The sequence below is a fragment of the Balaenoptera physalus genome (assembly GCF_965194825.1).
Source record: "Balaenoptera physalus genome assembly, chromosome: 7".
Taxonomy (NCBI): Eukaryota; Metazoa; Chordata; class Mammalia; order Artiodactyla; family Balaenopteridae; genus Balaenoptera; species Balaenoptera physalus.
Genome location: NC_138886.1, coordinates 105,521,177 through 105,593,035, shown reverse-complemented (window position 1 = coordinate 105,593,035; position 71,859 = coordinate 105,521,177). Strand labels below are relative to the sequence as shown.

The 71,859-nt window shown below is 44.9% G+C and overlaps 2 protein-coding genes across 9 annotated transcripts; both read right to left on the bottom strand.

Moving 5' to 3' along the window:
* Positions 1-18,997: 18,997 nt before the first annotated feature.
* On the bottom strand, positions 18,998-50,037 carry LOC309665149 (F-box/WD repeat-containing protein 12-like). Its single transcript, XM_082471391.1, is given in 9 exon segments — positions 18,998-19,280; positions 20,740-20,781; positions 35,040-35,215; positions 35,218-35,227; positions 37,757-37,875; positions 38,325-38,400; positions 38,404-38,488; positions 46,352-46,389; positions 48,962-50,037. Coding segments are annotated over 9 exon segments (912 nt in total). The 5' UTR covers positions 49,247-50,037; the 3' UTR covers positions 18,998-19,199.
* Positions 50,038-50,097: 60 nt separating this feature from the next.
* CDK20 (cyclin dependent kinase 20) lies at positions 50,098-59,800 on the bottom strand. 8 transcript variants are annotated; one of them, XM_082471350.1, is made up of 8 exons: positions 59,301-59,784; positions 58,836-58,949; positions 56,525-56,713; positions 56,158-56,279; positions 55,905-55,967; positions 55,046-55,169; positions 54,445-54,600; positions 50,098-50,956 (listed from the first exon to the last, which is right to left on the bottom strand). In XM_082471350.1, exons 1-8 carry the CDS (start codon positions 59,373-59,375, stop codon positions 50,939-50,941), a joined length of 861 nt encoding a protein of 286 aa, XP_082327476.1. In that variant the 5' UTR covers positions 59,376-59,784; the 3' UTR covers positions 50,098-50,938. The 8 variants fall into 8 exon arrangements, with proteins under 8 accessions (XP_082327476.1, XP_082327470.1, XP_082327473.1 ...); XM_082471344.1 differs by lacking the exon at positions 50,098-50,956 and adding an exon at positions 51,966-52,959 and having other exon boundaries at positions 59,301-59,781; XM_082471347.1 differs by lacking the exon at positions 50,098-50,956 and adding an exon at positions 52,200-52,959 and having other exon boundaries at positions 58,840-58,949; positions 59,434-59,800.
* Positions 59,801-71,859: the final 12,059 nt, after the last annotated feature.

The following is a 71,859-nucleotide window of genomic DNA, read 5'->3' as shown; positions in this document are numbered from 1 at the left end:
TGTGTGTGTGTGTGTGTGTGTGTGTGTGTGTGTGTGTGTGCTGACCATCCCCGCCTTGTGGAGGAGAGTGGGGGCGGGTCTCTGCTTTTCACTTTCCCTCCTGGTCTTCTTGTGTCACAGGCCACTCCTGGCCAAGGATGCTCACAGCCTCTTCTTTCTGTCCGAGGTGCAGGCAGTCATTCACCCTCGATTCCTGGCAGAATTGTTTTCCCCAGACCCACAGCTGGATCTCTTGGCCCTTGCTGAGGAGCTGAAGCAGGAGGAAGGACTCACCCCTGAAGAAGTGAGCCAGGGGAGGGAGAGGGACACTTAGGGAGCCAGGGGACTCCAGGGGAGGGGGGACCCCAGGGGATCCAGGGGACAGGGGAAACCAGGTGGCCCAGGGGAGCCAGAGGAGGGAGGGATCGCAGGTAGAACAGGGGAGACAAGGGACACCCAGGAAGACCAGGGCACGGAGGGACCCCAGTGAGCAGGGGAGAGGTAGGGCCCCAGAACAGGAGGCCCACATGGCTCTGTCCGTCCCTTCCCTGCCTCGGAGGCCTGGCATGGGGAAGGGCCCTCTCAGGGGTGGGTGCAGCGCAGGGTGATAGGAAGGAGAGGATGGGGAGCCGGGAGCGGAGGGAAGGACACACAGCTGGGAATAAGGTGCAGGAGGATGGCAGGAATGCCACCGTGTCTGGATTTGGAGTCTAGTCCTGGGGTCCCCCGTCCCCTCCTCCCCCCCAGGGCCATTGTCCCACTGCCCAGTGCTCCTCCTCTCACACGTGCGAGTGGAGCCGTCACTGTCCTCCTCCCTCCTACCAGCTGGTGCAGAAACAACTCCTGGACGTGAAAGAGGAGGAAGGTGGGCCGGCAGCCCCGAGCCACAGTGCACCCGGAATGGGCTCAAGTCCATCTGAGTCCCACGCCGGCCAAGGTGCCCAGAGGCACGACCAAGACCGCCATCTAGGCGTCAGTGATGAAGCCTGCCCACCAGAGATTGATGTTGAGGCTCTTCATAGGCCCATCCGAACAGACACTGGCCCGTTCGTGCTCAGAGTCTTTGTTCCCTCTCGAGGACGTCAGGCTGGCAAGGGAGGCTGGACCCCAGGCTTTCCTCCTCAAGCTCCACCACCAGCTGCCCAGCTGGGCCCTATCATTCGCCCAGTGAACTCTGGGCCATGGCCACATGGCACTTCCAGGGAGGGCCGCCTGGCCACCAACCAGTCCAACGCCTCGCAGGATGGCTCCTCTAAGCCCCAGAGAGAGTACAGTAACTTCCTCCGTTGGCAGCGCTTCAAGCCGCTGGCCCGGAGACACTTTCGCCTGAGTCCTGATGCAGAAGCTTTTTCCTGCTTTCTCATGTGAGTGAACGCTCAGGGGGTCCTGAGCTTATGGGAGCTTTTAGATAAAGAGGAACTGGGGATGGACTCGCACGTTAGGTTTCTAGGGCTACTGGAAGGAAGGTGTGAGGGCGATGTCCATGCTATGAGAGGGCACATTGTCGGTCACATGGGTGGGCCTGCCAGTCCGTGACATCAGGACTGAAATGTGCCCCATCTCAACTGGCCCCACCACCCTGTGAGTCTGGCCAGCTTGCTCTTCCATGATCCTCATGGTAATATGGACTGAAGACTTGCAGTCAGAGAGGGTCGTGGTGTAAGGTGAGGAGCCAAGGAGTGGATGCCGCACTCTCCTGTGGTGCCGTGTCCTTCATACAGGACTTGAGTGTACTTGGCCAGGGGAGGTCACTTCAGAGGAGGGGGAGGAGCACGGGGCCCAGGAGAGCGCTTTATGCATGCCTCCACTTCGTTGTGGAGAATTCCACTAGGAACAGGGTGATGGTAGAGCTCTCCTAAGGGCGTGGGCTCTCTCCCACTAGAGTTGTGAGCCTGGCAGGCATTTCCATCCTAAACCTGCGGTCCCTGGTAAAAAGGGGACAATTACACTTCACTCAGAGGACTGTGCCGAAGAGTCCTTGGGCTAATCTATGAAGTGTGAGCAGATTGCTTGGCACATGCCACGCCTCATTGATGATGGTGATTTTTATGATGAAAATGCAGCCTTGAGGAGGAAAAGAGCTCCCCAAGGCACAATGTCCCAGCTCTAGCCTGGGAGTGGATGGTCGTCCTTGAGTGAGTGTGAGGCGGTGACAGCAGTGGCCGGGAAGGCTTGTCTTTGCCCTCCCAGACGCCCGCCTCTCACCCTCCTGTTGCTCAGTCATTCTGGGTTGAGTGATGTGTGGTCCACATGGGCGGGTGGGGTCAGGCAGGTGGGGACTGGGCTGGGCCCGGAGACTGACCCCGAGTGCTTACAGCCCAGTGCTTCGATCCGTGGCCCGCCTGAATCCCACCGTGCTGCTGGAGGAGGGACTGCGGAGGGCCGTGCAGGAATGGCGGCGCTTGAGCAACCTTGACCGGATGATCTACTACGACAGGGCGGAAAAGTGAGTCAGCGTCCTGGGCCCAGGGGCTGCGTGGAGGGTGAGGCGAGTGGGTGAGGGCAGGGTCTGGCCGTGGCGGTGCTCATCAGAGAGGACAGAGGAGAAGGGCTGTCACCCAGCACAGGGGCCCCGCAGCCCAGGGGCCCTACTGTCCCCCAGAAACCCCTCCCTCACCTTGAGAGTTTGAGACTTCTGTCCTTCCTCCACCAGGAGCTCTGCCCTCCCCTGATTTTGACCTACCCTTGCCTTGACATGAAGGTCTCAGGACGGGGCAGGGTGAAGCTGTGAGTCCAGTAGGGGTCCCACTCCGGCCATATGGGCTGGGCCGGGGAAAGAGCTCCACCCGCCAGCCTGCTGCTTCCTTAGTGGTGGGTGGCTGGCGGCCACTCAACATGGATTTGGGACCACCTCTCCTCATGAAAAGTGCCCTGAGTGGGTACCCTGGCATCCCTGAAGAGGCTGGGGAAGCCAGCTGTCATCGGCCCAAGGGTCTCCGGCCCTTCCAGTGTTTGCTCCATGGTAATCCCCTTGGTTTAAGAAACAAAAGCAAACAAACGAGCGCCTCTCAGAGGAAGGGAAGGCCTCTCGTCTAAGCTCAGCATCCACATCGTCCAGCCTCTCCTGGGCCCTGTCTCCAGGTCTATGTTGCAGGACTCTCAGTCCTAGCCCAGTGTCCTGGATTCGGGCAAGGACCCCTGTGGGGAACACATGCCTGTTCCAGCCTCTGGCTGTCAGCCCTTCATGTGGTTCTGGATGGGGACGGGGGCATGAGGAGGGTGTCCCCTGGGTCAGCCATGTGTCCCGTTGACCTGGTTCAATTCAGCGACCTGGGTCTATGCTGTTGAATACCCTCCAGTGCCGGTGAGGCAGGAAGGGTCCCAGATCTTGTTATCACTTCCAGGAGCAGCTCTCTGCTGTGGACAGCACCTCACAGGGCCTTGACGGCCCCAAGGCACATCCTCTCCCAGTGCCTCATTCTTGGCTGCCTTTGTTGGGCTCCAGAACCCAGGCCTTTTTCTCAGGGTGGCCTGTGCCTCCGTCACCCCCCAGGTTCATGGAATTTGCGGCCGAGGAGGAGATGCACATTCAGCATTTGCAGTGCATGCAGTGCGCGCAGGACCTGCCTCCTCCAGCCCCACCGAAGCTGTATCCTCGGGGGCCCCCAGCCCCGAAAGAGCACCTTCAGCCAGGCACCCAGGTTCCCACTGGAGCTGAAGGCACAGGTAACAGGGGCCTAGGGTTGGCCACCGTCCCCATGTGGATCCTTTTCTTTCAAGACAGGGGCATTGGTCTTTCAACCAAAACAGCCACCGAGGCGGGGTGTGGGGAGGTGGGGTCTCAGCGGCCCTTTGTCACTACGGGGTATTGACTTGGTCAGTTTTGTAACTCCTCTCACACCTCCCTGTCCAAGGACCCCACACTAAGTCTGCCTAAGAAGTGGGCTTGATGGGGAGACCCCTAGAAAATTGGAGGTTCCCCACTTCCTTACTTGTGACTCTCTTAGATGACCCCCTAACCTCCCCTCTCCAACTGTGCATGAGGCTTCAGATGGTCCTGACCCCTCCCACACCCCCATCAACGTCCCCCAAACAATGCCCTCACCAACGTGCGCTCGGTGGTCAGGAGGTGGACCGGGAGTCCCTCACCTTCCTTCCCTTCCTCCTGCTCTGCCTCAGCCTGTGCTCCCAGGATGTCCGGCCCCAGGGCCCAGCACTCGCACCCGAAGCCACACAGATCCCAGCGGACCCCGGAGCCCAAGGCGCCCAAGGAGATTCCCCCTGAGACTGTGAGGGAGTATGTGGACAGGATGGAGGCGCTGGTGGGGCCCGTCCACTCAGCCAGAGGCAAGTCACATGCAGAATGTGGAAAGGACGGAAATGAGCTGAAGCAGGAAGAGGACGACACCTACTTGGACCCGTGTCTCTTGAGCTACATTGACGAGCTGCGTTCCCGGGAAGACTCTGTCACCAAGGTAGGCTGGGCCTGGAGCCTGGGGTCTACAAGATGCCAAGGCATGGAACTCTCAGCACCCAAGATCTGGGTTCTGCTCAGGCCGATGGGACTTAAGCTCAGCTCCTTGTTCCTGAGCCCGGTGTTAGGGGAGGTTTACGCAGATGTATGTGTGTATATGTTTGTGTCTGTGTGTATGCCTTTGTGTGTCTGTGTCTGTGCATCTGTATATGTGCTCTTTTGTGTGTGACTGTGTATGTGCATGTGTGTGTGTGTGTGTGTGTGTGTGTGTGTGTGTGTGTGTGTGTGTGTGTGTGTGCTGACCATCCCCGCCTTGTGGAGGAGAGTGGGGGCGGGTCTCTGCTTTTCACTTTCCCTCCTGGTCTTCTTGTGTCACAGGCCACTCCTGGCCAAGGATGCTCACAGCCTCTTCTTTCTGTCCGAGGTGCAGGCAGTCATTCACCCTCGATTCCTGGCAGAATTGTTTTCCCCAGACCCACAGCTGGATCTCTTGGCCCTTGCTGAGGAGCTGAAGCAGGAGGAAGGACTCACCCCTGAAGAAGTGAGCCAGGGGAGGGAGAGGGACACTTAGGGAGCCAGGGGACTCCAGGGGAGGGGGGACCCCAGGGGATCCAGGGGACAGGGGAAACCAGGTGGCCCAGGGGAGCCAGAGGAGGGAGGGATCGCAGGTAGAACAGGGGAGACAAGGGACACCCAGGAAGACCAGGGCACGGAGGGACCCCAGTGAGCAGGGGAGAGGTAGGGCCCCAGAACAGGAGGCCCACATGGCTCTGTCCGTCCCTTCCCTGCCTCGGAGGCCTGGCATGGGGAAGGGCCCTCTCAGGGGTGGGTGCAGCGCAGGGTGATAGGAAGGAGAGGATGGGGAGCCGGGAGCGGAGGGAAGGACACACAGCTGGGAATAAGGTGCAGGAGGATGGCAGGAATGCCACCGTGTCTGGATTTGGAGTCTAGTCCTGGGGTCCCCCGTCCCCTCCTCCCCCCCAGGGCCATTGTCCCACTGCCCAGTGCTCCTCCTCTCACACGTGCGCGTGGAGCCGTCACTGTCCTCCTCCCTCCTACCAGCTGGTGCAGAAACAACTCCTGGACGTGAAAGAGGAGGAAGGTGGGCCGGCAGCCCCGAGCCACAGTGCACCCGGAATGGGCTCAAGTCCATCTGAGTCCCACGCTGGCCAAGGTGCCCAGAGGCACGACCAAGACCGCCATCTAGGCGTCAGTGATGAAGCCTGCCCACCAGAGATTGATGTTGAGGCTCTTCATAGGCCCATCCGAACAGACACTGGCCCGTTCAGGCCCAAAGTCTTTGTTCCTTCTCGAGGACGTCAGGAGGTCTCTCCCTTCCGGGCCGGACGGCCCTCCCCTCCCCAGGGTCAAAGGCGCACTGGCCCTCTACTGGGACCCAGGGATGCGTCTGTTCTCAGAGAGGCGTCTCCTGTTCGGGAGGCCCGAGGGCCCAGGGACGCGTCCAGTGAGGCCGAGGAGGCGCTCCCCAGCCTGGCCTCCCCCTTGGCCTCTCCGCAGAGCCTGCCGTCTTGCGGGCTGTCCCAGACACCTGCCCCTGCCTCAGGCCTGGCCTCCCCTGGAGGTTGGGGGGCCCAGAGTGCTCCCCAGGCCCCCTCCCCTCAGAGAAGAGGCCCCAGCCCAGCTCCACCAGCCCCTCCCAAGTCGAGGAAGCGGGCTCTGTGTGGGCGCCCAGCCGCTGCTAAGAAGCTGCCCATCCCCGGGGCTGGCCACGGGGTCTGTGCGAGGCCAGCCTTGGCTCTGGGGCTGGCTCGCCCCTCACAGCCGAGAAAGAGAAAGCGTGACCCGTTTGTCACAGGGAAGAGGAGGAAGAAGAAGAGGAAGCTCTGCAGCCAGTAGGGAACAGCCGGGCCGGCCCTCCAGGGCGAGCCCCCCAGGGCGGCCCCCAGGGCAGCCTAGGGGCTCCTCCTCACCCCAGTGCTGATCCTGGAGGATGTGGGGGGTTAGGGAGGTGGGGGAGGTGGGTGTGGGCAGGACCTTTGGAGTGATGTATGAAAATTGTGAATAAAGATAGTTTTGGTGGGAAATGCTCTCAGGCCACTGTCATCTTCTTCGTGTGGAGCTGCTCCACAGAGAGCGATCCTGAGAGGAAGGAAGGGTGAGGGAGGTCACAGGAGCTATGGATCTACAGGTGGCCAAACCTTTCCTCCACATAGACAAGGACTCCTCAGGCTGCCCCTGGGAACGCACAGCTCTCACTTTCCCCAGGGACCTCCTCATCATCCGCTTCTCTAAAGCCTGCTTGGCTAGGGGCCTTCTGGGGCATCTGTAGCATCTTCTGCATCCCTGAACCGTCTGGGGAGGGAGAGCTGCTTTTGTGCCTCTCAGCCCTCTGGACACTAACCAGTTTCTAGGACGGAGCCTGGAGACGGCCCTTGTCTTTATGGAGCTTCTCTCTGCTTCCCTGAAGTGGCCAGGCGATGGCGCTGGGGTGACCCTCCGCTCATCCAGGGTTTCCTGTGGGGGTGGCCTGACCAGAGAGGAAAAGTCTTGGCCATGGGGACAGGACTGTCTGCCTCGTCATAGCGGGAGCGTTCTCTAGTCCCACTGGGATTGTTGCAATGTGGAGAGTGGTTGAGGCAGCTACCTCTTAATCCCAGTGAGGATGCAACGAGGGGAATGGGCGTGGGGAAATTCATGGGGCACCTGTTACAGGTGTGTCTAAGGGAAACGACAGTTGGGCCCCTTTGTGGAACTTGTGGGATTTCCGTGCAGCAGCATCTCGTTCAACTGAGGGAGGAGGACCCATCTGGCTGTGGCTGTGGGGACTGGCCTTAGGGGCCTAGGGGTGTGCAAAGACACCCCAGAACTACTGTCCCTTCCCTTTCCACCCATGGCTGGACATGTGTGTGTATCGGTATCAACACTGATTTGTATTCCCATAGAAAACAGTTCCTCCTGACAAACTATGACCGTGTTTCACAAGAACAGCTTGCTCACAGGGGCAGCAGGGGTGGGGGAGAGGTGTCTGCGGCCCCAGATCTGGGTGGGAGCTGGGATCAATGCTGAGGAGTGTGGAGGCCTCAGTCACCGTCCTGCGGTTGCCGGCAGAGACTTTGAATCATCAGAGCAGGGGAAATGACCCGCTCATAAGGGTGAGACGAGCAAACAATGAGGGGCAGGGAGCAGACCCCTGCTGTTTCCCTGAATTGCCCCCCCCTCGCAGCCTGCTTAGCCCCCGTCATGGCCTGTGCTGGCCCACCTCTGAAGCCCCTTCCTCCTAATGCACTCAGATGCTCTGATCCTTTGTGGACCCGCCCTGGGCCTCACCCCCCCTTCCCTGCTGGCCAAAGCCTCTTCTCCCGGTTCTGCGTTCTGATTCCTTCCCCAGGACCCAGGCGGGGGTTGGGACAGCAGAGACTCCCTAATTCTCCCTCCTCCTCCCTGAGATCTTGACAATCACCTTTGTATGTTTCTATGATTTTTAACTACTGTAGATACTTCATGTGAGTGGCTATGATATGTCCTTTGATGAGTGGCTTATTTCACTTAGCATAATGTCTTAGAGGTTTATCCATGTTGTAGCATGAGACATGGTTTCCTTTTATTTCAAGGAAGGAAATATTTCCTTGTGTTTATAGACCCCATTATCCCTTCATCTGTTGATGGACATTTGGGTTTCTTCACGTCTTGGGTATTTTGGATAATGCTACGACGAATGTGGGTGTGCAAATATCTCTTTGAGATCCTGCTTTGAATTCTTTTGGATACATACCCAGAAGAGGGACTGCTGGATCACATGGTAGTTATATTTTTAATTTTTTGAGGAAACTTCATATTATTTTCCGTAAGGGTTGTCCCATTTTACACCTCTCACCAACAATGAGAAAGATAGCCACCATCAAGAACTTGGTATATATCCATCTTATAAAAATGTTTATGCTTTTAGCAGAGCTGTCGATAATCAAAATTATGTATAATAACAATATTTTTGGTTATATATGGTGTCATGTAAATCATATTGCCTTTGGCTTCTTCTTTCAACATTCTTACTTTAAGAAAAATGGATATATTAGATGTTCTTTAATTTTTTAATTATTTATAATTTTGCATTGTATGCATACATTAAAAATAATTTATCAGTTCCCTTGTTGGTGAACTTTTATAAATTATAATGTGACAGGGTAATCAGTTCCAGAGGAAAAGTTTTTCCTTTCAGAACTTTGAGTATTTATTCCATCGAATATGGCTTTTGTTACTGTTTTTTTCAAATTATGCCATCAATACACCCTTTCATGGTGGGTGATCAGTTTCCTTGCTAATTGTTTTTTGGAAGACTGTCTGTTGTCTTTTGTGTTCTCCAGTTTCTTGACGTGTGATTAGTTTCAGGTTAAAAAAATGTATCCTCCATGTGATCTATTTTGCTTCATTCACTGATAATCCACATTCTTCATCTCATCTAGAACATAATATTATCTTTTTCATATGTTACTTCTACTCATTCTCTCCTGTCTCTACTTCTAGAACCCTGGATATATGTATATTAGACCATCTTATATATTCTCTGTGTCTTCATCAGCTTGGACGGCTATAACAAAATGCCATAGACCTGGTGGCTTGAGAAACAGACGGTAATTTCTTAACAGTTCTGAAGGTTGGAAGTCCAAGATCAAGGTGCCATATTCAGTTCCTGGTGAGAGCTCTCTTCCTACTTTTCAGATGGTTGTCTTCTTACTGCGTCCTCACGTGGCAGAGAGAAAGAGGGATCTCTCTTGTGTCTTTTCTTTTAAGGGCACTAAACCCATTATGAAAGCTCCATTCCCATGCCCTAATTACCTCCCAAAGGCCCTATCCCCAAATACATTGAAGGGTAGGGCTTCAACATAAGAATTGGTGGGGGCGATATACGTCCATAGCATTCTGCCCCTGGTACCCAAAATTCGTGTCCTTATTGTATGCAAAATACATTCATTCTATCCCAACAGCCTAAAAAGCCTTAACTCATTCCAACATCAACTGTAAAATTTAAAGTCCAAAGTCTGATCTAAACACCATCTAAATCACATATGGGTGAGACTGGAGGTACTATTCATCCTGAGGCAAAATTCCTCTGTAGCTGTAAATCTGTGACCCAAACAAGTTAAGTGTTTCCAAATACCATGTTGGGACTGGCATAGAATAGACATCCCTACTCCAAAAGGAAGAAATAGGAAAGAAGGAAGGGGTGACAGTTTCCAAGCTAGTCCAAAGCCTAGCAAGGCCAATCCCATTAGAACTTAAGGTACGAGAATAACCCTCTTTAGTTTGATGCTTTGCCCTCCAGGCCCGCTGGGGTGGCAACATCATCCCCACAGCTCGGTGGGGCAGCCCCACTCCTTCGGCTTGGTGGGGTGCCACCCACACTGCAGCTCTCTGTAGGGCCTCCACCTACACCATGACTCTCTGTGAGGGCGACAATCTCACACTTTGAAACTGAGGCCCCCTGGGCCTGTGGTGGGATTGACAGACCCGATGACCTCGGAATCATCTTTGGGGTCCTTCTTCCCTTTTCGTCAAGAGGAGTACACATTCACAGCCAAATTGCTCTAGTCTCCCATTCTGTAGAATCCAAGAATTCTGACAGCCTTCCTCATTCTGCCTGGCTTTCTCTGTCCCCTTTAGTTCAAACTGGCAGTGTCCCTTCTCTACTCCTGGCCTCTGCTGAGATGACTAATTAAATTAATATCACACCTATGATCTCTTCTTCAAAGGGTTGCTCAGCTGCACCCTTAGAGTTTCTTCAGAACAAGCTTTCTCACTTTCAAATATGGATAGGCTGAGAAGTTTCCAAATCTCTAAGTTCTGATTTCTTTTTGCTTAACAATTTGGTCTTCAATTTATCTTTCTCCTGATGTGTTTTACTAGGAGCGGTGATGAGGAACCAAGCTACTTCTTCCAAAGTTTGTTCAGAGATCTCCTCAGATGAATATTCAATTTCATCACTTACAAGGTCTACCTTCCCCAAAACGCTAGAACACAGTTCAGTCAAGTTCTTTGCCACTTTATAATAAGAATTGCCTCTCCTCCAATTTCTAATAATGTGTTCCTCATTTCTGTTTGAGACCTCACCAGAATAGCATCTAACGTCCATATTTCTACCTGTTCATGATTATTTCTGTATTCTCTACAAAGATGGAGACTTTCTCTCCAGTGTGCCTCTTTGCTTTCTGAGCCATCACCAGAATCACTTTTAATAGGTATAGGCTGAAAGGACTTTATGGCGATTTCAGCTCTTTTTTAGCATGCACTTCAAATCTCTTTCAGCCTTTACCTACTATCCAATTCCAAGGCCACTTCCACATATTTAGGTATTTGCTACTTCTTGGTACTAAAATATGTCTTAGCTCAAAGGGCTATAACAAACTACCACAGACTGGGTGGCTTAAACAAAAGACGTATATTTCTCACAGTTCTGGAGGCTGCAAAGTCCAAAATCAAGCCACCAGCAGACTCTAGGTCCATACATTCCTCATTCATAATTTCTGACCGTTTCTTTTCTGTGCTACATTTTAGCTAATTTTTCACATCTATCATCCATGTCATCCACTTCCTCTTTATCAGTATCTGATCTAACTTTTTCCCACTCCCTTTGATATACAGATGTGTGATGTTTGTATGTTGAATTTCATCATCCACTATAAAATACTCAATTTCAATGGTCAAGATTTACTAACATCAATCATTTTTACTGTTGAAGACAGAACATTCTTAACTGGAACTGGCACTGTTAATACAAGTGTATGATAGTGAATACAAGCCCAACTAGTACAGTTTGGTGCTACTCCTTGATTTGGGTTAAGGTGCCAGCACTTCTGCCACCTTTGCTTTTGCACCATCAGTACCTATGTCAACACAATTGTTCCAGAGTAAATCATGAGATTAAAAAAGTTTCACCAACAGTTTGAATATTACAGCATCATGTTGTTTGTGATCAAGCGTGAAGATCGTCAATATTATCTAGTGCTAGTACTAGACAAATTCAAGGAAAACGGCAAACCCAGTCACTTTTTGTTTCCTTTTCCATGTGAAAAGCTGTAAGCAACATGTTTTTGCCCTTTAAAGGGCTCATATGTCTCTGTTTAAAATATTCCATTCCTCTCTCTCTTTTTTCAAATTCATTAATTGATTTATTTGTTTTTAGCTGCGTTGGGTCTTCGTTGCTGTGCGCAGGCTTTCTCTAGTCGCGGTGAGCAGGCTTCTCATTGCGGTGGCTTCTCTTGTTGCGGAGCACGGGCTCTAGGCGCGCGGGCGTCAGTAGTCGTGGCATACGGGCTCAGTAGTCGTAGTTCGTGGGCTCTAGAGAGCAGGCTCAGTAATTGTGGAGCACGGGCTTAGTTGCTCGGCGGCATGTGGGATCTTCCCAGACCAGGGATCAAACCCATGTCCCCTGCATTGGCAGGCGGATTCCCAACCACTGCGCCACCAGGGAAGTCCCAATTCCTCTCTTTAAACATAAAGTGATTGGACTTAAAGCAGTGCTTAAAGTTTACTGGTACTCTAATCCTTGTTCAAAATTGCTCTGTGGCATAAGCCACAGTGCAGTGAATTGTTGACACCTCCGAATCCCAGGGAGGCCCCTGAGTGCTCTCTCAGGAGGAAATTGAGGTCAGGTGTATCTGATGGCCTGTGTGCTCTCTGTGCTCCTGGTGATATGTGGGGGCTTTCAGGTGAGTGCAGTGGGTAGACTCATGGACTCTTAGTCTTGGCTGGGGGAGACAGCACTGTCGGGTTTATGTTTCCACATTTGCCTCCTTTTGTGTTGCCTTTCTCCCAGTTGCATTTAGCCTGATGAGAGGGAAGGAGGAGATGTTGGTAGCTGGGCAGGTGGTTCTCCAGAAGCAAATGTCAGGGACGGTTGTGTGGGCAAGATCCCTAGGCCCCGTCCTGGCAATCTTGCTGTGCACTGAGCAGTCCAGATGAATCGGGTCCTTGACCAGAAGTCCATGAAACTTTTGGCAATCTGGGCAAAATTTGGGATCTGAGGATGGGCTCAGAAATTTCAGCAAGGATTTGGCAGTATCTTACCCTCGGGCTGTTTAAGAGCCCCTGGTTTTGAATGGCATGAAGCACCAGAGAGCCTTTGATCACATTCTATACAGCTGTCCTGTGTGTGGCCCTCCAGCAGCAAACCTTCTCTGCTGTGACCTCAGGGCAGGCCCCATCCCCCCCGCCCCGAGGCTCCTGCCCTGTGAAACACGAGGGTGTAACGCAGGCTGCTTGTCAGTGCTTGGCTCCTGGCTTGCCTGACGCAAAGGATGGAGCATCTGTTCACCTTGTGCTGGTGCCCTTCCCAGAATCAATGGGCTCACAGCCCAGACATTTATGCTGAGTCTGGGGGCAGCTGTGCCCTGAGAAGCCATGTCTTGTCACTTGGCCCAGGGAGCACCTCCTCAACGGACCACACTTATCATATGGGCCTCCTGCTCTTGTGCCCTCTTGTTTTGTTCTGAGGCAGGTGGTTGTGATGGCCAGTACTGTGGGGTCTTGTGATCTCAGAGCAGACACTGGAGGCTGACTGACCCCACAGAGGTGGACAAGGATGTGGGCTCAGGCAATGGGTCCTTTCTTGGGTTTCTGCCTCTCCTCCCTGACTCCTGACCCTTGCTCTCAAAAGCTCACCTGTCTGTTGTAGTTGCCTCACCAGGGGGCAGTGACGGGCTTTGCCCCGCTGAACTATACCCTCGGGGTAGGTGGCCACAGCCTGGCTTGTCACACACTGGGGAAATCCTACACTGGGGAAGTCAGGATTGTGCCTTGCTGGGCTTGGAACCCGGGTAGAAAGGTAGATGGTGTGGGTCTGAGGGACTGATGCCCCAGCCCCAGGGCAGGTGACTTCTCCTGGGAGAGGTTGCCCATGGCCCCCTTTGGCCCCTCGACCCTGCAGAGGTGCTGATACACGCCCCCTGCAGGCCACAGCCTCTGTGCATAGGATCTGCCCCAGTATCACATGAGAAGCCGGGGCCAGGAGCCTCGCTCTCTCTGAGAGCAGCTGGTCATCCCACACTGAGGGGCGTCTTCTCGGACACAGGGCACATAGCTGACCTGCAACTGACATATGGACTCTTCCCTGGGCTTTACCCCTGAATTTACCTCCATTCTTGTCTCCTGTCTCACGGCCACTGCCTTTTCCCCCAGACACTGGAGATCTCCAGGCTTGGGTGGAGTATGGCATGTTGTCAAGCTCAGTGGTGTCCACCTCACCAGCCCACTGGAATCAAGCCCCAGGGAGCCTTTGAGAGAGCAAGACCAAGGACTTTAAGAAGACTACGGTTAATGTTAAGGAGCAGAGATTGTAAGATGAGGAATTTCACTAGTGTTTTTCAATCCGTAAGAAGAAGGAAATAGAAATTGCAGAATTGAAACTTGCACAGACATCAAGAAATAATAGTTTACAGGCCTCAAGAAATAATAGTTTAACAAATGCCCCATTCACAGAATCAAGGAACTGAGCACCATCCACAGGGTGTGCAAAGGAGGTGCCTAATCCCAGGAGCAGCATGGCCACGGCTCGGCTGAGAGCGAGGCATGTGCTGGGCAAGCTTTTGTATGTAATGTTCACCAAAGGGAACCTTGGCCAGTGATACCAGGGAAAGGCTATCATGGTGAAGGTCCACTCATCTCCACCACCCTCAACTTGAATCAAAGTATTGGCTGAAGAAACAGACTTGACAGAGACTTTGGCCACCTGGCCTGGGTTCTCCCTACAAAATGTCATGTTCCTCCAAGAACAGGGCAAGGAGTCACAATTGTCCGAATCACAGACGGCATATCTGAACGGTACAGCTATTACAAATTTGCACCTTTGTTTGAAGGGAATTGTTAAGTGGTGGGTAGGGAGTGATGTGTTCCAGGGAGGATTTGGGCCCTCTGGCTTGCAGGTGACTCTCTTATCAGACAGGGCAATTCTGCCAATAACTCATCACTGCCTTCATTCCTCAGGTGGTAGGGATACAAAGGGATTAAAAGGGGTGCGGGCAGAGGACAGCCCTCACTGACAGCACAGAGCCATCACCTACTGTCTCCTCAACTCCTCTGCCCATATAGCCACCGAGGGTGCCAGCTGCTTGCGTTCACAGCAGCTGTTGATAGCACACCATCATCCAAGGAGTTCTTGAGCACCAACTTTGCACTACTCAGCAGCATAATGGAGAAATCAAGGATGGTCCATGGAAATAGCTAAGGGTCTTGTTTTAGGGCAAACGAGCTTATTCTGCAATATGTGCTTCTTAGTTAATTGGGGTTCGAATGTCCTTTCTTGTATGAAATGATGTTGATAATGTTTGAAAAATAACAGGTTGGCCACCCCATGAGAAACTATGCTTTTATCTGAGTGGGGTTGGGGAGCAAGAGGGAGTAATGAAAATTTTGGTTGTTGAAGTAGTGACAGGGCAGGGCTAACTTGTTCAAGACTGCCTCCCTGCAGGAGGAAGGCCGGCCTTCCTCAAGACTTCATGGACACTACCCATAGCCAGGACTTACGGCTGTCTTAGCTGGTGAATCAGCCATGGGCCTACTGAGCAATACAGCTGCAACCGCAGCTTGGATCAGCCCTGACCAGCAGGAGAGAGGCTGGGCCTCCCTCAGCCTGACTGCTCGTTCCATGGAGAGGGACTGGACCTGGGTCCTGTGTGTCCCAGTGCTGGTCCTAGTTCCTGCCCACACGGGACCTGGGCTTCCCTGATTCTGCAATATAAACACCAGAGCCCAAAGTTTGGGTCCCTCTCCTGGACCCTGGATCCCTACTGGATCCCTGTGTGCTGGCCCAGAACAAAGTGTGCAGTGGGGACCCATAAACTCCCCACTATTCCTGTGACTGAACTGCCCCTGATAAACATGGCTCCAGCAGCCAGGGTTACATATTTTTAGGGAAATCTCTTATGGTTACAAGTGCAAAAGGCTGAGAACTACTATGTAAAACTAATATTTGAAAACTTCACTCCAGTGATATTTGAAGAACCTCTATAAAATAACTAAACAAACACAATTGCATTTTATTCCACTGTGTCCACAGTCTAAGCTTTAAATTGTATAAAAATGAGAACGAGAAGTAGAATGCCTCCAAACATTTGGAAATTAAGATGCACACTTCTAAATAATCCATGGTTAAAGAGGAATTTCAAGGAAAAATTTTAAGATAAATAGAACTGAGTGAAAATGAAAATACAACACATAAAATGTGGAAGGATCCAGGTAAAACATTATTAAGAGGGAAACGAATGGCACTAAGTGCTTATAATAGAAAAGAGGGAAGGTCTCAGATCAATAATCTAAGCTTTCACACATGGAAAAGGGAAAAAAATTGCACAATAAAATCAACACATGAAGAAGGAAGCAAATAACAATACACTCTGATCAAATGGAGTCTATTCTCGGAACACAAGCTTGGTTTACTATTCAAAAATCATCAGCGTAATTTGCCATATTAATAGATTGAAGAAGAAACTCTACATGGCCACATCAATTAATGAAGAAAAAGCATTTGATGAACTTCAACACACATTCATGTCAGAAACTCTCAGGAATAGAAGGGCTCTACTTCAACCCAGTAAAGAATATCTACAAAAAACCGACAGTGAACATCATACTTAATGGTGAGAGAATGAATGTTTTCCTCCTAAATTCAAAAGAAGGCCAGAATGTCCTCTTTCATCTCTCCTTTTCAACTTAGTACTGTAGGTACTAGCCAGTGCAGCATGGCAAGAAAAAGAAAGAAAGACACACAGATTAGAAAGGAAGAAATATTACTGTCCATACTCATGGATAGCATGACTGTCTGCATAGAAAATCCCAAGAAATCTCTAAGAAGCAATTAATAAGTGGCAATTACTTTAACAAAGTCTCAGGATACAAGATCAACACAAAAACATTAGTCATATTTCCAAATATTAACAATGAACAACTGGAAACCAAAACTAAAAACACAATGCCGGGGCTTCCCTGGTGGCGCAGTGGTTGAGAATCTGCCTGCCAATGCAGGGGACACGGGTTCGAGCCCTGGTCTGGGAAGATCCCACATGCCGCGGAGCGACTAGGCCCGTGAGCCACAACTACTGAGCCTGCGCGTCTGGAGCCTGTGCTCTGCAACAAGAGAGGCCGCGACAGTGAGAGGCTCGCACACTGCGATGAAGAGTGGCCCCCACTCGCCACAACTAGAGGAAGCCTTCGCACAGAAACGAAGACCCAACACAGACAAAAATAAAAAAAGAAAAATTAAAAAAAAACAAAAAAAACAACAAAAAAACCCACAATGTCATACACAATGCTTCCAAAACATGAAATATTTGATTATAAATATTTTAATAGATGATCTGTATGATACAACCAAACAAGACCTAAATCAATGGAGAGGCATATCGCATTCATGAATTGGAAGACTCAACATAATAAAAGGTCAACTTCCAACAGAATTTTTTTGTCAACATGGACAAGCTTATTCTAAAATGTATGAACAAAAGGTAAAGGCAAAGGAACCAGAATAAGTAAAATAATAATTTTGAGAAAGCAGAATATAGTTAGAGGATATTAAGACCTACTGTAAAGCTATAAGTAAGACAGTGTGGTATTGGTGGAAGGATAGATACATAGTTCAATGAATAGGATAGAGAATACAGAAATAGACACATGCCAATACAACAAACTGTTTTTTTTTTTTACATAAGTTAAAAAGCGATTTAAAAAGCAAAATCTCTAGTCTTTATAATAACCCTAAAAGGAACACAAATCTGTTAAATGACTAAGCAAGACCATACAGTTAGTGGCAGCACCAGAATCAGAACACAGGTCTACCTACTCTTGCTATGACTGAGCCTCTTCCTCTACATCTCCTAAATGTCACTCTGAGTTGAAGAGGGGAAAGAAATGGGAGGCCACCGTGATGCCACATCCCTGTGCTTTAACAAGTACGTTTCCTTTATATACTGGACCATCTATTTCAGATTTCATTTGAAGCAAGTTTTGGCTTGCTTCAGTATGTATTTCATTTTCTATTTATTACCCTCTTTCATTCATGGCAGACAGGCTCTAGAGGTCCTGAGAATGTCTGAAACAAAGAATGCTATAAAACACCTTAGTAACTCTCGAAAATGCTAAGTGGACCCTGAATCAAAACTTCAAGTTTCAGAGAACTTACAGCCACTAACGATCTGTAAAACAAACAAATAAACAAACAACCCCACACCCTAGCAACTCTCAACCTTGGATCATGTTGGAAGAGGTATTACTGAAAAGAGCTTGAAAGGGCAGCCTAAAAGGCAGAGGGTACAGAACATGGGCCATGTCCCTGTAAAGGGGACATGGTTCATAATATTGTGAATCAAGGGGCTGGATCACAATACTGGTTATGATGTTCAAAACTGTCAATCAAAGAGAGGTGCATTATTATATATTTGCTTGTTGCTATTGCTTTTCTGATTAGAAGATACAGAGTCACTTTAGGTAACTTCCATTTAATTTAATATTTATTTTCATTTTATATCCAGGTCACATTTCCTACATTAAAATATAATCATGCTGACTCCCCCCACCCCCTACACCCTCAGAGAAAAAAAGTGAAGAACTTTCCACAACTTGAAAGAAAGATGGAATGCACAGAGAAGTTGCTACTGCACCCAAGTAACAAAGAACACAGAGAGACCAAACAGTAGACATGTCAGAAGTGCACAGAAGACAGCTCAGGGCGCGCAGCAGGAAGGAGGAGGAATTAAAAGACTAAAGCTTTTAAATGCTATCACTTGTGCCACAAGATTACCCTGAAAAGGCAGATAGATCAGAAAGCAGGACCAAATAGGGGATTTTCCAAAGGCTGCTATCTAACAGAGTTTAAAATATCCATAGATTATATATATAAAAAAGATTCCATACACAGAAGAGCTTTCTCTTCCCCACCTTGCCTTTAGCATCCGGTCAACACTTTAGAAACTTAAAACCACTGTTAGCATGTCCGAATGTAGAACCGATATAGGTTTTTTCTTTCTTAAAAAATTGTATCCCAACTTTTTCCAACCAAGAATTCTATTAATTATTTTCATTATGATTCCTCTGCATGGAAACCCAGTAAGGGATCATCAAGACAGGGCATCTCACTACTATCAGATCAATGCCAGTTGGGCAAAAGCTGCATGATTCTGTGTTACTCAGAGGGAGCGAGAACAGTAAGACACAGGAGTTGAAACTTATCCGCACCAAAGAGGAAAAGGAAACTCCTTTTCTAACCTATTCATTAAATAGGAAACAGCAGGTGGACAGGAAAAGCCATCTGCTTAGAGCAGACCCAGAGGCACACCAAAATCTAAACACAAGTGCTCAGGAAAGCGTCTCGGCTCGGAGAGGAAGCGTCTTTCAGACCCTATCTTGTCCCTAGTTTGGGGATCAAAGCATTATAACTTCAGATAGTGATACTCTGGAGGGGGTGGACAGGGAAGGTCTGAGAGACCCAAATAATGAGGACACTAGGCAGCTAACTACACCACTACGTACAAATACACACATCAGTAAGAAAACCTCACCTCCAACCCTCAGCTACTTTAAACAAAGCATTGCAGTTCCAGGTTTTCGGAACAGGGGATATTTTAAAGTCTGTTAGCAGTTTAAAACATTGCAACACTGGCACAATATGTTACCTATTCTTTGTTTTTAATTACAGGGTAACACAGTAAACTCCAACACAAAGGTGGGGATGGGGGAGTGCAAAAGGAATAAAGAAAACAGAACCAGTATTTCACAAGAGCATCGAGCCAGCGATGAAGTAGCAGCTAATGCTTTGTAGAGTCTCGAGGGTAGAATTCGCTCAAGGTGCTCTGAGGGATTCTCTTCAGCATTTCTTTGGGGAAGATTCGGAGCAGTTGCCAGCCAATGTCCAAAGTCTCATAGACAGTGCGGTTTTCGTAAGGACCTTACAAAAAATTGAGATTAGATGAATAAAGGCCAAGTACTTCCAACTTATCAGCGTTATTCAAAATTTACTGTTATGGGTCTAGCACTGTGAGCGTGAAGTATAAAAAAGAGACACAAAGCAGTCAGGTCTCCTAGGACTGGATGTGACCAAATGTGGAAATGAGGGTCTAGACAGTAAGTACCCCTGGGAATCAGAGAAAAGGGAGAAAGCCCGCAGGCGAGACGTTGGCCGTGTGCATGCGTGTGTGCGTGTGTGTTTAACAACGGGTGGGATCTAAAAACACTCCACGGAATAATGGAAACTAGACCCAGAGTTTTGTCCAGAGAGTAGTGAGAAAAGCAGTTTCCCAGCAACACAGGCTGACCTGAAGGAGGCTAGTACAGATACTTAGAAGGCCTTAAATGCCAATGAAGCACCTGAATAGGTCCACGTGAAAGTTTTCAAACTTGCTATTGCTATTATTATTTTTAATAGCAGAATCATTCTTATCCTGCAAATAAATCTCATTTTTTAACTAAGGAGTTACAGTGGCTAGAGTTCTGCATTCTTTTCTCTACCAGAATAAATTTTATCTTTTTAAGATATTAAGGTTCTGCATAATTTTTCAATTGGTATTGGGTTATATGAGTTCTTTTGGGTTATATGAGTTGTTAAAAGTTTCCTTTGCCATACAAAAGCTTTTGTTTGTTTGTTTGTTTATTTTTGCTTTTGTTTCCCTTGCCTGAAGACACATATCCAAAAATATTGCTAAGACCAATGTCAAAGAGTGTACTGACTATGTTTTTCTAGATGTTTTGTCTTACGTTAAGGCTTTAATCCATTTTGAGTTTTTGGTTTGTTTGGTTGTTTTTTTATGGTGTGAGAAAGTACTCCAGTTTGATTCTTTTTTCATGGAGCTGTCCAGTTTGGCATAGAGGAATTGCCCATATAAGTGTGGGTTTAATTCTGGGCTCTCTATTCTGTTCTAACGATTATGTGTCTATTTGTGCCAGTACCATACTGTTTTGATGACTGTAGCTTTGTAGTATAGTTTAAGATCAGGGAGCATGATACCTCCAGCTTTGTTCTTCTTTGTCAAGATTGTTTTGATTATTCTGTGTCTTCTGTGTTTTCATACACATTTTAGAATAATTTATTGCAGTTCTGTGAAAAATGCTGTTGGTATTTTGAAAGGGATTGCAATGAATCTGCAGATTGCCTTGGGTAGTATGGTCATTTTTACCAATATTAATTCTTCCAATTCATGAACACAGTGTATCTTTCTACACAAAAGACCCAAATAGTCAAAACAACCTTGATAAAGAAAACAAAGTTGGAGGTATCATGGTCCCTGATTTCAAACTATACTAAAAAGCTATCATCATCAAAATAGCATGGTAAAGATGGATCTTTTCAATAAGTGGTGCTGGGTCAATTGAATATCCATATGAAAAAATAAATGTGACCTGACACTTACCTCATACCATACATAAAAATCAATTCCATATGGATTGCATACCTAAATGTGAAGAAAAAACAATTAGGCTTCTAGAAGAAAATATATGAGAACCATTTCATGACACACATCCAAAAGCTGAAATCTAAAACATGGAAAAAGCAAGTGTTGGTATGAATGTGGAATAACAGCAAATCTCATACACTCTTACTGGGAGCATAAATTGGTCCAACCACTTTGGAATACTGTTTGGCAGAGTCTACCAAAGCCAAACACATGCATATCCTATGACCCAGCAATTCTGCTCCTAGGTATATATCTATCAGAAATATGCACATTTATTTACCAAAAGACATGTACTAGAATATTCATAGCACTAATCATAATAGCCCAAGCTGGAAACTAAATACCTGTTAAAACTGGTGTGGATAAATAAGTTGAGACACAATAAAGTACTATGCAGCAATGAGAATCAATTACCTATAACTACATGTAGTATGGATGAATCTGACAAACATAATACAAAGGAAAATAAAACTACAGTTGACCCTTGAACAACATAGGAGTTAACCCATGTATAACTTATAGTCAACTCTCCATATCCCTGGTTCCTCTGCATCTGCAGATTCAACCAACCACTGACTGTGTAGTACTATACTATTTACTATTGAAAAACAGCCACATATAAGTGAACCCACAGTTCAAAGCAGTGCTGTTCAAGCGTCAACTATATAATATACCACATAACATACTATATGATTTCACGCATGCAAAGTACCAAAAAAAGCAACATTAATCTATGTTCTCAGATGTCAGGATAGTGGTTACTCAGAGAAGTTTGAGACTACAAGGAAGCTGAGAGGGCTTTGGGGGTCCTGGCATTGTTCTCTTTCTTGATTAGAATGCTGATATCATGAGTATGACCAGATAGTGATATTTCTTTGGGCTTTATGCATGCAATATTGCACTTTTCTGTATGTACACTATTTGTCAATAGAAAGTTTAAAAAATGTTTTCACATTATGCATGTGTCATAATGTATTCAAACATTTCCGTACTTATTGGTCATTCAATTTGTTTCAGCTTTTTTCTTCTACAAATAATGTAAAATAAACATCTCCATACATATTTTATACATATTGGTCCCTTTTTTTTTTAAACATCTTTATTGGAGTATAATTGCTTTACAGTGGTGTGTTAGTTTCTGCTTTATAACAAAGTGAATCAGTTATACATATATATATGTCCCCATATCTCTTCCCTCTTGCATCTCCCTCCCTCCAACCTTCCCTATCCCACCCCTCTAGGTGGTCACAAAGCACCGAGCTGATCTCCCTGTGCTAAGCAGCTGCTTCCCACTAGCTATCTATTTTACGTTTGGTAGTGTATATATGTCCATGCCACTCTCTCACTTTGTCCCAGCTTACCCTTCCCTCTCCCCGTGTCCTCAAGTCCATTCTCTAGTAGGTCTGTGTCTTTATTCCCTTTTAAAGAAATAAATTCTTCGTATATTAAGTGGTTTAAGTCTCCACACTAATATACAATATATGTGACATTTCTTCCAGAAAAGCTGTAAAAACTCAGATTTTCATTTTCACTAGCAATGTTTATATTTTTCCTCTTATATGCTCATTAGAATTTTTTCATGTCTTTTTTCAGTGTGTATATTGAGTTCTTATCCTCATTTATAATAGATTTGTCATTTTGCTTTCCTATATGTTGCAAATACTTTTCCTAATATAGGTACTCTACATTGAATTTGTTTATAGTAGACTTCTGATAAAATTTATGGTGATTTAAAATATGTCCACAAATACTCTGATACCATTCCCTTGAAGAGATGGAGTTTAATTCCTCTATCTTCATCATGGACTGGACTTTAATGACTTCCTTTTAATGAATAGAATGTGGCAAAGTGACAGTGTTTGACTTCTGATAGTAGGTTATGAAAGGCATTGCCCTCTTCTCTTTCTCTCTTGAATCATTCACTCTGGAGGAAGTCAGCTGTCATGTGGTAAGGAAACTCAAGCAGCCCTGTGAAGTGGCCCACATGGTAAGGAGCTGAGGCCCCCAACCAACAGACATGTGTGTGAACTTTCATGGAAGTGGATCCTCCGGCCCCAGTCAAGCCATATGACTACAGCCCTGGCCTATGGCTTGACCCCAAGGCCACCTGGCTAAGATACTCACAAAGGCCTGGCCTTCAGAAAATATGTGAGATAATAAGTATTTGCCTACTTAAACTGTTGAATTTTGTGGTAAATCTTTTTACAACATATAAGTAATATATAATTTAAAATTTTTTATTGTTAAACACAATGTATGTGCAAAAGCAAACAAAACATAGATGTACAATTTAACAAAGTATTATAAAGCAAACACTAATGTAATTACTACCCAGCTTAAGAAATTAAAAATTGCAGGTCCCCAAAAAGAATATGAGTGTTCTTTCATGATCAAAACCCTCTTGCTCCAGTTTATGTGCAATCACAATCTTGATTGTCATAGTGATCATTTCTCTGCTTTGCTTTATGATTTTATCTCCTATGTTTACATCTCTAAACAATACAAGTTAGTTTTGCTTATTTCTGAGTTGCATATAAATGGAATCTATGGAATCATAGATTTACTTTTTTATGCCTTCTTCTGTTCAAACTTTTGTAAGATTCATCAATGTTGTTGTATGGAGCTCTAGTTTGTTTACTTGCATTTCTGTAGAATATTTCCATTGTATGACTCTACTGCAGCATATTTATCCATTTTACTATTTATGAATACTTGGGTTGTTTCTAATTTGGGACTACTATGCTTGCTTTTATGAACAATCTTGTTCATACTGTCATGGTTCATGTGCGCATGAGCTTCTCAAAGTTATATATTCCTAGGGGTGGTGATAGGAATATCACCACTTTACCATTTAATAACAACTTGTTTTCCAAAGGGACGGATTAATATGCACTGCCTCCAGTGCTGAATGAGTTCTTGTTGTGACATATCCTCAACAACACTCATAACTCTAAAGGTTTTTAATGTTTGCCAGTCTGAGGGGATAGAGTGGTATCTCACCATAGTTTAATATGCACTTCCTTGAATAATAATGATTTTAAGTAAATTTTCATATCTTTTTGGCCATTTTTATTTTCTCTATTATAAAGCACCACCTATTTTCTATACGTTGCCTGCCTTCCTATTGAATCAAAGAGATTTAAAATTATATGTTTAAATTAAAAAATATATATATATATATACATTTTAATCCTTTATTGTTTATATCTTTAGAAAATATTCTCTGACACTCATTACTTTATCTTTCAACTTTTAAATAGTGTTTTAATGTACAGAACTTTTACATTTTAATGTAGTTCAATTATAAATCTATTCCTTATGGGTAGTTATTTTCTGACTGATTTAACCAATTTTATACCACAAAGTATATATATTTTTATATATATAAAAAATATATATTATATAATATATATTTATAAATATATAATTATAATATAAATGTATTTATTTTATATTTATTATATAAATAACATAATTATAATATATAATATATTTATAAATATATCTAACTCTAATATATTATATATATAATACATATATATATATATAATTATATTACTCTAGATATAGCATGTTCTTGGACTGGAAGAATCAACATTGTGAAAATGACTCTACTACCCAAAGCAATCTACAGAGTCAATGCAATCCCTATCAAACTACCACTGTCATTTTTCACAGAACTAGAACAAAAAAAATCCCACAATTCATATGGAAACACAAAAGACCCTGAATAGCCAAAGCAATCTTGAGAAAGAAAAACGGAGCTGGAGGAATCAGGCTCCCTGACTTCAGACTATACGACAAAGCTACAGTAATCAAGACAGTATGGTACTGGCACAAAAACAGAAATATAGATCAATGGAACAGGATAGAAAGCCCAGAGATAAACCCACGCACATATGGTCACCTTATCTTTGATAAAGGAGGCAAGAATATACAGTGGAGGAAAGACAGCCTCTTCAATAAGTGGTGCTGTGAAAACTGGACAGCTACATGTAAAAGAATGAAATTAGAATGCTCCCTAACACCATACATGAAAATAAACTCAAAATGGATTAAAGACCTAAATGTAAGGCCAGATATTATGAAACTCTTAGAGGAAAACATAGGCAGAACACTCCATGACATATATCACAGCAAGATCCTTTTTGACCCACCTCCTAGAGAAATGGAAATAAAACCAAAAATAAACAAATGGGACCTAATGAAACTTAAAAGCTTTTGCACAGCAAAGGAAGCCATAAACAAGATGAAAAGACAACCCTCAGAATGGGAGAAAATATTTTCAAATGAAGCAACTGACAAAGGATTGATTAATCTCCAAAATTTACAAGCAGCTCATGCAGCTCAATATCAAAAAAACAAACAACCCAATCCAAGAATGGTCAGAAGACCTAAATAGACATTTCTCCAAAGAAGATACACAGATTGCCAACAAACACATGAAAGAATGCTCAACATCATTAATTATTAGAGAAATGCAAATCAAAACTACAATGAGATATCATCTCACACTGGTCACAATGGCCATCATCAAAAAGTCTACAAACAATAAATGCTGGAGAGGGCGTGGAGAAAAGGGAACACTCTTGCACTGTTGGTGGGAATGTAAATTGATACAGCCACTATGGAGAACAGTATGAAGGTTCCTTAAAAAACTAAAAATAGAACTACCATACGACCCAGCAATCCCACTACTGGGCATATACCCTGAGAAAACCATAATTCAAAAAGAGTCATGTACCACAATGTTCATTGCAGTTTTATTTACAATAGCCAGGACATGGAAGCAACCTAAGTGTCCATCAACAGATGAATGGATAAAGAAGATGTGGCACATATATACAATGGAATATTACTCAGCCATAAAAAGAAACAAAACTGAGTTATTTGTAGTGAGGTGGATGGACCTAGAGTCTGTCATACAGAGTGAAGTCAGAAAGAGAAAAACAAATACCATATGGTAATACATATATATGGAATCAAAAAAAAAAAAAAAGGTTCTGAAGAACCTAGGGGCAGGACAGGAATAAAGACGCAGATGTAGAGAATGGACTTGAGGACATGGGGAGGGGGAAGGGTAAGCTGGGACGAAGTGAGAGAGTGGCATGGACATATATACACTACCTAATGTAAAACAGATAGCTAGTGGGAAGCAGCTGGATCACACGAGGAGATCAGCTCGGTGCTTTGTGACCACCTAGAGCGGTGGGATGGGGAGGGTGGGAGGGAGATGCAAGAGGGAGGGGAAATGGGGATATATGTATACATATAGCTGATTCACTTTGTTATACAGCAGAAACTAACACCTTGTAATTATGCTCCAATAAAGATGTTTAAAAAAACAAGAAATTAGATTTACTCTAAGTGCTCAAAACACACACACACACAGAAAAAAAGAATTAATATGTAAATTTAGCAAGGCAGTTGAATACGGGTCAATATACAAAAATCGAATGCATTTCTATTTATATTTATACGCAAATGATTTCTATGTATGCTACATATAGTATGCACAGAATTTTTTCTGTAAATACAAAACTATACATTCCCCTATGTATTACTGTTGCGTTGCACCCTACAGGCCTGCAAGCCCTGCACTTGCCCAGCCTCGACACCGAAGAAAGAGCCTGGAGTCAGCGACATAGACATCAATGGTTTAATGGATGGAGGAGCTTACATGTCCTGGAGCAACACTCCACGGTGTGCGGCAGACAGCGGGCAGGACATGGTAGTAGTCTTTGCTCCCAGGGCTCGGGGAGGTTACCGGTTATAGGGGGAATTGACATCAGGTTGGCTCATCGGTTACCAGGGAAACAAGCAGAGGGGCACGTCCCTCACCGTCCCTTTGATAAGCTATCACGGTGGAGATGCTCTGATCTAAAGATTAGAACAATCACTAGCTGGGGCCGGGGGCAAGTATGTATTAGGAGGGAAGGTTGGTGATGTGAGTAGTGTGTAGATGAAGGAGGACTGGTCGGGCAGGGGTTGTACAGCGAGCAAGAGAAGAGCCATCTTGGGTGGCTTGATCATACAATTATTTATGTATTTCTATATATGCTGTATACTAGCAATGAAAATATTGGAAAATCAAATTTTAAAATAACATTTAAATAGTATAAAAATACTTACGAATAATTTTAACAAAATATGTGCAAGCCCTGTTCACTTAAATCTACAAAGCTTTGTTGAGAGAAATAAATGAAGGCCTATATAAATGCGGTCATATATGCCATGTTCATGGCTTAGAAGACTAAACATTAAGATGTCAGTTATCCCCAAATCAATCTATAGATTCAAAGTAATCAAAATCCCAGTAAGCAGTTTTGTAGAAATTTCCAAGCTGACTTGACAAATTTTATGGAAATGGATATATTTTCCAAAAAAGAAAATGCTGGAGGTCATGACTTAACTGTAATCTGCGGGAAACAAGACCCTGTGTTACTGTCATGAGGACAGACAAACAGATCAGTGGAGACTGACCCACATGTTCAACATATAACACATATAACACATACAGTCATTTGATATTTTGACAAACGAAGGTGATGATATAATTTGATGAAGAAAGGATGGTCTTTCCTACAAATTCTGGATACCCATTTGTAAATAAAAATGAACCCTGACGCTGACCATGCACACAAATATAATTTAACTTGAAATGAGCCACAGACCTATATGTAGATCATCTTCCCAATAACCCGTGAGACAAAGTCACACAAAGCTAAGCCAAGGCGTCAAGGTGCTGGGTTCTCATTGGGGCCCCATTCAGGTTGTTGGCAGTCCAGGACATTGTGGCTACAGAACTAAGGTTTCCCTGCCTGCTGGCTGGTGGCAGAGACTATTCTTGTTCTCAGGCCCACCGACAGCCTGGCAGCCAGCACGTGAGGCCCCCGCACCCGCGAGTCTCTGACTTCCTCTTCTGTGACCAGTCAGAGAAAACTCTCTGCCTTTGAAGCACTCATGGAATTAAAGTGGGCCCGCCCAGATCATATCTCTTTAGCCAGGTAACAGAAATTTCTCGTGATGCTTGTAACTTTAACCATTTCTCCTTGAAATTCCACACATTTTTGTTCCATATATATTTTAGGCCATACTTTAAAGTGCATTCAAAATTAGCCTCGCTGTATCTTTCTGGGAGGCTGATCAAATTATTATTTTGAAATGACCCCTAAGATCTAGTAAAAACTTTGATCTTCCGGTCTTCTCGTCTAACATTACCAGCTGTGTGAGCTTGCTTCTGGTTGGCATCTCCAACGCCTATCATTTTCCCATCCTTTTAATTCCATCCTCCTTAAGTGTTCTGTTTTAGATGAGTCTTGTATTAATTTCCTAGGGCTGAAGTAACAAAACAGGGTGGCTTAAAAAAACAAAAATTTACTCCCTCACAGTTCTGGAGGCTAGAGGCCCAAAGTCAAGGTACCAGCAGGGCTCTGCTTCCTCTGAAGGTTCTAGGGCTTTCCTTGGCGTGTAACAGCACACTCCAATGTCTGCGGCATCTGCACATGGCTTCTCTGTGTGTGTCTCTGTGCCCTCTCCTCTTCTTAGCAAGATACCGTTAGATTAAGGGCCCAGACTAAATCCAGGATGATTTCATCTTGAGATCCTTAACTAAATACATCGCAGAATAGGGAGGGTGGCAGGGAGATGCAAGAGGGAGGAGATATGGGGGTATATGTGTATGTATAGCTGATTCATTTTGTTATAAAGCAGAAACTAACACACCATTGTAAAGCAATTATACTCCAATAAAGATGTTAAATAAATAAATAAATACATGCATACATACATCGCAGCAGCACCATTTCCAAAGAAGGTCACATTCTGAGGCTCTGGGTAGACCTGAATTTTGGGGGGATACCCTTTTCCGTACCCCACTGGTCCATGTGTAAAGTCAGCTGTCTCCAAATCTGAGCCAAATTTTGTGTAGGGGGTTGATCCTGCCCCATCCTCCGACAGGGCAACCTCAAGAAAATCAGTGCTTCTGATACAAAACCTACCGACCTCAGCCCCGCACAACGCACCATCAAAGTGAAAGCTGCAGGCTACATCTGGGCCCTAGTGGTGACAGAGGTGATCACAGGTTCAGGTTCAGATCACAGCTGACTCTCTGTTCCCAGGTACGTATTATGCCTTGGGACGTGGAGGTAGCATCCTGCAGGCTCCGCACAGCCACTGGAGCCTCCTTGCTAAGACAGAAATGACATCTTCAGGATGAAGGCAGGCCTGGCCATCTGGTGCAGGAGGAAGTAGCTTCCTGTTGTCCTCAGACCCTTGCCACAGGCAATGACACTGGAGCAGGCCACCCTATGAGTAGACAAGAAAGGGAATTCTCTCGTGGTGTAGACAGCACTGCCACTGTCCCATGCCACACGGCCCACCAGAGCACTGCTGCTGCCCGTACCTTGCCGGGTGTCCCGATAAAGGACAGACACAACAGTCCACACAAATGGTTGACCTTCAGGCTGTCATCTCAGTCACCTTAGCCCTTGATGCCCCAGCAAACAACCAGCATGTTTACACTCTTTGGCCATTGCCAGTGGCTTGGCCATGTGGCCAGCCAATGCAGAAACTAAATTCTCATCCAAGCTTTCCCGTTTGGGAGGAAGACCTCAGGACCTCTTGCCCCCCAAACACCCCAAATATAAATGATAGTCACACATGTCTGCACATAGCAGGCACTCCTATCCCCTTTGGAGACCCAGACATTACCAACAGTGACCAAGACTCTCATTTCACTTTAAAAACACACAACACCAAGCTCTTGAGCAAGTCATTCAAGAGAACTTCCCTTCATCTGCCAATTTAGAACGCAGGCCTCATAGAGGACCATATGGCCTACTTACTCAAGTTCAGGTTCGGGGAAATGAAACATGCACCTGTCAGTCATCAAACATCAGAAATGCATCATAATAACTTACTCCATTTTTGATGTTTGACAGCTGATAGCCTTTAAGGACCACCCCCCTCTCTTACCCCAGGGCAAGCTGATAAGAAAGGGGCACCTGCAGAGAATTCACACCAGTAAACCCTGGCCCAGGGTAAGAACCCCACCTCCCAAACCACAGGGAAAGCCAGAGTCAGTAACTCCTCCCTGCTTCCTCAAGCCATTTCCAGAGCTGCCTCCTGGGAGCCCACCCTGCTCTCCCAGCAAAGTCTCATTATGTGAAAAATGGACCTTTTCACTCCCACTCGCTGCATGTGTGGCATCATCAGTCTTGATAATGAGAACTAAAATGTTGCCTGCCATATAAGTAAACAAAGGATGTTGCAGCCATCAAGCCATCATATTACAGCCACCGGAGGGCGAGCCCTAAGGGAACCCAGGATGTAGACAAACGGGCTGCTCACTGCCAAACCCTCAGCCACTGCCGCACCCCCTGGTTCTGCGAGTGCACCCTGAGGAAACTCAGGATGAGAAAACACAGGATACTGGCCCCAGATATTTAAGGTGCATATCAAAGGAATGATTTCAGTGAGCCCAGGCTCTTGCATCTTCCCAAACACAGAAAACTGCTAAATTCCATAACTTGAGAAATCTGGTTTTCTTTTATTAACATTAATCTTTTGATGTTCTGACTACCTGGTCTTTTGTTGAGAATCTCCTATATATCCTGGCTCCCCACCCTTGCCTCTTCGGAACAGTTTTTGCAATGTCATCTGAGATGCCATGTCCCGGGCCTGAAGTCCTCAGAAAGTCCGCCCAATAAAACATAACTCTCAACTTTTAGGTTGTGCATTTTTTTTTCAGTCAACAATAACCAAGCCACATTTTGGGTCAGGTTGATTCTGCCCCCTATGGTGCAACCACAAAACACATTCATCTTCCTCTTATGATTTAGAAGCTATATGCTATATACTATTCTTCTAGGAGTTAGACGAGAGATTACTATTTGCAGCCTGCCTTATAAAGTATACTGCTAATTGGTACATTTAATCTTCTCCGACAATTCAAGGAGCTTAAACCTTTTAGTTCCTCATAAACCTCCCCTAACCTAAACGCTAAAGTCATGCATTTTATTTCTACATATAGTTTAAAGTCCACAAGGCATTGTTGTTGCTGTTTTATACAGTCAATATTTAGATTTCCTCATCAAAGGTGAGGTGGATTTCCTCACTGTTGCTGCTCATCGATCTTTCCTGCTTCTCTGACATTTCATCTGTGATCATTTTCCCTCTGCCTGAAGAAGTCTCATTAGTATTACACCGAAGGTCGTTTTACTTCCTCTCGCTGCTATTACATACATTTTTCTTAGTCTTCAGTTATCTCAGTTCACTCTGATGGGTCTATATGCAGATTTATTTTTATTTACCCTGCTTGGGGTTTGCGGGGCCTTCTTGATTCCATGGAGTACTGTCCTTAGTCTATTTTGGAAAAATCTCTACCATCATCTCTTCAAATGTTGCCTATGCGCCCCTGCCTCACCTACTCCTAGGATATAAAATAAACAAATACTAAAATTTTTTCATGGATCCTTTATGGCCTCGCCATTCAAAGTGTGGTCTATGACCTGATAGCATCAATATTCTCAAGAAGCTTCTAAAAACTCAGCATCTCAGGCATCCCCAGGGATCCACTGAATCAGAATCTTCATTTAAACAAGATCCACAGGTGAGTCACATCCCATTCAAGTCTGAGAAGCACTGGTCTCCATCTCTCAGCCTCTCTTCCACATTTACCACTCCTCGTATCCCCATTCCATTGTAGATAATTACTTTTATCTTCCAGTTCACTAATTCTTTCATACTCTTAACCTCTTAATTGATGTATATAATACACATAGAAAATTGCACAAGACATAAACATAAGAGCTCAGTACATTTTTACAAAGTAAATATTCATGTCACCACCGAAGTTAAGAACACTGCCAGTGGCCCACAAGCTCCCCCCACCCACCCCAGACTTTTGTGTGATTCAACTGTCCACTCTGCTATTAAATTCATCCACTGAGTCCTAACGTTTGTTATTCAGTTTTGCTACTCCAGAATTTCTTTCTACTTGGTTCTTTTCCAAATCTGTATGTCATTTTTCACGGCTTTAAGTTCTCTGTTGAAATTTATCTCCTTGAGCAGGGCAACCACAGGTGTGCTAGTGTTTGTGTCTATTAACTACAATATCCAAATCCCCTGGGGCTCAACTGACATTGTCAGCTGTTTATCCTGCAGGTTCTAGTTCATGTTATCTTTTTTTCTTTTTTATGGAGTATAGTTGATTTACAACATTGTGTTAGTTTCAGCTGTACAGCAAAGTGATTCAGTTATACATATACATATATTCATTCTTTTTTACATTCTTTTCTCATACAGGTTATCACAGAATATTGGGTAGAGTTCCCTGTGCTATACAGTAGGTCCTTGTTATCGATCTTATATATAGTAGTGCGTGTATTCGTCCCAAGCTCCTGATTTATCCCTCCCCACCACGTTTCCCCTTAGGTAACCATAAGTTTGTTTTTGATATCTATTAAGTCTGCTTCTGTTTTGTAAATGGGTTCATTTGTATCTTTTTTTTTTAAATTAGATTCCACATATGAGTGATATCATATGATATTTGTCTTTGTCCGACTTACTTGACTTAGTATGATAATCTTTAGGTTTTAGCATCCATTTTGCTGCAAATGGCATTATTTCATTCTTTTTTTATGGCTGAGTAATATTCCATTGTATATATGTACCACATCTTCTTTATCCATTCCTCTGTTGATGGACATTTAGGTTGCTTCCATGTCCTGGCCATTGTAAATAGTGCTGCGATGAACACTGTGGCGTATGTATCCTTTCGGATTATGGTTTTCTCCAGCTATATGCCCAGGAGTGGGATTGGTGGATCATATGGTAGCTCTATTTTAAGTTTTTTAAGGAACCTCCATATTGTTCTCCATAGTGGTTGTACCAATTTACATTCCCACCAACAGTGTAGGAGGGTTCCCTTTTCTCCACACCCTCTCTAGCACTTACTGTTTGTAGACTTTTTGATGATGGTCATTCTGACAGGTGCAAGGTGATACCTCATTGTAGTTTTGATTTGCATTTCTCTGATAATTAGTGATGCTGAGCATCTTTTCATATGCTTTTTGGCTATCTGTATATCTTCTTTGGAGAACTGTCTGTTTAGATCTTCTGCCCATTTTTTGATTGGGTTGTTTGCTTTTTTGACATAGAGCTCCATGAGCTGTTTGTATATTTTGGAGATTAACCCCTTGTCAGTTGCATTATTTGCAAATATTTTCTCCCATTCTATGGGTATCTTTTTGTTTTGTTGATGGTTTCCTTTGCTGTGCAGAAGCTTTTAAGTTTAATTAGGTCACATTTGTTTATTTTTGTTTTTATTTTCATTACTCTAGGAGGTGGATCAAAAATGATATTGCTTCAATCTATGTCAAAGAATGTTCTGCCTATGTTTTTCTCTAAGAGTTTTATAGTGTCTGACCTTACATTTAGGTCTTTGATCCATTTCCAGTTTATTTTTGTGTATGGTGTTAGAGAATGTTCTAATTTCATTCTTTTACATGTAGCTGTCCAGTTTTCCCAGCACCACACATCAAAGAAACTGTTTTTTCTCCATTGTGTATTCTTTCCTCCCTTGTCATAGATTAATTGATCATAGGAGCGTGAGTTTATTTCTGGGCTTTCTATCCTATTCCATTGATATATATTTCTGTTTTTGTGCCAGTACCATACTGTTTTGATTACTGTAGCTTTGTAGTATAGTCTGCAGTCAGGGAATCTGATTCCTCCAGCTCCATTTTTCTTTCTCAAGATTGCTTTGGCTATTCGGGATCTTTTGTGTTTCCATGTAATTTTAAAAAAATTTTGCTCTAATTCTGTGAAAAATGCCAATGGTAGTTTTATAGGGATTGCACTGAATCTGTAGATTGCCTTGGGTAGTTCATATCATCTTACCTCATGTGCCTACTTATCTCTAAGTGAGTGCTGAACACTGTATTTGAAAAGAGAGGCCTTGGGAGCTGTTAACCTTCTCCAGAAAGGATTTTCATTTACTCCCAGCCAGTAACTGGGCAGCTGCATCCAGTTCAGGGACTGTTTACTTTCAGACCACCCTCAGTCTTAGGTTGAAACTTGATAACCCACCCAACGTAAGAGGATTCACAGGGTTCCATTCCTTGGTGGCCCTGCAGTCCAACTTTTGTCTACTTGGCTATTAAGCTCTGCTCAGCCCCTTAGCTTTGTAGTAAACATCTCCAGGGCAAAAGCAGCCCCATTGTTAGGCTCAGCACTTTGATTTCTGCCATCTTCTGAATCTTGGCCTAGAAACCGTTTGCTCTTTTTAGCTCTCTGACTTGATATATATTCTAATTTTTCTAATTGTCCTTCACTGACAAGTATGTGTGAATCATGTGCTCTACCATTCCCAGGAGAGAAACTTAGTGGCATCCTCTTCATCTATACAATATATTCTCAGATTGCTCTGGAGATGTTAATTACACTTATTCCAAAGTCTTCTTTAAACAACTAGAGTTGTTTATGTGAAATCTGTTTCATCAGGTTTTACTTTTTTTGTTTACGAGCTTAGTTCTTTTACAGAGTTAGTTCTGTTTACATATGAAACTGTTCCTGGATGTCTGCTCATCTTGATATTTGGGATGCCAGTTTGCCCACACTTTCAAAGACCTCCTTCCCTCCAGGAGGAGGATACTGCCCCCAGGTGAGAGCTACTTCCTCAATCTGCCAGCTAACACCCACTTTTGCCATTTCTCTTTGGCCAAATGCTCCCTCCCAATGCCCAAGAATCACGTCTAAAACAAATGTCCTGGCAACAGAAGGCCTTCATCATCTGAGGCAAATGCTTGCATTCTGTCGAACATGCCTCAGTTTTCCTTTGAGTTGGGCCCTCGTGGAGACTTGAAAAGGGGGAAAGAAGGGTGAGAATGCAGTAGTGAGAAGGAACTGCAAGGGGAAGAAAGACTATGAGTAGGACCAGGAGACAGGAAAGCAGGGGCCCGTGGACAAGAAAACACAGGCAGCCCACAGGGCTGGACCTCACTCTGAAAGGGTGAGAGGCTGCAGAGATGGGGCCAGGGAACAGGCTGTGGCACACTAGAGCCGAAGGGGGATGAGGAGTCTGCCCTCCACGTGGCAGGCAAGGAGGAGCTTGGGGGACCGAGCAGAATTATGTGGTCACTTGGTCTGCCATGTGGAGGGCCTGGCTTGAAGTGCCACCTGGCACAGTGGTCTGGTGCCAGGTCCACAGACCCTGGGAAACAGCAGAGGTTCCTGAGAGCTGGGTCACTCACCAGCAGGAGGGGGCCTTCTGGAAAGTCACAGTATGTAGGCAGGCAGGAGGCTTGCTCACACCCGTTCTCTGCTTTCCATACTTTGATCAGTCCCCGCTCATCCACGGTGACAACCAGTTGCAGCCGAGGGTAAGTCACCAAATTCACCAGAGCTGCAGGCTGTAGAGGGCTCGACAGATCTCCGTGCCCTAGGCAACAACAAAATTAATGTAACAACTCACATAGGGCCCATTTATTTCCTAAACACTTATTATTTTCATTCATTCGACCATCACCCAGTGCACACTGGGGACATGTAGGCGTAAAGGATATGATCCCCATCCTCACAGGCTGCACAGCATGGTAGGGAACACAACACAGAAGCAATGTTCCACCATAGAGGAGACAGGTGTGTCCTGGAGGAGAGCAGTGGCTGAGCGTGGGTGTTGAGACTGCCTGGGGTTGGTGCCATTGCAGGGGAATTGAGGGTGGGGTCCTTCATGTGCACTGGGCACAGGATGTCTGAAGCACTCCCAGTGGTTACCTATGGCTCAACTGAAGAAGGCTGGGCAGGGAGGCAGGACCCAACACTACCCACCCTGCCCGGGATCTGGGCTGTGCTTGGGACCCAGGCTGTGCTGGGGACCTGGGCTGTACTCAGGACCTGGGCTTTGCAGGGCTGCATAAAGTGAACTTCCACGTGGAACGTCTCACTTGGTCCCCAAGGAACCCAGGTTTACAGATAAGCTAATTCAGCCTTGTGGTTGTAAACAGTTTCTGTTGCATATCTGCAACTGCCCTGCTCAGAACATGCCCTTCCCAGTGGTGTACCCAGCAGTGCCACCGCGGGCCAGGCCTGGCGAAGGCCCATGCCCTGTCACGGCCATTAGCACAGAGGAAAATGACTGGTCCGAGATGGGCTGATTCCCAGATACATGGTCTCTCCCAGGATTCTGAAAGCTAGAACAGCGAGGTAAAGAGCCCGGGTCCAGCAGGCCCACGGCACATTAGGACAGGGCGTCAGAGAACCAATCCTCTAATTGCTGTTTCTGAGTTTCTCAGAGTTGCCACATGGGGTTTCTTTCCAATTTGGAGTTATTACGGTTCTTTTTCTATCAGGTGTTATCATGTTAGCATGATCTTTTTCCAATCATGATATCCCAGTATTCTTCCATTCTTTTCTTTCTTCCCCCTCACATCAACAAATCAACAGTTGATTTCTGTTGCTTAAACAGCTAACAAGACTATTACTAGTAGGAACTCGGCACCGGTGACTGGGTCATGTCAACTAGGTCTCGGAGAATACACATTATTCACCAGTGGCTGGTAGTATGGAAGTGGGCAAAGAAGCAGTGAAACTCCCCTTCCCATTTCAGAATAGAAAGTAGCAACCAGGGGAACAGAGCGCAGAAACAGGCTGCATACTGCATGACTCCAACAAAATGATTGAGCTTTATAAAAATAAAATAAGACTGGAGATGTGTTCACAAAGAGGATTAAGGTTGGCAAGCCAGGCAGAATGGGTGCAGAAGGGTCTAGCCCTGTCTAACAGTCCCACACTGTGACCAACGGACCACACTAGAGTTCAACAAACCACAGCCTGCAGCCAAACCCAGCCCACTAACCATTTTTGTATTTTCGTTAAAAAAAAAAAGAATCAAAGAATATTTCATGACACATGAAAAAAACAAGAAACTCACATGTGAGTGTCCATAAGTACAGTTTTATTGGAACACAGCCACTCCCTTTTTGTTTACTTGTTGTCTACACCTGCTTCTGCATTTCAGCCACATAGTTAAGTAGTTGCAACAGGACCATGTGGTCTGCAAAGCCTCAAATATTTGCTCTCTGGCCCTTTACAGAAAAGGTCTGCCACCACAGCACCAAAGCTCTTTATGTTCAAGTCAAGACCTTTTTGTTTTGGCAACTATGGAACCTCCCAGCCTTCAGGTCTTCTTCCTGCCCAAGAACCCCTCATCTAAGCCTGTGTGGTCTCATGGCAACAGCCTAAGGTGGGTCTCTTTCAGGGCAACACAACTGCAATGAAACAGAAACCAGACACCTGCACTCATCAGTCACCAGAGACCTTCACTTGAAATTATAATGTCAAACATCACTGTATATGAGGAAAATAAAGCACGTGGAAGAGAAAAAAAAAACATGATAAACAAATGAAAAACTGACCATGGAGGAAAGACATATGATGCAAATAACTGTATCCTTTAAACAACAAAAAAGAGCAATCAGAGAATATGAAAATGGATAGGAAAGCTTTTTAACAATTAGTACCAACCAAGTCCAAAATACTAATCAAGTTATCGAGGTTTTAACACTTAAGTTTGCAAGTGGGGTGAGTAAAAGCTGCATAATCTGGGCAAAACCACCCAGAGGCTGGCATTGGCTCCAATGTGGACATCACAGAACTGGGCATGGCAGCTGTCATCCCCTTGCATAAACAGCCTCCATCAGGCACTGCAAAAATGCCCATCTCCCTGAGGCAGGACAGCAGAGAGTCAAGGGCATTTGCGATCAATCAGACTCAAGTCTGAAGTGTGACCTGGCACAGCGACTGAGCCTCCTGCAGCTCAGATTTCTCATCTGTACAATGGGGCTCCCACTCCTCACCTCACAAGTTGGCTGTGATGGTTAAAGAGAATAAAGGCAAAGGGCCTCGCTAAGACTGAGGACATAGCAGCATCTGGTCACTTCTCATCCTGGCCCCCTCCTGGACAGCTCACCTCTTGCAGATCCCAGGCACACATGGTGCCATCTGACGACACGGTGCACACCACGGACTTCTCCCACCCATCAAACCAGTACTCTTTGGTTGAGATGTAGGCCAGGTCATCTATCTCTCCTGAAAGAGAACACAGACTTGCCTTAAGCACACACATGGATGCCTGGGATATGAACATTCAACTTGGAGAAGGGGAGGCAGGCAAGTCATTCCTCTTCTCTCTCAGGAGCATGACAGGTGCTGATTCTGGGGACAGTGGTGGACAGAAAGAGCTGGGACTTCAGACTTACAATTTGGGTATCATGCCCAGGACTGCCTACCACCCACCAGCCATGTTACTGTGAACAACAGTTACAACATCCTTATCTCTTAGTTTCTGTTTCTTTCTACTCTGAAATAGATGTAATGATCTCTGTGAGGATCAAATGATAACACAGGTATAGAACATAGCAGGGTATGTCCTCATTGTGTGGCATTTTCCAACTAATTGGCTGAAAAACCAAATCCCTAGAGATCTGACCAGGGAAAGAGTGGGAATGCACAGAGTTACCACCTTCCCCACCCCGTACCTTTGTGCCCAGCAATGGCTTTGCAGATAAAGTCCTTCTCTGGCCACCCAGATTCCATTCGGAACTCCAGCTCGGATCAGCAGAGATAGTACTGTGTCCATGTCTGTGTGCCCAGGGTCGTCTGGGAGGCTTTACAGGAGGACCAGCGTCTCAGACACAGCTGCCTGAAACAAAGACCCACAGTCCCAGGCAGAAAAGGAGTCATTAGAAGGTGTTTTGGCATCAATAGGCCTAGCTTTGATTCCCAGCTTCACCATCTACTAGCTTGGACAACTCACTTTGCCTATGTAGGTCTCAGTTTCCTCCACTGTTAAATGGGGATAATGATATGACACTGAACGAGTGCTCACCACGTGTCAGGAATAGGTGCTTTTCGTGTTTCCAGTCAATCTATATAACAACCCCATAAGGTCGGTCCTCATCTCCATTTTAGACATGAGAGAGAGGTTAAACAACTAACCCAGGGTCATGCAGCCTTGGTCATGCAACTGGAACTCAACAGTCTGCATTTTTTTGAAGCCGCCAACTATTGTTGAACTGTCTATTTCTCCCTTCAATTTTGTCAGCCCTTCATGCATTTTGTTGCTTTGTTATTAGGTCCATATACATATATAATTTTTAGATCTTCTTGATGGATTGATCTGTTTATTATTATAAAATACCCTTCTTTGTCCCTAGTAACACTTTTTGTCTTAAAGTCTGTTTTGTCTGATATTAGCATAGTCATTCTAGCTCTCTCTTGGATGCTGTTTGCATGGTATATGTTTCCATTCTATTATTTTCAACCTGTATCTTTGAATCTAAAGTGTGTCTATTGTAGACAGCATATACTTGGATATTTTTAATCCCTTCTGCCAATCTCTGCCTTTTCATTGGAGTGTTTAATCCATATATATTTAATACAACTACTGATAAGATAGGATTTACATATGTCATTTTGCTTATTTCTATGCATTTTTCCTTCTATTCCTCTATTACTGCCTTCTTTTGTATTAAGTATTTTCTTGTGTCCTATTGCTTTGTCATTTCTTCAACTGTATATTCTTTTAGTTCTTAGTGGTTGCCTTGGGGATTACTGGATAAACATCTTAATTTATGACAATCTAGTTTTGATTAATATCAACTTAACAGTATCAAAAAACTTAGCTCCTGTGTAGCTCCATTTTATGCCCCTCTCATTCATGCTGTTATTGTCATACAGATTACATCTTCATACATTATGTACCGAATGGAGAGTCACAATTATTGTTTTATGCAGTTGTCCTTTAAATCACATAGGAAAAAAGGAGTTACAAACAAAAGAATTCATTTATGTTGCCTTTTATATACACCCATATGGTTACTTTACTGATGCTACTTCTTCACGTGGATTCAAGTTCCTGTCTAATGTCCTTTCATATCAATCTGAAAGACTCTCTTTAGTATTTTTTGTAGGGCAAGTCTACTAGCAACAAATTCTCAGAGCTTTTGTTAATCTGGGAATGTCTTAATTTTCTCCTTCATTTTGCTAGATATAGAATTATTTATTTATTTATTTATTTATTTATTTATTTATTTATTTATTTATAATCAGTCATCAATTTTATACACATCAGTGTATACATGTCAATCCCAATCACCCAATTCAGCACACCACCATCCCCACCCCACAGCGGTTTTCCCCCCTTGGTGTCCATACGTTTGTTCTCTACATCTGTGTCTCAACTTCTGCCCTGCAAACCGGTTCATCTGTACCATTTTTCTAGGTTCCACATACATGCGTTAATATACGATATTTGTTTTTCTCTTTCTGACTTACTTCACTCTGTATGACAGTCTCTAGATCCATCCACGTCTCAACAAATGACTCAATTTCGTTCCTTTTTATGGCTGAGTAATATTCCATTGTATATATGTACCACATCTTCTTTATCCATTCGTCTGTTGATGGGCATTTAGGTTGGTTCCATGACCTGGCTATTGTAAATAGTGCTGCAATGCACATTGGGGTGCATGTGTCTTTTTGAATTACGGTTTTCTCTGGGTATATGCCCAGTAGTGGGATTGCTGGATCATATGGTAATTCTATCTTTAGGTTTTTAAGGAACCTCCATATTGTTCTCCATAGTGGCTGCATCATATTACATTCCCACCAACAGTGCAAGAGGGTTCCCTTTTCTCCACACCCTCTCCAGCATTTGTTGTTTGTAGATTTTCTGATGATGCCCATTCTAACTGGTGTGAGGTGATACCTCATTGTAGTTTTGATTTGCATTTCTCTAATAATTAGTGATGTTGAGCAGCTTTTCATGTGCTTCTTGTCCATCTGTATGTCTTCTTTGGAGAAATGTCTATTTAGGTCTTCTGCCCATTTTTCGATTGGGTTGTTTGTTTCTTTAATATTGAGCTGAATGAGCTGTTTATATATTTTGGAGATTAATCCTTTGTCCGTGATTCGTTTGCAAATATTTTCTCCCATTCTGATGGTTGCCTTTTCATCTTGTTTATGGTTTCCTTTGCTGTGCAAAAAAAAAAAAAGAAACAGAGCTGGAGGAATCAGACTCCCTGACTTCAGACTATACTACAAAGCTACAGTAATCAAGACAATATGGTACTGGCACAAAAACAGAAACATAGATCAATGGAACAAGATAGAAAGCCCAGAGATAAACCCACGCACCTATGGAAAACTAATCTATGACAAAGGAGGCAAAGATATACAATGGAGAAAAGACAGTCTCTTCAATAAGTGGTGCTAGGAAAACTGGACAGCTACATGTAAAAGAAGGAAATTAGAATACTCCCTAACACCATACACAAAAATAAACTCAAAAATGGATTTGAGACCTAAATGTAAGACCGGACACTATAAAACTCTTAGAGGAAAACATAGGAAGAACACTCTTTGACATAAATCACAGCAAGATCTTTTTTGATCCACTTCCTAGAGTAATGGAAATAAAAACAAAAATAAACAAATGGGACCTAATGAAACTTCAAAGCTTTTGCACAGCAAAGGATATAGAATTCTTGATGACAATCTTTTTCTTCCCACACCTTCAACATATCAGCCTACTCCTTTTTGGGCTCCACGGTTTTTTATGAGAAATCAACCGTTACTCTCATTGGGGTTGTCCCATACATGATGAGTTGCTTCTCTCTTGATGCTTTCAAGATTCTGTCTTTGGCTTTCAAGTTGGATTATAATGTGTCTTGACATGGAACTCTTTTGACTTTATCCTACTTGCAGCTCACTGAGCTTCTGGATGTGTAAATTAACATTTTTCATCAAATTTGGGAAGTTTTCAGCCATATCTTTAAATACTTTCTACTTTCTTTCTCCTCTCATCTGGAACTCCCTATTATATGTTGCTTGCATGCTTGATGGTGTCCCACAGGTCTCTTAGGCACTATTCATATTTCTTCATCTTTAGCTTCATTGCGTTCCTCAGACTGGATAATCTCAACTGATCTATATTCCAGTTTACTGATTCTTTCTTCTGCCTGCTCAAATCTGCTCTTGAATTTTTAATTTGATATTGTACTTTCCTACTCCATAATTTCTGTTTAGTTATTTTTTTATACTTTCTCTTTATTAATATTCTCTATTAAATGAGACACTGTTCTCATACTTCCCTTTAGTTCTTTTCACGTGGTTTCCTCTAGTTCTTTGCACATACTAAAATAGTTGATTTAAAGTCTTTGTCTAGTAGGTCTGATGCCTGGGCTTCCTTGGGGACAGTCTTTATTGTTTGCTTTGTTTCCTGCATATTAGCGACACTTTATTTCTTTGCATGACTTATAACTTCTGTTGAAAACTGAACATTTTAAATAACATAATGTAGAACTCTGGAAATCTGATTCCACCCCACCCCCGGGTTGTTATTATTGCTGTTGTTATTTTTTGTTTATTTAGTGAAGTAACTCTGAAAAGTTTCTGAAGTAACTCTGAAAGTCAGTATTCTTTGTTATGTAGGGCCACTTATGTCTCTGCTCAGTTAAATTAATGTGCAGTAATGAGAGGACAGAGATTTCCTAAATTTCTGGAACCACTAAGTTTCCTAGTCATTGCCAAAGGCTCTATGTGCAGGTTGGGGCATGTGTTCAACACTCAGCCAGGCAGTTGACTTCTCTGCCTTAGTCTTCACTTCCTGCTTCCACAGAACCTCAAGGTTAACCAGAGGTAAAAGTTTAGAGCCCTTTTATATCTTCCCTGAGTTAGCACACAGCCCTGCACAAGCACTTGGCCTTCTAGATTCCTAGGAATGTATTGGAGCTTTCCAAAACCCCTAAGGACATCACATTCCCAGCTTTTCCTTTTAAACTCTTTGGTTAGCCTATTGTTTCCTTAATTATCATTCATCAACTCTGATTAAAGACTAATTAAAAAGTTAATCAATTCTCTTTAGTTGTTTTGACAAATGCCCCAAGGTAAAGGTTTTTCACATTGGGTGAACTCCAAGCAAGGTAAAATAAAGACAGCTTACACGTGAGCTCTTCCAGGAAACACCAGACAGGTCGAACAATGACAATTCTCTGGGAATAAGGCTTTGAAGAATCTCTCATCCCATTCTTACCCTTCCAGTGACTGCGGCTCCTGCTTTCACTGTGATTGTGAACTGTTGGTATTCAAGGCTAACACAAAGCTGGAAGGTTGTTATGGGAACAGGGCAAGTGAACACTTGCTGCTCTTACTGAGAATAAGCCATTTTTTTCTTGAATAAACATTTCCCAGACTACTGTAAGTCTCTGGTTAATTTCCAGAGTTCTGTAAAAGTTGATTTTGACAATTTATGCCAGTTTTCTCATTGCTTTTACGGAAGAGAAAATTTTCAGAAGTCATTAATCCACCATTTTCCAAGAGTCTGCATCCTTAACTTGTATGTATCAATAACTACTGTCAATTCTATGATAGCAACTCGCTTATAAGGTTGTTGAAGATAAAACATTAGCTCATCCACACTATGGAGAATACTGAATCCCCACCTAGTCTGTGGACCCCAAAGTGAGTGAGACATGGTCCTTGCCCTATGAGTACTTGCAGCTGGTGGTTAGGAGGAAAAGTAAAACTAAAATTCTGGAGAGAAATGCTAAGTTTCAGAAGGGGCAGCCTATGGTGCCATGGGAGTAAAACACAAGGAGAGTGAACATCTGGGAGAGGATTAGGGAGGCCCCATGGACAAAGGCTTTCAAAATGTACAGTCACCAGAGTTGATACAGCATCAGAGGACTCCAGTCATATCTCACAGAGGAGAAAAATGAGGCTGGGTGGGAAATAAGTAGCTCACAGCCCACAGTCCCAATAAGTACAACTCAAAGAGTTTCTCTCCATTCAAAGCCTGTACACTCACCGAGCACCTATGTGTCAGGCTCTGTACTAGGCACCAGTGACCTTCTAACACACTGTGAAGGATCCAGTGCTCATGTTGGATATGGGTTTTCCTGTACCCACTGAAACCCTGTTCCTTCTACCAGAAGTAGCATACTCACAGCCTGCAGGCAGAATGGGCATCCAGATTACCTTGTCTGGCCTGCATAGGATTGGCCTATGTGAACTAGCTGCCAATACTTAAAAATCAAGAGATTTCACATACTAATTAGGTAAAAGAAGAAGATCTAACTATACTGAAATCAAATTCTCACCTGGAAAAATTTATTTGGGGCCACAGAGAACAGTACTCTTCAGACAAGAATGAGCTTTCAGGGAATTCCCTGGTGGTCCAGTGGTTAGGACTCTGCGCTTTCACTGCTGAGGGCCTGGGTTCTATCCCTGGTCGGGGAGCTAGGATCCTGCAAGCCGCATGGCACAGCCGAAAAAAAAAAAAAAAAAAGAATTAGCTTTCAGCTCCACCATGGCCTTCACCATCCCTTTTATCTCTTGGACTAAAAGGCTGAGTATCAGCTGCCTCATATCATCATTCTTATGTTGTTGACTTTCTTTTAGTTGAAATAATCAGAAAGGGAAATTTCTTGTACCCATATCTCAACCTAAACAGTGTGAAAATAAAAGCTAGACTAAGAAGATAATGTGGTTTAAGAAAAAGGGGGGATAACATTTCTTTGTGGAAGTGAAGTCTATTTCTACATATTTAAGGCCATTATACATCAAACCATAAGTAGGAACCATGACCAATATTCAGAAGAAATAACACCAAGTGATTTGACCAAAAAAAGGGCAGACTGTCAACAAGGCTAAAGTGTGCACATGAGTAAAGTATGAGATAAGCCTCTGAAATACAAGGATGTATCAAGTGAAAAAACACCATGGCACCAAAACCTTTCAGATAGCAATTAACAGCAAAACAATCTACTGTACACAAACAAAAAAAAATATTTGTACCTTAAACAAAAGCAAATATTTGCAATTTTACTTTTAACCAAAAATCTAACACATAGTGTGTGAAAGAGATGGCAGAATTTAAAAGGTCATGAAGCATTTTAAAGAAGTAACTTGCAGTGTTTTAAATTAGAATTATAGAGTACATATTAAAAACATATGACCGGTTAACCATGTTCATTTACTGTGTCCGTAAGAGTTCCTATGGGCCTGGAGAGTTTTGGGGCCTAGTACCCATGACAGGTACAACATTAGAAATGACACGTGCATGTGACGATGCTCCTGAAATGCTGTTGCAGTTGTCCCAGTTCCAGAAACATAAACCCAGTGTTTTTTATATGAAGATAGGTCAAGGATACCATCCCAAAGAATGACTGTATGCTAAAAAGAGTTTAGCACCAAAAACTATAAAATAGTAATGAACCGAAAACCCATTCGTGACTTGGCTTGCAGACAGCTGAAGAATCTCCTTGAGGAACCTGGAGGTACACACAATATGGTAACACATGCATACATGTGGGGGTTAGGTGATAAGCTGCTCAAGAGATTTTTTGAACTGCTGAAAGAAATATATTACTTATGTTACTCAAAGGGAAATTCCTACCCCAGCTTATCAGTAAAGATGAGAACAAAGACTAGGGTTTAGGGTTGGCATCCTACCCATTCCAACTGTGAGAACTGCCCTCCAAGGGCTTCCACCAATAGTTACACCAATCTATGAGTCAACTCATTTATTTCTAGTGACACAGTGTCTTTGAGAATCACATTTGGCAAGACATTCTCTTGTCCACTTATCTACAGAGAAATCAATCTCCAGAATTGAATGTTCTATCTAGAGTACATTCCCCAAATTGTAGAGATAAAGACTGAAATCCAATAAAAGTTCCCTTACTTCAAAATTGACTAGAGATTAACATCATTTTTCTAATTAATATTATTAGCAATAAAAAAAATGAATAAAAAGCAACAAACAGAACAGTGCTGTATGATACTGAAAAATAAATATGGCAAGATTGGCATTCCACAATTCTCAAATATATCAATTCACAGTTATTCTAAAAATAAAAACCATCAAGCAAAGATTCCCTCCATGTTTGGAGGAAACTTCATGTGAACAGTTGTTTTCCATCAGGAAAGACTAAAACCAAATATAGCTCCTAGTTGATAGTCAAGGCTATATAGTCTGTCCTATATTCTGCAAGGGGCAGAAGATCTGACTCTTACCTCTTGGGACAAAAGAAAAGATGTCAGGTTCCAAAGGAGGAATGAACAGAAAAGAAAAATTTAATAATTTAATGATTAAAATATTTTTTATTTTCTACTTTTAAGTTTTTGAATTTTATTTAAGTTCTCATATCAAACATGCTTATATAACTATGTTGTTACACCAAAGTTGAAATCAAATAAAAGTGGTTTATTTGTCTATTGATTTGTCTATCAGCCAGCTGCATTCAATTTGCTGTACATTTCTGCCCCTGAGTTTGGTACCCCCACCTACATCAACCTCCACTTGACTAACAAAATCGCTTATATTTCAATATACTGTAAAAAAAGTCTCACACCCCCAACTAGGGAGGAGTTTCCTGCTGGTAAGGGCTGTGGATTGTCCCTTCTTGTCTACTTAACGGAAACGCAGTGAGTGCTGAAAAGTACACCCCTCTCTTCTTGGAGGGATACTCTCCTGAGCAGGCCTGGCTCTTCCTCCACTCACCGCCACAGTTCCTTGGTCCTTGAAGCCTCATTCCAGACCTAGAAGAGTAGCTGGTCAGTCAACATGCAGTTAGTGCCTAGCCTGCCAGGCCCTGTGGAGGGGACAGAGAGCTAAATGAGACCCAGTGCTTGCACTCAAGAACACTCACCCTGGGGAGTTAGAGACAAATTCAGACCATCAAATAAAACACACCAAATAATGAATGACAAAGGAGAGAACGACCAACTCAGTTGGAGCCAAGGGGTTCAGAAGTAACTACTGATCAACTCCTGAAGGATGAGTAGTTATCCTCTAAGCAAACGGCTGAAGCATGTCAGGGAGAGAAAGCTCCGCTTGGGCAAAGATTCAGAAGTATGAAAAAGATGATGAGTAAGTTGCCTTAATCAGAACATAGAGAAAGGAGCTGGAGACAGGCTTAGACCAACTCTTGGAAGTCAGAAGGGCAAAAACAGTGAGAAGTCACTTGAGAACTGTGAATGGAAGAGTGGCAAGTCAAACTGTGTTTTAGGCTGCTATGAGAAGGAAGGACTTGGAGACTTCCCTGGTGGTCCAATGGTTAAGAATCTGCCTTCCAATGCAGGGGGCATGGGTTGGATACCTGGTCGAGGAACTAAGATCCCACATGCTGGGGCAACTAAGCCCATGCACGCTCTAGAGCCCATGCGCCACAACTAGAGAGCCCGTGCACCGCAATGAAAGATCCCACGTGCCACAACAAAGATCCCGTGTGCCGCAACTAAGACCCGATGCAGCAAAATAAATAAATAAGTATTAAAAAAAAAAAAAAAAGACTCTGAGCTTCCACTGTAGGGGGCACGGGTTGGATCCCTGGTTGGGGAACTAAGATCCTGTAAGCCACGTGGTAGGGCCAATTGAATAAAAAAGAGAGAGAGAAGGAAAGACTGGAAACGAGGGCAGAGCAGCAGGACCCATAAGAAGGCTGCTGCAATGGAGTAAATTAAGGCTCTGGCTAAAGGGATGTCCCAGAGATGCCAAGGTGGAGGAACAGAACTGCTACCTGGGGAGGGCACACAGGCCGTGTTCCCACAAACTGCTCTCTGCAGAAGTATCTGGAAGAGGCTCAGGTGGCCCTGGGAAGGGACCACAGTACCCTGCCTCCCCCTCCCTCAGGCCCACACCTGCATCCTGGAACTTCTTGGCCTCTCCAGCTGGGCCACCCTGGGTTCTGGAGCCTATACAGCTTCAGTAGAAACCACTCTGGAGCTTTCTGTGGCCCAGACCTACTGAGGGTCCCAGCCAGATACGTGGCTTTCCAGGCCCTGGCAGAAATAACAACCACCCTGTCTGAGCCCAGGTTCCTACTTCCACAGACCTCACTCACCCGAGATCAAAGTTTCTCAGTCCTTAAGAAATCTTTTTGGCTAGTAGGAATGTAAAGTTGATATTTTGCAATAATCAAACCAGGTAAGAAGATTTCCGCATTCTTTTTTTCTATAGTTCCCAGTTCAAAACCCAACTGAGATGTTCTTACTTCCCTAACATAAAATTATAATATGTAATATAACCTGCAAAATGGGTGTTACCCACCTTGGAGAATGCCTCTGTTAGATGCTGATCTTCATGATGACACTGTGAGGCAGGGTTTACTGACCTCATTTTACCTAACAGGGAAACCAGAACCTGGAGAAGTTGCTGCTATCAAAGGGTAAAAGGCACCTCCCTTTCAAAATCTGCTGGGAGACTACCTGGGCGACCTCAGCCAATGCACTCTCGGCACGAACTCACTTTCCCTATTGGTAAAAATGGGGATAACAACCCAGTATTTTACTTGATACATTTAAGTTATAATTACACAATTCAGGTAAGGGTCTGTTTATTAATCTTTCTGTAAAATGATATAATAATGTATTTTAAAAGTAAAGAAATTCATTTACTCCACAAACATTTACTTAGAGTACACTAAATATCAAGCCATACGCTGAGTGTATACACACAGTGATCATACAGTGGTTATACACACAGTGATGCAAGAGACAAAAGAATGAGTCTAGCGGGGGTGGGGGGGAAGCAAACATTTAACAAGCACAGTATGTGATCATTTAGTCACAGTTGTGCTGAGTAAGAGCACAGAGGAGGAAGAGCTCGGAGCACAACAGGGGCAGAAGCGCAGATCAGACTAACGCACTGAACAGGCACTTAGGGAGCACAGCCAGGACAGGAGTTCGACTGGCTGGGAAGGGACAGGCGGAGCCCGCAGGAGGAGGTGCCACTCACAGGGAGGGCACGGCTTTCCAGGCAGGCCCCAGAAGGGGAATTCCAGAATATTCCAGAAGAGGTGGGATCCCTAGGCCAATCTTAGGGGTGAACCCTGTTCACAGGTGCCCAGTGCAAGCCAACCGCGCAGCGGCTCTGGACACACCGACAGACGGAGGAACAGAGGGATAAGAGGTTTTCAGAGCAACCCCTTCATAGGCCGCCGAGGTCGCCACCCCGGGGGCCAAGAGCGTCCTCTGCAGATCGCGGATTCAGGGCCGTCCTACGCCCCCTCCCAGATTTGGGAAACGGAGGCTCCGAGGGGACGGGCCGACCATGGACACGCCAGTGACCAGGAGCCCAGCCCTGCCTCCCGCCTGGGACAGGACGCGCTACCTTATCCACCTGGGCGACGCAGAGCATGTCTCGGGCCTCCAAGAAGGAGAAGACGTGCAGCAGCTCGGGCAAACCCATCTGCGGCTCCACGGCGCCAGCCCCCGTGGTTGCCTGGGTCGGGCTACGCCTTCGCTGCGCTTCCGGCCCCGCAGGCCGAGCCCCGCCCGCTCGCTTCATCCTCGCCCAGCCTCCGCGCTTCCGTTCGGAACACCCACTTCTACTAATCCGCTCACCAGCCCCGCTTCTACTTGGCCTTAGACTGGCTTCTAACCCTTGTCCTGACATTCGCTGAGACCCTCGCCCACCCCCTTATACTGACATTCATCCTCGTTCTGACCTTCGCCCTGACCCTCACGCGGGACCCTGTGGTGCCCCTGAACCCAGCACCTCCCGAGCCCTTGCCCTGGTGCTGGCCCTTATCCAGACCTTGACCCTCTTCCTCAACCTCGCCCTAATCATCACCCTTGATTTCATTAGCATCTGACATCTACCATACTCCTGTCCCTACCCTCACCTGACCCTGACTCACCCTAATGCACACCTTCATCCTGAGCTTTGCCCTAGCCCCGACCCTGGCCTTCACAATCACCTTCAGAATGACCCTCAGCCTCCATCTTACACTGGCACTGGCCCTTGCCCAAGCCCTGGCTCTAACCTGGTACTTCCCTCATCATGGCCCCTGCCCAGGCTCTCACCCTACCTAGCCTTAGCCCCAACCCTGGACCTCACCCTGGTTTTGGTCGTGGCCCTGGCCAAGATCAGATCAGAGTTAGTGTAAGGGTGAAGGTCATGATCAAGCTCAATGTCAGAGCAGCCAGGGTCACAGTCAGGATGAGGGTAAGATCAGAGACAGAGTGATGAAGATCAGAATCAGAGTGAGGGTGAGTGTCCAGTTCAAGGTAAAATTCTATGTCAGGTTAAGGATCAAGATAAGAGAATGGTCAGGGTCATGGTGTCAGAATCAGGTTCAAGGACAAGATCACTATGAGGGAAATTTTAGATCCAGGGTTAGGTTCAAGATCAAGTTCAAGATCAGTGTGAGAGCCAAGGTTAGGATCAGGTTGAGGCTCCATTAGAGAGGACCAGTGAGAGGATGAATGTTAGGATTAGGATGATGGTTATTGCCAGGGTGAAAGTAAGATTGAAAGTTGGATTCAAGTTGACAGTGGATGTCCAGTTCCGTGTAGGATTCAGGGTCAAGGTGAGGGTGAGGTTGATGTTCAGGATTAGAGTCAGTGTCAGGTTCAGGGTCAAGATCAATGTGAGGTAATGTCAGGGTCAGGGTGAGCATGATGTTCATTGTGAAGGTCAAGGTCAATTAAAAGTCAAGGTGGGTCCCTTTTACATTGCTGCTGGAAGGAATTAAGTCCTCCTCCTCCAACTCACCCTCCTCCCAACCCCCATTACATTGGCCCAATCTGCATAATCCAGGATATTCTTTCCATCTCAAAGTCTGTACCCTTTAATCACATTTGCCAAGTCCCTTTTGTGTGTAAGCCAATGTATTCATAGGTTAGGACATGGGCATCTTTGGTGGGGGTGGGGGGGACATTATTCTGCTTACCACAGAGGGTCAGAGTTTGGTTTATAGTCAAAATCAAGTTCAAGGTTAAGTTTCAAAGTGAGGATGGGTCAAGATGAAGGTGACGATCAGGCTGAGGACGAGTCATCATAATAATGAAAGTCAGTGTCAGTGTGAAGTTCAATTTCAGGGTCAGGGTCTAGATCAGGTTCAAGGTCATGATGGGATTAGGGTGTCAATGGTGACAGCCAAGTGTGAGTCCATGTTCTGTGTGAGGCTCAGCATTAGGATGAGGACCCAGGTCAGGATGAAATTGAGGTCTAGGTCAAGATGAGGGTCAGGATCAGGATCATGGTCAGGCTTGGGGTGCAGACTAGTTTCAGCTTGAGTGTACAGTGTAGTTCAGCATCAAGGCGCAAGTTCAAGGGCAGGGCGTGTCAGTATGATGGTCCTTGTCAAGGTGAGGATTCAGTCTAGGGGCAGAGTGAAGTTGAGGGTCAGAATCAGATTGAAGGTGGTGAGTATCTCATTTATCACAGTATTCACAATCAGTGTGAGAGAAGCTGTCATTGTCAAAGATAAGTCAAGCTCAGGGCAAGTGTAAGGGACATGTTAACGGTCAGGATCAGGATCATAATGAGCATCAAGGTAAGAGGAATGTCAATTAGAGACTCAGGGTTAAGGTTAAGATGAGAGCCAAGTTCATGGACAAGGTTTAGTTCTAGGTCAAACGGGGTCAGAGTTTGGGTGAGGGTCAGAGTCAATGCCAAGATCAAAGCCAGGCATGGGGGGGGAAGGGGCTGGCAAAGAATTGAGTGAGGGTGAGAGTCAGTGTATATGTCAGGGTCAGGGTGATAGGGTCAGGTTAAGTGTAAGGTTTAAGGTAAAGGTGAGGGTCAATGTCAGGGTGGAGTAAGCTTTAGAGTCTTTGTGAGTGGAACTGGCTGAGGGTCAGTGGTCAGGGTTTGGGTACAGACTTGCATTCATACAAAGGTGAGGGACACCAGAAACTGAGCTAGACTGAAGCTTAGACTCTACAAATGTGCCTGACAAACAGGCAGAGGCCAGATCCTTAAAACATCTTTAAAGACATATGGGACACTCAGACTCTTCCCTGAAAGCAACAACTGGAGTTTACTGTGCTTTGCCCTCTAAGAGATTGGAGGGCAGTGACTGTGGCACTGTTAGTCACCTCTGTGACTGCAGTGCTTACAGAATTTTATCCACATGAGCACAAAATGAATATTTTAAGAATACAAGATTGCTAAGAATATGTTTCTCTCATTTATCTGTTTTTATCTGTGAACCAATACCACATTGCTTATTTATTACAGCCCTATGATAGTCTTGGTATCTGATAGGGTAAGTCCTTTCATCATCTTTTGCCTTTTCTTCTGCTTCTGCCTCCTCTTAACCCTTTCATTTCCGCATATATTTTAGAATTGGCTTACCAAATTATTTAATAAGAAAAACAAGAGCCAGTTCAGATTGTATTGGGATTTACTGAATTAACAAATGAGTTCCAGGAATGTCTGTCTTCTTATTTGCCCAGTATCTCTGAGTAAAGAGGAGGCCCATGTGGTCCAGGCTCACCCGTATCCTGAGGGTGATGTTGGTAAACCAGCTCAAGGTGTGGAGGGTCACTTATTGGGTCCCCAACTTGAGCCATTCCTGGGTCCTGATTTCTGCCAACTCACCTCCAAAAGGGAGCTGTCACATGAAGCACCTAGCAATCTCCCAAGACTAAAGTAGCCATGAATGGGGCCACTTTCCCAGTGACCACAGAGAAGCAAGGGCCAGGGGATGATGCTACCTCAGCCACTTCCCTCAACTGGAAAGGAAGAGGGGCATACATCACGTAGAACTACCGGGCGTTTTTATAATAAATCTCAAAAGTGAACTAGTGCTTAATGTCTCTGAGAACAAAATCAAACCACACTTTCCTTCCCACTTGGATTTCCGACATGAGGACATCCTACACTCAGCGCTCCCCCAAATGGCTCTACCAGGACTGTCCCTGACCAGGAAGGCAGCAACTAGAGAACCAGCCCCATGGCAGGCATGGCAGCGGAACTCGCTGCCTCCTTCTGATGGATCTGTTACCAGCAACAGATGGGAGGCCGATAGCACAGGCCGAGGGTCCCCTCTGCTGAGGCTGGATGGCCTGGCCAGGAGCAGGACCACTGTGGTCGAATCAGGCCGGAGCAGAAGAACAAGAGGCCTGGCTTGTCCTGGGGAGGGAAGGGGGGGACACGCCGGTGGGGCCTGGCCCAACGTCTCAGCCCTCCAGGATGAAGGGCCGAATCAGCTCCGGGTTCAACAGCGACTCCTCGAGAGGCCGGTCCACGTGGAAGTCATGGACGTGGGGGGGTCCTGGGGGGGCCTTGAGGGCAGGTCCCCCTGGGCGCTGAGGAATCGGCAGCTCCGAGGGGTGGGCAGGCAGGGGAGCTGTGAAGAAGTACTGGTGCAGGAGGGCCTGAGGGCAGCAAGCGAGGGGCAGCAAAAGGAAACTGGTCACTTCCCCGTCCCAGCTTCAGCCACTTCCCTCCGAGGGGGAGACGTGAACATTGCCCTGGAGAGGATTTTTCCTTCATCTGCTCATCGTTCAGGTGACTCCAACACCTCGCAGTGCTCACTGTTTGCGCACTGCTCCAGAGACAGGAGATGCAGCGGTAAACAGAACAAAGAGCTCTGCCTTCAAGTTTTCCACATAGTGAGGGGTGGGGGTAATAAACATGATAAAGAAGTAAGACAAACAGTGCATCAAATGATTAGTGCTGTGGGAAAGAGAAAGTATGAGGGGGGGATGAGCAATACTGGAGGGGCTGCAGGCCTGAAGAATGGTGAAGGGAGGCCCTGGGAGGTGGCGCTCAAGCAGAGACCTGAAAGGTGAATGAGTGAGGCCTAGGGACAGAAATGCACAGACCCCCAGGACATGGAGAAGCCCTGGGGCCCGAGGGGAGTGAGCAAGGGGAATGGGAGCTGGCAGAGTCACAGAGGTGATGGCCCCAAATGTGTGATGGCTGTGGGCCACTAGGACCTGGCTTCTCCTCTGAGGGAGCCCCAGGAGGGCCCTGCAGGCGAGGATGCGACAGCCTACCTGGACAAGGTCCCTCTCTCTGCCACGTGGAGGAAAGACTAAATGGGCAGGAGAAGCAGATTCTGGGAGGCAATGGGGGCGGGGGGGCGCTTAGAATGGGGGCAGCAGCAGGGGGCTGAGAGGTGGTCAGTTGGCCTCAGTACACTCGGAAGGTGCTGCTGACATGGGAACTCGCCAGGGGCATGTGTAAACACACACTGCTAGTGCCCAGGGCAGGGAGGGGAGGCTGCCATGAGGACAGATGGACAGATACACCTGACAGAGGCCCTCACACCATCAGCCATCAGCCCATGGTCCTCCCCTCCTCCCCTGCCTTCCAGCCACAACCCACCCCTCCTGGGTCCTCCTCTCCAGGCCTCTGCTCATCATTTCTCTTGGGAAAACAGCTCCCCATGCTTAAACCTGCCCTTCTCCAGGAAGCCTTGCATGACCCCAAAGTCAGTCCCAACATCCCTCCCCTCGGCTCCCACAGACTGACGGCCCTGCCTCACCACAGGGTGGAGACCCCACAGGCACAAGCCACGTCTGTTCACTCTGGATCAGGGTCCAGGACAGTGCTCAGCACGTGCCAGATGCTAGTAAATTCTTGTTGAAGGAATGAAGGGACGAAGAAGTGAGTCACCAATAACCCAAGACTCGCTCTTCTGCGACGTGTGCATGCCCTTCTAATGGGCCACCCCTGGCCACCTGCCCTCTAGGGTCCGCTCTAGGGTCCACTCAGGAGAGGCACACCTGCCCTGCACCCTCCTAACCCTGGCTCCAGGGGTTCTGGTCCCAGCCCATCACAGGTTCTGAGAATCTCAGCCTGCCTGGTCAAAAGGACACGGACGAGGAGGGTCAGGGCAACGGGTGTCACCCTACCTGGGAGGCTGCAATGCGCTGGCGTGGAGGGTAGAGGAGGAAATGCCCCAGCAGGTCCAAGGCCTGGGGAGAGGCATCGGGCAGCACCTCCTCCAGGGGCACGGGAGCCTGCTCCTTGAAGGAGATCTTGTTGTAGTCAGGCAGGTCCTTGATCTCCTGGAGGAGAAGGGGGTCCATCAGGGCCGGCACCCACCCCACCAGCCCCCTTAGGTGTCAGTTCTCACTCCCTGTCACCTACCTGCTCCCATTCACTCATCACTCCCCCATCCATGCACCCCTGCTCACACGTCACTCATGACATCACGTGCTCACTCAGTCCTTCAGTGCTTCCTCCACATCTCAGGCGCCTGCTCCATGCCCAGCTCGGTTTGGATGCGTGTGTGCTGGGGACGGGTGGGAAGGGATAGGGCTTGGGCCCTGGCCCTCGCACCTCCAGCAGGGCAGGGGTGGAGGAGACCCCACGCTGGGCCAGGACTGAGGTCCGGCAAGTCAAGGAGGCATGGGGCCACGAAAGAGAAGGTGTGGGGCAGGGGAGTCACTAGCTATTGGGGTAATAGAAGCCACCCGCCCCCACCCCTCCCCACTGTAGGCCCCTGCAAACCGGCCAGACTTGAGGACTGGGGGTGCCCAAGATTCGAAGCACACAGCAAAGCTGTTCAATGTCATTCTCCCCTGGGAAAAGGGGGGACCCGTTCAACAGCTCCCCCAGGATGCAGCCCACAGCCCTGCAGATACAGAACGCAAACAACTCAGAGATCTCACACCATGGAAACTGATCCCCCCACACCAGCACCCACACCTCACACTGTGGTCAAGATACCCACAAAGTAGCCTTCAGGCTTCATAGCTAAGGATACAGATCCCCAAACAGTCAAAGACTTCAAGCCTAGAACACAGAGCATATCCCCCTCTCTAAACAGCTCTCAGGCCTCAACTCTGGAACACACATCAACCCCTCAACAGTTCTGAGACTTCTCAGAGCCTCACATTCTGGGACACACTGCCACCTCCTCCCATTCTGGGGCAGACTCCAAAACGGCCCCCAAATCTCAAACTCTTAGGCATATACAAACCATCCTACCCCAAATAAAGGTTCAGGGCCTTCATATCCAGGGACCCAGGCCTCTAGATAGCTCAGGAACATTGCATGCTGGGATATCACCCCCTGCATAGCAGCTTAGACGCCCCATGCCTCGGACCACCTCCCCGACCTCAGCCCAGAAGCTTCCTACTGGGACAACCACTCTGATCCCACTTGACCCCTCCCAGCTGAAAACTGTCATGGGGAGGAACACTGATCCCAAACTCCTCAGAGATACTCTAACCAGGGGAGACACCCCCATGGCAACCTAGAGCTCACAGCAGGAAAACCCCCAAATGGCTTAGAGACCTCAATGCCCAGGAGGAAAAGGTGACCCAACGACCCACACTCCCCCTTGCCCAGCCCATAGGAGTCTCACCACAGGTCGACACCCTGATCGTACTGGCGGGCACCATACAGGAGCTCAGGGGCTCGGTACCACCTGTGAGAGGAGGGCAGGTGGTCACAGCCAGGTCACCGGTCTGTCAGGAAGCTGCCTCGGAAGGTCATCCTGGCCCCCACAGCAGCCCCAAGAGCACTGTTTGGACAGAAGGTCCAGAAGCATCTCTTCCCAGCAGGAGGGTTGGGGCCTGTCTATTGCCAGGTCCTGCTTGGGAACTGGTCCTCCCTACCTGGTGGCCACCTGGTGCGTGTAGAGACGGCTGCCATCTGGGGAAAAGACCCGGGCCAGGCCAAAGTCCGCTATCTTGAGCTGGCCCGAGGCACTGATAAGCAGGTTGGCTGGTTTCAGGTCCTGAGGGCACCCGAAGAGGCATCAGTCCCTCCAGAGCCCCCACAGGACCTCGGGACAGGAGGGCTTGGCAGGCTGGGCACCCAGGTCAGCGCAAGACCCGACCTCCTCCAGGGCCCCAGCCCTGGCCTCCTACCCATAGGCCCTGCCCCCTCTGTCCCTTTTCTAACCATGCCCTTCATCAAGGGCTGGCCTACCCACAGCCCAGCCACCCCCCCGGTCCCACCCCAGCCCATGCTGGAACTGACCCGATGTACAATGTTGTTGGCATGGCAGAAAGCGACCCCCTTGAGCAGCATCTGCAGGTAGCTCTTGACCTGCGCCTGGGTCAGCGGCCTCTGGGCGTGGCGCACCACCTCAGCCAGATCTGACAGCATGAACTCGAAGGCCAGCACGAAGCCTGCGCCATGCGGGAACACGGCCTTCAGCTGTACCACCTGCAAGCGGGGCATCCCGTCAGCCGCCAGACTCATATGGCTCAGACTCTCTCTGGGACCCTCAGCCCTTGCACCAACAGAGGACCAGGCAGGCAGAGATGGTGGCATGAGAGCTGAGCTCAGAATCAGGGAGCTTGGTGATCTCTTGCTTCCCTCTCCCAGGAGAAGGCAAGTCCCTACTCTAATGCTCCAGTAAACACTCAGGGAAAAGGAGGTCTAAGAAAGGCGACTTAGGGCAGTGTCTGGTCCCCCACCCAGCCCACGAACTGGAAAATCACCTGGAAACACACACACACACAGGTGATCACAACTCCCAGCACTGGGAGAGCAGGAGACATGTCACATATACTTCCTGAGGGCCCACAGGGTCACAAGGGCAGGCTGCACAGTAGTGAACAGGAGCAAGGGCTGGTGGGTCCCGAAGGACTTGAAGGAGCTCAGGGGACAAATGACTGACAAATGACCAAACAACAAACGTATAGGGTATTCTGATGAAGATTCTGATGAAGAAAGAAGAGAAGGCATCTGGGAAGGAGCTCTGGGCCACGGGACAGCAAACACAAGGCCCGGAGGCAAGAACAGGAAGGAGGCTGCTCTGTTCTGCACTCCTGGAGCCTAGACAGTGCTTATCACGGGCGAGACACTTAAGAAGTTGTGAATGAAAAAAGAGGCTGGAGCGGGGTGGAAGCAGATGGTGACAGTTCTTTCAGAGTGAAGAGAAGCCTCTGGAGCTTTTCAAGCCAGGGAGTGGATGATTTCATGTACATTTTTTGACTGTGGAGTGGAGGCAGTGGCGGGGGTGGCGGGGGGGCAGGGGAGCCTGCTGTAGTTGTTCTGATGAGAGGTGAGGATGGCCTGGGCCAGGGTAAGATCTGGAGTGTTTTGAACGTAGACTCTTCAGGCCTGCTGCTGCACAGGACATGGGACCGTATCACCAGCTTCCTATGGGCCCTCCACCTCTCCCACACACAAGCTGTCAGCAAAGCCCTTTTACTTTCCTCAAAAAACAAGAATGGCCATATTGCTGTTTTTCTGATGTTGAGGGTAGTAGACACTCATTTTACAGATTGGGACAAACAAATACATTCAGATAATACCCAAAATTATAATGAAAAAAACAGCAAAAGAAAAATCCTATCACCTACAGTCAACCTTAGGAGTCTATTCCACCAGACTTTACAAGAGACATGGCACACACAGGCATGTATTCGTATATATATACAAAATATTTTCATACAAAACCAAGATGACACACGCAGTTTTATAACATGCTTGTGTCACCCAATATATCAAGGACATCTCCAGAGAATAAGAAACAAGTCAGAGTATCACCCACCCTTAGGTGGGTGGACCTACCCTTGTCACTCCCCGGGAAGTTAAGCACATCCTCTACTCAGGACATGGACAAGAGAGAATACCACAAAGAGAATGAAACTGGGTGTGTGAGGTGTCTCTCCTCGTGTGCCCACAGCCCCTCCCAGGCCTGTCACAGCACAAACCACGCCAGATGGGCGCTGTAGCCTTTGGCCATCTCCCCTACCACACTTCAGTTCTCAAGAGCAGGGTAGGGGCTGGTTTCTGTGTTGCCAGTAGCCAGTAGAGGGTAGAGTCTATGGGAGGCCCCAGTGTTAAACCGTCCTGATTCTGCGATCAGACCTGGGCCAAAGCCTCCACAGACAAGCGGAACAAGCTGAGCACCGGTAAGCTGGTGGCTGCGCCTCCTCCCCTGGCCTGAGATAGGGAGGGCCTGAGCGTGCCTTGCGGAGCAGAGGACGAAACTCAGAAGGACAATATACATAAAGCAGTTAACCTGGCATGCAGAACATAACAGGAGCTCAATAGGTGGCAATTATCATTATCATCAGAAATCACCAAGTGTTTTGAGAAAAAAGGGATAGGTTAGTGAATGAGCGAACGAGTACGCGAAGAAATAAGCGAGTGAACGACGGGGAATGAATGAGTGAAGTAATTGGGTGAATGAGGGTGAACAACAAGTGGAGAAGAAAGGGAGTGAGTGAGGGGTGAGGAAGCAAATGAGTGAACAGAGTGACTGCAGGACCTCAGAGTGGGAGTGAGTGGAGGAGGGCGGGAACCAGCACCTCAGGACACCAGCCCCACTCACATACTGACTGTCCTCGATCTCCTGCAAGGCCTTGATCTCCCGCAGGGCCTGGTTGGGGATGCCATCCTCCAGCCGCCGCAGGGCCACCTTCTTGAGGGCAACGATCTCTCCAGTCTGTTTGGGACAGGACGCAGACACTGCAGGCCCATCCCCGGCTGGAAAAGGGGTTGCGACGCCGAGGCCTGAGGCCCTCGTGGGGGTGGGACGCGCCCCCCACCCCGTGCTGGAGGGAAATCAGGGCCAGCAGGCGCAGCGCTGAGCAAACAGCTCAGAGACATCTACGCCACGCTCCTAGGGGGCACTCGCCCGAAGAAAGCACCGCTGGTTGCTGGACGCCCTCCACTCAAGAGAGCAAAGGAGGCGGGAGCACGCCACGAAAAGCTGCGGGGAGGCAGGAGCCCAAGCGTGGGTCGGGACAACGGGTAGATCTCAATGGAACCGAAGGAGGAAGGGCTGGGTGCTCACCTCCACGTGCTTGGCCTTGAAGACGATGCCGTGCGCGCCCTCCCCAATGCGGCCCAGGATGCAGTACTGCTCCATAGCCCTCTGCCAGACACCCGGACCCTCTGCAATCACAGCCCCTCCCCGGCACCCGTACCTTTCCGCATTAGCCCGCCCTGCCTCCCGCGCCCAGATGCGGCTGCCTAGCAACGGCGCAGGAAAGAGCGCAGAGGCCGGGAGGCCGAAGGCAGCTACAGGCGGCGTCCAGGCCTGTCTGCGCCTTCCCCTAGGCCCTCGCCATCACGCCTCAGTGCGCTTCATTCGGCGGAAATCACCCGTGCGCAGACCGTGTCAGCGGGAGCGAGAGCCACCGCCGATCCCTCGCAGCACTGCCGGGCGTCACGTGACGAGGGACGCCAGGTTACGCAGAGGGGCGGGGGCATGCAGCCAGCGAGCAAGGCGGAACAGCCTTGGGAGCGGGCTACATAGGCGGGAGGGTGGAGCCGCTCTCCGGGGTGGAGGCGGGGCACTCAGCGAGGCGGGCGGGGCACTCAGCGGGGCGAGCGGGGCACGGGGCGGGGCCGCAAGCCGGGGGCGGGACCGCGGCGCTGAGGGCGTGGCCGAAAGGTGACGGGGCGGGGCCGGCTACTCCGGCAGGCCAGGGTGCCCTCGCCCCCATACCTAGAGGTGCAAGCTTCCACCTGTGAGAACCTACAGGTGCCATTTCCACCTATGAGCCCCAAAGCCAATGATGATTGAAGCGAGACGGGTTCGGGTCTGCATTGTGGAGGGAGCGTCAGTTGGCAACATGTAAAGACAATGTTTAAAGAGTAAAAACTCTGCCCCGGAAAGTCCATGTCTAAGGGCTTCTCATGAGGAAACATTCGGAGGAATTTGCAGCCTGAGTGATTTTTAAGAAGTTCATGCCATGAAAGGATGTTGACAAAAAACACAATTAGCTTTTTAAACTTCTGAAAAGGTGCTCAATCTCATACACAATGAGATAAATGTAAAATAATCTACAATTTTCCATCTTTGGGATAGCTAAAGATCTCAGATCTAACAGTCCATTTAATCTTGGAGAGGCAGCAGTGAGTGGTGGCGTGAAGCAAGATCTTAATTCTGTGCCCAGGAATTGAACCTGGGTAGCCTGGATGAAAACCAGGAATCCTAGCCACCACCCCTTGGCTCTTGCCCCCTGTGAAAAATGCATTTCTCATGGAGGCAAAACTGTAAAAACAGGTACAAAGTTTATTATTAGAGACATAGCACAACAAGTGGGAGAGCACACAGAGAAACAGTTTGTTTAGTTAAGACAGAAGCAAGGCAGAGACGCACACCTGGAGACAAAGGGTGTGGGTGTCCTCCCTAATGAGGAGGAGCGCGGTAAAGAGGAGGTTAAGTCATTTATATAGGGCAGTTCTTCTGGGTCTTTGTGTACCTTTGGCCAATTATCTGGTTTCCTTTTCCACACCTGACCTGCCCTAGGACACTCCCCAACGTGCATGGGCAACTTTTTTCCAAGATGGATTACAGCCCAGAGGCCTATGGGATGACCTTAGCATCACATATTATGGGGTGGTGCCCCCTCCCTTTTGACTCCCAACGAGCCTTTCTGCACATGTGCCCCAAGGGTGGGAAATGTATGACCCCTTGATCTTTTAACAGGGTTTAGTCCCACTCTGTCCCTGCCATAAAAATGTCCAGTGTCCAGTTATTTACCCTATTTCTGTTGCTGATTTTTATACTGAGGTGCATATCTCAAAATATAGACAGGAGTCCAGTCATAAATACGTAGTCCTGGAGCCCATTTATCTCTTGCTTCAGGAAATGTAAACAGGGGGCTGGTTATGAATGTCCGGCCTGGAGCACAACTTCTTCTCACCCCAGGAAGGGCAAACAGGAGGCCAGCTGTAAATGTCTAGCTTGGAGCCCATCTATCTCCTGCCTCACATTGGCCATGCTGTGGGAAAACAGGAGCTTTCATATATTGCTGAAGCATTGGCAATGCTAATCAAATTACAACTGCATATCCCCTTGGACCCAGCAAGGTCTCTTCTAGAAGTACCTCCAACAGATATATTGCACACAGCGAAATGACATATTCAAAGTTATTCATTGAAGCATAGTTTGAATAGCAAAAGATTAGAAACACCATAGATGCCAATCAATAGGAGACTGTCTAAATTCTGATACACCCATCAAATGAAAAATTATGCTCACTACCTTAAAAATGAACAAGGATGCTTTTTTATTACAATAATAGGAAGATTTCTAAGATGTATTGTTAAGTTAGAAAGGCAAGATGAAGAACAGAGCATATAGAGTACCACTAGCCGTGTAAAAAGAAAAGAAGAAAAGAATATAATGAATGAAGTTTTGTGCATTACAGGATATCTGGAAAATACTCAAGATTTCATGACTGTGCTTACCTGGTGAAGGGACTGGGAGGGTTGTGGACAGGGTAGGAGGCAGATGTTTCACTGGGGCTCTTCGTATTCTTTGAGATGTGAACTGTATAATTTATTAATTCTTAAAAAAAGTAAGAATTTTCAGGCTCAGAAATTCTACTCTGTTCTAACAACTTCAGAAGAAGGCCTTGATGTCCATACAAAGATGTTCACCCTGTTTGATGATGGCAGAGGCCAGACAATAACCCAAATATCCCATGGAAGAGTGGCTGAATAAGTTATGAGAGTAACTTAGAATGACATGCTTTACAGCTATTATAAATGGTGAGGGTAGACACAGTGGTGGAATTGGAAAGGATGGTCTTCAAAACATAGTACGGGTCATTTGAAAAGTCATATGAGGAAGAAATGTCTATTGACCCAAATCTGAAATCATAAACGAAAACTGATTCCAGATGGACTGCATACCTAAATATAAAAGGTAAACAATGAAGCTCTTAGAAGAAAACATGATATCTTAATGACTTTGGGTTAGGTAAGCCTTTTCTAAATAAGGTTACAGAAAATACTAAAAGGGAAATAAAAATTAGAAGTCGGACTTCGTCATAAGTAAGAACATCTGTTCATCAAAAGAAACCATTTAGAGAGTGAAAAGCAAAGCCACAAAAAGGGACATGGTATCGCAACACATGTGGTTATATTAATGTCAGACAAAATGGACTTCAGAACAAAGAAAATTACCAGCGTCAAAGAGAGAGATGATAATGATGAAAGGGTCGATTCACTAAGAAAATATAATCCAAAATGTGTATGCACCAAAAACCAGAACTGATAGGACTGAAAAGAGAAGCAGACACATGTTCAATTATAGGCAGGGATTTTGACACGCATCTCACAGTCATCGATAGAACCACCAGATAAAAGCAGCACGGGTATGGAAGAACGACACTAGCAATAAAATACCTACAGTATTTTGTGTAGATGTCGATAGACTGATTATCAGATTTTGTGGGAAGGCAAAGAAACTGGAACAGTTATTTTTAAAAGTTTTGAAAATGAAGAATAAAGTTTGAAGAATCACCCTACCCAAATTTACGGAGTTGTGTATATCTATAGCAATCAAGACAGTGTGATACTGGCAGACAAATAGACCCATAAATCAATGGAATAGAATAGAGTCCAAGAATAGACCAACACAAGTATGGTCAAATGTTTTGTTTTAAATTGAGATATAATTCACCTACCATAAAATTTCCCCTTTTAATGTGTACCTTAAGTCGTTTTTCGTATATTCACCAGATTTTTAATATGTCCACAAGACTGCAACCATCACTACTATCTAAACCAGAATATTTTCATCACCCTCCATAAGATCCCATACCAATTAGCAGTCAATTCCCATTCCCCTCTCGCCCCAGCCCCTGACACCCACTAATATACTTTCTATTACTGTGAATTTTCCTAGTCTGGACATTTCATATAAATGAAATCATACATATGTGACATTTTGTGTCTGGCTTCTTTCACTTAGCATAATGTTTTCAAGGTTCATCCATGTTGTAGCATGCATCAGTACTCATTCCACTTTATGGCTGAATAATATTCCGCTATACGGATATACCTCATTTTGTTTATCCATTCATCAGGTGATAGACATTTGTTTCCCCTTTTTGACTCTGACGAATGCTGCTATGAACACTCATGTACAAGATTTTGTGTGAAATTATGTTTTCAGTTTTCTTCGGTGTATTTGTAGGAGTGGAATTGCTGGATCATATGTTAACTATGTTTAACTTTTTGAGGAGTTGACACATTGTTGTCCAAAGTAGCTGCAACTGCAACAGCTTACATTCCCACCAGAAAAGTATGAGATTCCAATTTCTCCACATCCTTATCAACGTGTGTTATTGACCATCTTTTTTATTCCAGCCATCCTAGTGGTATCTCACTCTGCATTTTATTTGTATTTTCCTAATAACCAATGATGTTGAACATTTTTTCTCGTGCTTTTTGGCCATTTGTATATCTTCTCTGGAGAAATTTGTGTTTTGGAGCAATGTGTGTTTGGGATATTTGTGTTTTTATTGTAGACTTGTAAGAGTATTTTATGTATTCTGGATGCTAGACTCTTATCAAATATATGATTTGCAAATGTTTTCTTCCATTCAGGGGTTGTTGTTTTTTTGTGTTTTTTTTTTCACTTTCTTGATAGCGTCCTTTGAAGCACAATTTTTTTTTATTAAGTTCAGGTTATCTATTTTTTTCTTTGGTTGCTTGTACTTTAGGTAACATATCTAAGGAATCATTGACTAATCCAAGATCACAAAGATTTATGCTTATATTTTCTTCTGAGAGTTCCATATGTTTAGCTCTTACACTTAGGTCTTACATCCATCTTTTGTAGATAGTGTGACGTAGAGGTCCAACTTCATTATTTTGCACGTGAGGATATATAGTTGTCCCATCAGTGTTTGTGAAAAGACTATTCTTCTCTTTTTGCATTGTTTTAGAACCCTTGTCAAAAATCAGCTCCCCGTAATGATTGGATTTATTTCTGGAGTCTCAATTCTACTCTGCTGATTTATATGTCTGTCTTTATGCCAGTATCACCTAGTCTGGATTACAGTAGCTTTGTAGTAAGTTTTGAAGTTGGGAAATGTGAATCCTTAAACTATATTCTTATTTTTCAAGATTGTTTTGGCTATTCTGGGTCCCTTGCATTTCCATCTGAATTTTAGGATCCGCTTGCTAATTTGTGGGGAAAAAAGTCAATTTTGTAGGGATTGTAGTGAATCTGTACATAATTTGGGGAGTATTGCCATCTTAAGAATATTAAGTCTTCTAATCCATGAAGACAGGATATCATTCTATTTAGTTAGATCTTCTTTAATTTCTTTTTTTTTTTTTTGGTAGTTTTCAGTGCATAAGTCTTGTGCTACTTTTGTTAAATTTATTCCTAAGAAACTTATTCAATTTATGCTATTGTAAATAGAATTGTTTTCTTAATTTTATTTTCAGAATGTTCATTGCTACTTTATAGAAATACAACTGATTTTTGTATATTGATCTTGTGTCCTACAACATTGCTGAACTTTATTAGCTTAATAGTTTTCTTGTGGATTCCTTAGTATTTTTTATCTACAAATAGAGATAGTTTTACTTCTTCCTTTCTAATCTGGGTACCTTTTATTTCTTCTTCTTGTCTGATTGCCCTGGCTAGAACCTCCAGTAAAATGTTGCATGTAAGTGAAGAGAGCAGACATTATTGTCCTGATCCTGACATTAGGGAGGAAATTTTCAGTCTTTCACCATTAAGTATGATGTTAATTGTGGGGTTTCCATAGACGCCTTTATTAGGTTGAGGATGTTCCCTCCTATTTTTATTTTGTTGAATATTTTTATCCTGTAAGGGTTTGGATTTGTCAAGTGCTTTTTTCTGTGTCTATTGAAATTAGCATGTGAGATTTGTCCCTTATCAATATGATATATTACATTTATTGATTTTCTTATGTTGAACACTTTGCATTCCTGAGACAAATCCTACTTGGTTGCTGTGTATAGTCTTTTAAACACACACACACACATACACAGACACACAGATACTTTATTTTTTGAGAAGATTTAGGTTCACAGCAAAACTGAGCAGAAAGTACAGAGAGTTCCCTTATACTCCTTGTTGCTCTGCACACACAGCTTCCCCCACCATCAACATCCTGCACCAGAGCGGTACATTTACTACAATTAATGAACCAACATTGACACTTCATTATCATTTGAAGTCTATAGTTCACATTAAGGTTCACTCTTGGTGGTGTATATTTTACGGATTTTGGCAAATGTATAATGGCATGCACCCACCACTATAGTATCATATATAATTATTTCACTGCCTAAAAGTCCCCTGTGCTCATTCTATTCTTTCCCTTCACCCCAGCCCTTGGCTACCACTGAAATTTTTACTGTCTCCATAGTCTTGGTTTTTCCAGAATATCATGTAGTTGGAATCACACAGTAATTGGCTACTTTCACTTAGTAATATTCAATTAAAGTTCCTGTATGCTTTTTCGTGGCTTGGTAGCTCATTTCTTTCTAGCACTGAAGAATATTCCATTGCCTGGATATACCACAGTTTATTTATCCAATCACCTACTTAAGGGCACCTTGGTTGCTTCCAGGGTTTGGTAATTATGGTACAAAACTGCTATAAACATCCACGTGCAGGTGTTTTTGTGGAATTAAGTTTTCCACTTTTTTGGGTAAATACCAAGGAGCACAATTGCTGAACTGAATGGTAAGAGTATGTTTAGTTTTGTAAGAAACTACCAAATTGTCTTCCAAAGTGGCAGTATCATTTTGCATTATCACCAACAATGAATGAACATTCCTCTTACTCTCCATCCTCACAAGAATTTGGTGTTGTCAGTGTTTTGGATTTTCACCATTCTAATATGTGTGTAGTGGTATCCTCATTGTTGTTTTAATTTGCAGTTCCTAATGGCATTTGATGTAGAGCATCTTTTCATATGTCATTTGTATATCTTCTTTGGTGAATTGTCTGCTCAGACCTTCTGCCCATTTTAAAATCAGGTTGGATAACAGTGCTTTATCAGCTGTCTTTTGCAAATATTTTCTTCTAGTCTGTGGTTTGTCTTCTCATTATTTTGATATAATCGTTTTTATACGTTCTTGATTTGCTGTGCCAGTATTTTGTTGAAGATTTTTAAAGTCCATTTTCATTATCCGTATCCACTTTATCCATAAAGGATACTAGTTTATAGTTTTCTTCTGATATCTTTGTCTGATTTTGATATCACGGTAATACTGGACTCATAACATATGTTGGAAAGTGTTCCCTTCTCTTCTATGTTTTGAAATATGTGAAGGAGTGGTGTTAATTCTTTAGACATTTCAGAGAATGCACCAGTGAAACTATTCCTGAGCTTTTCTTTGTGGGAAGTTTTATGATTATTAATTACTTACTATGTATATATGCAAAATTTCTTTTCTTCTTGAACAATTTCAGGAGTCCATGTCTTTCTGTAAATTTGTCTATTTCATCTGGATTATCTAGTTTCTTTTGCCATGCAATTGTTCATAGTATTCCAATATAATCCTTTTTTTTTACATCTGTTAGGTCAGTAGTGATGTTTTTCATTCATTTTTTTTTTTACAGCTAAGATTTTTTATTTGTTTATAGATTTTGTTCTTTGTGGAATAATACTGAATGAATCTGGTTTCATTTCTAGGTGCCAAACTGATATATTCCCATACTTAGTGAAAACCTAAGTAAGGGTCATAGAAAATGGGGAAATGGAAATCTCTCCTCTCCCTTTTTTTATTTATTTACTTATTTATTTTACTGATTTTTTTTTTTTTTTTTTTTTTTGCCTGCGTTGGATTTTTGTTGCTGCGCGCGGGCTTTCTCTAGTTGCGGTGAGCAGGGGCTACTCTTCCTTGTGGTGTGCGGGCTTCTCATTGCGGTGGCTTCTCTTGTTGCGGAACACAGGCTCTTGATGCATAGGCTTCAGTAGTTGTGGCTTGCAGGTTCTAGAGCGCAGGCTCAGTAGTTGTGGTCCACTGGCTTAGTTGCTCTGTGGCATGTGGGAATCTTCCCAGACCAGGGCTCAAGCCCATGTCCCCTGCACTGGCAGGTGGATTCTTAACCACTGCACCACCAGGAAAGTCCCCTCCTCTCCCTTTTTTTAATTCTCTGGAACCTGATAGGAAATTCCTAACAAGCACAAGGTAACATCTGAAGTCACAGTTTGTAAATAAATCAGCTGTGTCAGAAAAAATTTCAGGAGGAATGAGTCAATAATTAATTAATTCCAACCAATGAGTAGGTTATAAACTCTTGGTATAATTTACTTGCTCATAATGGGGAATTCAGTATAGCCCTTAGGTCCATGCTGACTTACAGGGTCTTTTCTATCCATGAGGTGGGCCATCTTCTGCACAGCTAATGCTTCTGTACTGCTTAAACTCTACCCCTAGTAAGTGTAGAATTGGAAGTGTCTTAGTATACAGGAGGGGTCTAGACCCATCACACTGTCCAAGGGCCACTTTTTAGGAGTTTTAATTTATGTGGATTTATAATACTCTTCTCATTAGAAGAAACTTATACTTATTTGTACTTGCAATTTCTTAAGGAAAGTCCAGGCTGCTTTTCTTTTTTTTGTTACTTATATACAGTAAATTCACTCCTTTTGGTGTACAGTTCTAAGAGTTTTAACAACTACCACCACATTCATTCTTGATTAGAGTATTTTGAATTTTTTCTCTTTTTCCTGGTCAGGCTAGCTGTACTAAATGTTTGTCAGTTTTACTGATTATTTCAATAACCAACTTTCGGTTTTGTTGATTTTCTCTATTGGTTTTTTATTCTCTGTTGTATTTATTTTCTCTCTAACCCTTATTATTTTCTTTATTCAGCTTGGTTTGGGTTTATTTTGCTACTCTTTTTTCAGTGTTTTAAGATGGAAGTATAAGTTATTGATTTTAGATCTTTCCTTTATAAAAAATATAGGCATTTACAATTATAAATTTCATTCTAAGTACTGCTTTTGCTGTGTCCCATAAGTTTTGGTATGTTGTATATCTTTTTTCAACAATATCAGAGCATTTTCTCATTTTCCTTGTGTTTCTTCTTGAAATATTTGTTATTTAGGAGTGTGTTTCATTTCCACATATTTATAAATTTGAAAAATTATATTCTGTTGATTTCTAATTTCATTCCATTATGGGTTCAGAACATATTTTGTGTAATTTCCATCCTTTTACATTTATTGAGACTATTTTATAACCTAGCATATGGTTTATCCTGGAGAGAGAATATTCCATGTACACTTGAGAAGAAAGTTGCATTCAGCTGTTGGTTGGTGGACTCTTCTCCAGTTGTCTGTTAGTTCGAATTGGGTTTTAGTGTTGTTCTAGTCTTTTACTTCCTGGCTTATCTTCTGCCTAGTTGTTCTATCTGTTATTGAAAGTGGGGCATGATGTCTTTAACTTTTATTGTTGAAATATGTATTTCTGCATTCAATTATGTCTGGTTTTGTTTCATGTATTTTAAGACTCTATTATTAGGTGGATATGTGTATATAATTGTTATTCTTCTTATTTGATTGACCCATTTATTTCCTTAAATACCTCTATAAAATGTCCTTTGTCTCCAATAACAATTTTTGTCTTAAAGTCTATTTTGACTCATACTAGTATAACCACTTGGCTCTCTCTCTCTTTTTTAAAAAATATTTATTTATTTATTTGGTTGCACAGGGTCTTAGTTGTGGCAGATGGGCTCCTTAGTTGTGGCTCACTGGCTCCTTATTTGCAGCATGCATTTGGGATCCAGTTCCCTGACCAAGGATCGAACCCAGGGCCCCTGCATTGGGAGCACTGAGTCTTAACACTGTGCAACCAGGGAAGTCCCCACTTGGCTCTCTTTTGGTTACTATTTGCATGCTGTATCTTTTCCCATCTTTTAACTTTCTAAAGTGAATCTCTTGTAGACAACTTATAGTTGGATCATGTTTTTGAAAAAAAATCCATTCTGCCAATCTCTCCCTTTTGATTGGAATGTTTAATTCATTTGCATTGATTGTAATGATTCATAAAGTAGGATTTACATCTACCAATTGCTGTTTATTTTCCATGTCTTTTTAATTTCTCTATTCCTCCATTATTGGCTTCTTTTGTATTAAATAGAGTGCACATCAGGCGAGTGACTGGCTGCATCGGCTCTGGACTTGACGGCAGCTGCTCCGGTACTCCCAAGTCTTCTAAATCTTTAAATCCCAGATTTCTTTGTAGTTCTTTGTACTACAAAACAGCTCCATCCAGTGCTGTCTTTTCCCTTAAGCAGCCCTAGCACAGCTATGTGCCCTGTAGTTATTTTTAATGAGTTAAGCGAGGATGACCTGGATCCTTTGCTTAGTCAAGAATTGAAATGGCTAGAACCCCCTGAAGGGCCACAGGATATCATCCGTAATCCCTTGTCTGCTCAGGCTGATCTTTCTTCCTTGTGGTCTCTGTATCAGGGAAGTTTCAAGCATAAAGTGAGGGCATTAATTCATTGGTCCTCAGACTTTTGAAGAAAATAAAATAGCTAATGTTTAATAAGTACTTAACACGTGCCAGAGCCTACTGAAGGCACTTTACATGATAACCCAATGAGGCAGCAAGTATAGTTATTTCTGTTGTTCACATAAGAAAAATGAAGTTTAGAGAATTTTTCTAAATATTTCAATTTCAGGGAGCTAGGAAGGGAGAAGCCAGAATCACAACAAAATCTATCTGATACTAATGCCACACTCCACCTCCTGGAAGGAAAGGGAGAGAATGAGGCAGAGGGAGAAGGGAAGAGAGAGAAAAAAATGATGGAGTTCATTTTAGCCAAGTGCGAGAAGCATGGTCCTGAGGGTCTTACATGGGCCTTGGTGAAGACATGCATGAAGAGAATCTTTTTGAATCCCTCTCAGTCAATCTTCATCTCTCTCTCACACACAATCTTTTTTTTTTTCTTCTCTCTCCTCTATCTTCATCTACTGCTCTGTCATGCTTCTTTAAAAATTTTGCCATGATTCTTAAAATACTAACTTCAAACAATCAACTAATATTCACAACTATGTTACAAATACTGCCATTTCTTGTGGGAAAAACTTATTAACTTATGAGTGTCTAATACACTTCAACCGAATAATAAATAAACAAAATCTGGGATAGACCAATTTGTCAAATATCTTTGGAGCTAAAGATGAAACTTCCTTACTTTCTTTGCTTTTTTCCCTATTATTCTCTAAAGGAATCTGGAGCCTTGGCCTTCTCCCATGAGGATTATGGACTCTTCCTGAAGCCATAAAGGAATAGCATTTGTCTTGTTCATATAATTATCTTCAGGATCTTGCCCATTATCTGCACCTCATAGGTGCAGAGGTACTGCATAGCAATTAAGGGCACAGACTCTTAAGAAATATAATGTGAGCCACATATGTAATATTTTTTTATTTTTTATTTTTTTAACATCTTTATTGGAATATAATTGCTTTACAATGGTGTGTTAGTTTCTGCTTTATTAAAAAATGAATCAGCTATGCATATACATATATCAACAAATCTCCTCCCTCTTGCATCTCCCTCCCACCCCTCTAGGTGGTCACAAATCACCGAGCTGATCTCCCTGTGCTATGCAGCTGCTTCCCACTAGCTATTTCACATTTGGTAGTGTGTATAAATCCATGCAACGCTCTCACTTCGTCCCAGCTTACCCTTCCCCCTCCCCGTGTCCTCAAGTCTGTTCTCTACGTCTGTGTTCTTCATAACCTTTTTTTTTTTTTTTAGATACCACATATATGTGTTAGCATACGGTATTTCTTCTTCTCTTTCTGACTTACTTCATTCTGTATGACAGACTGTAAGTCCATCCACGTCACTACAAATAACTCAATTCCATTTCTTTTTATGGCTGAGTAATATTCCATTGTATATATGTGCCACATCTTCTTTATCCATTCATCGGTCAATGCACACTTAGGTTTCTTCCATGTCCTGCCTATTGTAAATAGAGCTGCAATGAACATTGTGGTACATGACTCTTTTTGAATTATGGTTTTCTCATGGTATATGCCCAGTAGTGGGATTGCTGGGTCGTATGGTAGTTCTATTTTTAGTTTTTTAAGGAACCTGCATACTGTTCTCCATAGTGGCTGTACCAATTTACATTCCCACCAACAGCGCAAGAGGGTTCTGTTTGCTCCACACCCTCTCCAGCATTTGTTGTTTGTAGATTTTTTGATGATGGCCATTCTGATGGGTGTGAGGTGAAACCTTACTGTAGTTTTGATTTGCATTTCTCTAATGATTAGTGATGTTGAGCATCTTTTCATGTGTTTGTTGGCAATCTGTATATCTTCTTTGGAGAAATGTCTATTTAGGTCTTCTGTCCATTTTTGGATTGGGTTGTTTGCTTTTTGATATTGAGCTGCATGAGCTGCTTATAAATTTTGGAGATTAATCCTTTGTCACTTGCTTCATTTGAAAATATTTTCTCCCATTCTGAGGGTTGTCTTTTCATCTTGCTTATGGTTTCCTTTGCTGTGCAAAAGCTTTTAAGTTTCATTAGGTCCCATTTGTTTATTTTTGTTTTTATTTCCATTTCTCTAGGAGGTGGGTCAAAA

What these genes read in the sequence shown, in the direction of transcription:
- CDK20 (XM_082471344.1), bottom strand. Translation starts at nt 59,375, where the DNA reads ATGGAGCAGTACTGCATCCTGGGCCGCATTGGGGAGGGCGCGCACGGC. An exon ending in AGATCGAGGACAGTCAGTAT is followed by an intron (nt 56,714 to 58,835) that starts GTGAGTGGGGCT and finishes CCCCGCTTGCAG; the next exon opens with GTGGTACAGCTGAAGGCCGT. An exon ending in AGCGCATTGCAGCCTCCCAG is followed by an intron (nt 52,960 to 54,444) that starts GTAGGGTGACAC and finishes TGCTGCCCTCAG; the next exon opens with GCCCTCCTGCACCAGTACTT.